Source organism: Chlorocebus sabaeus, chromosome 22 (assembly GCF_047675955.1).
Source record: "Chlorocebus sabaeus isolate Y175 chromosome 22, mChlSab1.0.hap1, whole genome shotgun sequence".
Lineage (NCBI taxonomy): Eukaryota > Metazoa > Chordata > Mammalia > Primates > Cercopithecidae > Chlorocebus > Chlorocebus sabaeus.
In genome coordinates this window covers 67,853,676-67,925,764 of record NC_132925.1, presented here as the reverse complement: position 1 = coordinate 67,925,764, position 72,089 = coordinate 67,853,676, and positions in this window count along the sequence as shown.

Below are 72,089 nucleotides of genomic sequence, written 5' to 3'. Positions count from 1 at the left end.
ACAAAGTTGAGAAACTCACACTTTAAACATGGGGATACAGAGAAAAGGGAGGACTTTTGTTTCTAGTTGTTCTCTCTGGTCTCTCTGGGTATTGCAGGGCAGTTCTCACACAGCAAACTCAAGGTTTCTGGGCTGGCTGTGCCTGGGGCATTTACCTGTGCTACGACTGAAGTGTAAAGTTACTCTGAGCCAGCCTTGACACGGGAGTTTGGTTCATTGGGAATCTTGGTTCAGGGGAACTCTGGGGTTCTTGGGGTTCCTTTTGCATAGATTCCCCCCTGTCTTTCTGGGGAAGCTTAGAGGAATTGGCAGTTATTGCCAAGTGCCATGGATGCCTGAGTTTGAACTCTGCCTGGAAGACGTTACAGTCTCCACTGGGCAACTTCTAGGAAGGCCACTTTGAGGGGCCTAACAGTCAAGACTTACTGAGTAAGAAACTGAACTCTACCTCAAACTGTGTAGGCAAAAAGGGATGGCGCTGGCCCAGGCAGCTGGGAAGGATCCTGGGATAGTCCCTAGAATCCAAGGCAGATGTGCAGGAGGCAGGCCCACAGAGTTAGAGCTGGTGTTCCCTCTCTCCAGGTTCCTTCTCTTTCCTAGCTGGCTGCCTCTGCTTTCTTCATTCTCCCAGGCTGCCATGGAAAAGGCTTCCTCCATGCTGTGGGGAGATAGCCATTGTTGCTCCCAGCTGACACAGTAGCTGCTTGTCATCCTTAATCTCACAGCATCTGTATTTTTTCTCAGGGAAGGGCTCTGATTGTTCCTTCTTAGTTTCTGTCATACTAAATGGACCAATCACCATTGCTAGTTGGGTGGGGTCCTGAGATGGGCCAGGCCTGAGTCACATGCCCACTTCTGACCTAGGAGATTGGGTTGAATTTCAGAGGCAGGGCATTTGCAGCACTTGCTGGACAGGAAAGTGGGAAGAGCTCTAACTGGCTACCTTCGGGGCAAGAGAGCTTACCCAGAACCAAGCGAACCTGCTCCAGGGCATAGGAGGGGGCAGCTGAAGGGCAGCCAGAAGTGGGTACAGTGAACTTCCCTCCTACAATAGTGCTGAGCTTTTAGGAGTATTTTAAAGAGAACTGCCCATGGCAAGGCTGCCCCAAGGGGCTTGAAATAGTCTTAAAAAGAAGGCAAGCTGGAAGTTCTATGATTGAGCCCTGTGTGCTATTTCTAATGGAGAAAAATATGAAAATAACCTAAATACCCAAAAATGGAGGAATGGTTAAGTATATTACAATGCATACTCACAACAGACCACCATCAAGAGGTTTTAACAGCCGAGTAAAATGGTTACATGATAATGTTAAAAGTGAGAGGTAGGAACCAAAAATTCAAATGCTCTGTGGGCTTAACCATGCGCCTCCTTCCCCAAAAAGGTAAACCGAGAAGCATGCCTGTTAAACACAGTTGCCTTTGGGTTGTAACAGTATGCCCCCTCTACCTCCTTATTTCTTTATGTGTTATTTTATTTTATTTGAGACAGCATATCACTCTATCTCCCAGGCTGGAGTGCAGTGGTGTGACCACAGCTCACTGCAGCCTCAGTTTCTGGGTTCAAGCGATCCTCCTGCCTTAGCCTCCTAAGTGGCTGGGACTACAGGTGCATGCCACCAAACCCAGCTAATTGTTTTATTTTTTATAGATACAGAGGTCTCGCTACGTTGCCCAGGCTGCTTTCACCCTCCTGGGCTGAAGTGATCCTCCCATCTCAGTCTCCCAAAGTGCTGGGATTAATTAAGAAAAAAAAAACTGTAATAACATCATTACCAAAACTGAACTGTAAAGGTTTAAGCATCACGAGAAGAGATTAAAAGAGGATCGACTCCTAAGAGCTGGTGTGCTGGGCAGGGATAGAGGTTGAGGAGAGAGGAAGAGAGGGCCGCAAGAAACTCAAATCCTTTTTCTTCTGAAAAGAATATTTCTGGAATAGTTTTACATTCAAATGTTTCAGTACAATTATTTATCCCATCTTTCAATGAGGAAATGAAGTCTCGGTAAAGTCAGTTCACTTGTCCAAAGTCATACAGCCAGCACCGTGGTTGGGCTGGGGCTGGACCCTTGCTTTTCACACTGCACTGCAGCAAAAGGAAGCCTGGGGATGACCTCATTTCTTAGCTTTTACAGGGACGATCCTAAGGGGGAAGGATGGACAAGGTGGATCTTCCAACAGTTTTCTCCCAGTAACAGAGTCCTTGAAATGTAACTCAAGAGTTCATATTCTTAGAGAAGGATGTGACCTAACATGGAACGGCACAGCAGTCACGCGTAATTTGTTTTAGATTAAGAGGGACACTTGTAAGAGCATAGCATCCAGTTTACTGCTTTTACACATGAGGCCACTGAGGCCCAGAGAGGGTGAGAAACATGGCCAAGGTCACACAGCAAGTGAGCACTATTGCCGAAGACAGGCAAGGCTTGTAACTGGCAATGCAGTTCTCTCTGGGGGCCATCACGTGGCGGTGCATCATTTGCTATAAAAAGAAGCAGACACCTCAGCCGGGAGAAAGCATCAGTGCCTGTCTCCTAGAAACACACATCACTGAGATGATCTAGAGCTGCAAGGGACTGATTTGATAGGAACTTTGATACAGGGCTGGAAAACCAGTTACATTTAATCACTGTTCAAAAACCATATTTAATTTAAAGGCACTTTTATGAAAAAGTAAAAAGAATATTTACATATTTTTCATACACATATATATGTATATATATTTTAATGTATTTAATTTCGTTACACTGGACCTTAAGTTGCCAAGGAGACAGTTATCAGTGGGACTAAGCTATTGGTGAATAACTGCCCATCCTCAGCGAGGCTGGGAGAGAGAACTTCTCAGCGAGCCTCTGCCGGGTTTAGGCAAGGTCTGCATCTGTCAATAGCAAAAAGAGACTTGAGGGAGCCAGTGAGACAGGCTCATGACAGGTGGGCATACGGGATGGAATCTCCCCGCCTTCCCCTGGACAGAGGCAGTAGCAGCCACTGCCATTGCCAACCCATGTCCCTCGCACCTGGCCATTGCAGGGAACCTGCAGGCCACCCACTGCCACCATTTGCATTGTTTTGCTTGGGAGTTTCCTCTGGAAGCCAGAGGTCTCCTGCCTACTCATGGCAGGCCAGAAGTTCCAAAACCAAATATTTTGGGGCGGGGACGGGGGGAGTTGCCCTTAACCAATGAGTGATGAAAGGATAACGCCAAGATGTGTTGTGCACTGGTACCCCACGTCCCAGAGGGACTCAGCTCCACTTGCCCACAGTGGTGGCTTGCTAATGCCCTCTTTATGGGCTTCCTTCCTTTCCCGGGCTTGCTTCTACACTTGTCTATAGGTGCTTCCTGGGTTCTCCTCCAAAATAAACTCTTTGCATTCAGATCCTTGTCTCAGGTCTGCTCCTGAGACAACCTAAAGTAGGATGGTCACATGGTGCATAAAGACCTGGATGAGAGGCCAGGCGCGGTGGCTCACGCCTGTAATCCTAGCACTTTGGGAGGCCAAGACGGGCGGATCACGAGGGCAGGAGATGGAGACCATCCTGGCTAACACGGTGAAACCCCGTCTCTACTACAAATACAAAAAAATTAGCCGAGTGTAGTGGCGGGCGCCTGTAGTCCCAGCTACTCGGGAGCCTGAGGCAGGAGAATGGCGTGAACCCGGGAGGCAGAGCTTACAGTGAGCCGAGATCCTGCCACCTCACTCCAGCCTGGGCGACTGAGCAAGACTCTGTCTCAAAAAAAAGGCCTGGATAAGTAAACAGGAGGAGAGCTAGGGGCAGGATTCCTGTCTATTGTTTCATTCTACCCTAATTTTCTACAAAATGAAATTGTCCAGCAAATGTTTTGTTTTGTTTGAGATGAGCTACATAACATCTGTAGCTCAGGCTGGACTGCAGTGGCGCCATCTCGGCTCACCGCAGCCTCCCTTTCCTAGGTCTCGGTTCAAGCAATTCTTCTGCCTCAACCTCCCAAGTAGCTGGGATTACAGGCACATGCCACCATGCCCAGCTAATTTTTGTATTTTTAGTAGAGATGGGGTTTCACCATGTTGGCCAGGCTGGTATTGAACTCCTGACCTCGTGATCCACCTGCCTTGGCCTCCCAAAGTGCTGGGATTACAGGCGTGAGCCACTGCACCCAGCCAAAATTGTCTTGTAAATGTAAAATGGCATTTCTCAAGCTCTCCCTCTCTTTTCTGGCTCAATCTGTAACAAATCGTATTAGCCTAAGTTCAAATAGTTGTGTGCTCTGAGCCTGTAATAATTTATGCCCAAACTATTTAAATTAGACCTTTCCCCAAAGCATAGTGGGCTACCTAGGCAAAAGCCCCAGAAGGAATTGAAGTTTTCTCGGTGGTTGGCATTGATTCGAACTTAATGGTGACAACCTTCTATTTTCTAAATTAAGTTTCCAGGCTAAACACTCAACATAAAAAAAGTCAATTCAAGGAAGTCCTATGGTAACTAATTTCTTGACATCATTACATTGTTCACTTACCTCATTTACTGAAATCAGCATCCTCTTTATTGATCCGTTTGTTTGCTTTATAAGGTTACTACCTTCACTCCAGGAAGGTTTAAAGAATGTAAGATGATCTTTTTCCCACTCTCAGATTCTTATTAGAGAAACCATTTTAAATACCCAAATACTAGATTATCAGGTGGGATTGGGAGACAATGGGGTGCTAACACTCAATCACTACAGCTAGCCTCTCCCACAACATTGTTTATGAGGATGAACTCTCATGAGAAGTATAAAATGCAGCTCTCTGAAAACAACCTATGATCACTGACATGGTTTGACTGTGTCCCCAATCAAGTGTCATCTTGAATTGTAGTTCCCATAATTCCCACGTGTTGTGGGAGGGACCTGGTGGGAGGTAATTGAATCATGGAGGTGGTGACCCCTATACTGTTGTTCTTGTGATAGTGGGTTCTCATGAGATCAGATGGTTTTATAAGGAGCTTTTCCCACTTTGCTCAGCATTTCTCCTTCTGGCCATCATGTGAAGAAGGACATATTTTCTTCCCCTTCCGCTACGATTGTAAGTTTCCTGAGGCCTCCCCAGACCTGTGGACTGTGAGTCAATTAAACGTCTTTCCTTTACAGATTACCCAGTCTCAGGCAGTTCTCTATAACAGCGTGAGAATGGACTAATACAATCGCAAAGAGGTGTGTTAGCTGAAAACACTATGTGTATGTTGGGTGTGGGATGAGAAAACATTACAGGTCATTTTCCCTGGGTCATGAGTAGGATCCAACTGTCAAAGCAGAGAACTGAGAGTAGAGAGAAGATAGGTGGGGTAAGGTCCCCGCAGCTGGGACGGATGACCACCATTTTAACATCATAGCTGCATCGAGATAACTGGCTTACCACTCTGAGCAAGCTATTCCAAGATGGAGCAGCTTCCTGAGTTCTCAATCCTTCCTAGGTTTTCTTCTCAAATTTTCAATGAGGAGTACCCCTACTGTCTATTCCCTTGAACCCAGAGAACTACTCAGATCTGTTGCATGTCCCTGGAAGTACATATTCTTTAAAGTGGTAGATTTCCATCTTACTTGCTCCATCTCCAACTTTTTTTCTTTTTGACCACCTTGTAAATGGCCAGAGTGAGTGCAGCTGAGCAGAGAGAAGAGAAATAAGTACTCCCCCAATTCCAACCATCTCTTTCTGTCTTTGTTGTCTGGCAACAATAAATAGCTTTGGGGGAAAATTGTCTGCTATGGAGGAAAGTTAAGGACCAGTAATAGGGACTTTGATATTCAAACCTAAGGCCCAAGTCTTTCTACCAAGAAAGATATAAACCAATGGACAGCGCGGACGTCTAGGACACACCCAACTCAGTTTCAGGTTGAGCTTGCTTGGCTTCTCCAGCTAAATGTTCAGAGGACAGTTGAGTAAAGAAGAAAAACCTCCTAACTTTCTAACATCTTCTATCTGAACCTTTCCAGATGGAACCTTTCAACTTCTTCAGGGTTGAGAGTCGTGAATCCTCAACTGGATTCACAACTGGTAGCTGGACATACCATAGTCAAACATCTATTTGATGCATTGGTTGGGCACACCTTTCATATGCTCAACCCATGTTCCTAGTTATGCTGAAAAGGACTTTACAGTGTTCCTGTTTTCACAGAAAAGAACTTCAAGTTGCTGTCACCTCTCTGCTCCTATAAAATGCAAAGGGATGGGATCTTAAGGCTCCTAGAAGAGACTGGGTCCTCTGGAAACTTCAGTGGTGAATCGATGCAGGAACCACCCTTCACTCTTCCTCAAACACACAAATTGTCCACCTTCTCCCTAAACCTGCATTCAATTCTACTTTATGACATATACAGTGTTAGAACTGAAACCTTTACTCTTTGCCAGTTCATTTCAAAATCTGTTAATCAGCTAACAGTATGAAAGATTTCTCCATGGTCACAATAAGTTGCACACAGTAAACACTTAATAATGCAGTGATGTTACAACTGCACTCTGATAACATCAAGTCTCTTCGTCAGACTCTAAACATGTCCCAACTTTCCTGGATTGTTAAAACAAAAAATCTTTCACCTACCTCACCCCAAAGTCCCCTAATATAAAAGTTGTCTTACCAAGCATTGACGAGTATTACATGGCAGCTATTCATGGATTCTCCACTGGCAGCATAATTCACTTCTGCAGGGAGGGAGAAAAAAGCAGTTTTCTCAGCTTACTGGTCAATTTGTACAAAATTACCAAGGTAAGGCAAATCTAACAGAGCGAGAATGTGTTTATCATTAAACTTAATACAAGTATGGTGTTATGGGCTAGCTGCTTGAGTCACTAGCTGACGGAACTTGGCCAAGTTATTGTACCTCTCTGGGCTTGTTTCCTCATAAATTTATTGTGGGAATTAAAGAGAGACAATATACAAAAAGTACTAAGTTCAATACCTGGGCATAGTAACCACTTCTTGAAAATTGATTACATCTCATTTTCTCCTAGAGTAAATGCAGCACCCCTAGAATAAGAAAGCAGGAAGAGTGTTGTGGTTATCTGCTTTTGCCTATCTATCACTCTTTCTCCTCCTTTCAGGAACCCACTTCTTTTCCCCCAATGGATAGCCTTTCACATGTGCTAAGTGGGGCTGACCTCCCTTCTCCCCAGTTACAAAAGTGGGAATGAGTCTCGGGCTTGTCCAAACCTCCTAACCTGCCCTGATCATAATGATAGGTACAGGAATGAGTATATGATTCAAGATGCCTCCATTATAAGTCCTCCCAGGGACATTTTTCTGATTATAGATATCATAAAAGACTCTTTCAGCACTAAACTTGTCGAGTGTGAATTTCATGCATATGGCAACCATCTCTTGCTGTATGGGTCAGGATTTGCTCAGAAAAGCAGAAGCTTTAGAAGATCTGAATTATAGGGGATTAGAGGAATTTGGCCTTCTGCAATTGTAAGAGCTAATTCTACAGTCAATGTGAAGCTGCTGTTTCTGTGTCAGGTTCAGGAAAACAAGGTCTACGGGGCAGGCTGTTGAGAAGGGAAGATGGACATGAAGTGGGGGAATCAAGGATAAACTGAAATCTGTGAGGATGGGCTGGGACTCATGAGAGACTTGGACCAACATTGGTCTCTCCCCACCTCCAAGTCACCCACTTCAATGATGGGAGTAAGCTGGAGGGGAAGCTGGCATCCTTCATCACAAAGCTAAACATGTGCCTGGCCCAGGAGTCAGAGAGGGTGGAGGAGGATCCAGTAGGAGGTGAGGATGCTGTGAGCTCAACCTGACAAGGTGAGAGAACAGATGAGTGACAACAGGAGCAGCCACAACAGCACCTCCTGCCCTGGCCTTCCAAGCATAAAATGAAATATGATTGCTGCTTTACTTCCATTTCCCAATGGCACACAAAATGTCTCTGTGGCCCATACTAACTGGAACACTGTAAAGAAAAGAATTCTGGGAAATGTATTTCCAGCTTTGCTAAGTGGACAGTCCAAGTATCCCACATTGGCTGTATGGAGAAACCCTTTCAATGGATGGGTAGGGGGCAACAGCCCTGATGACAGCCTTTGAGCCTCTGATTCAGCCAGCTCTGAAGCTGTAACTATCACTAGAATTTTCAGTTATGTGAACTATTTGGCTTATGCTGGTTTGCTGGTGTGTTTTTTTGTTTGTTTTGTTTTGTTTAGTTTTTTTCCTGAGACAGAGTCTTGCTCTGTCGCCCAGGCTGGAGTGCAGTGGTGCAATCTCTATCTCTTGAAAATAAAAGTGGCCTAACTCATACGTGGAGCTAGTTTAGCATCTAAGAGTCATTTAGTTAAGGAGTTGTAATAGAATTCCAATAAAGACGTAACTTTGGCAGGGCAATTAAGAACACACTGAAAATCTCTTGGATAATAAGGAATGACTAGTACATAGCATGTTCAGTTTTGGTGGATAAAAGAGTGATGGGTAAAGAGTGTGCTAAAAAATGGTAAAAAAAAGTCTTATGTACAAACTGCTATTAACCTCTGCTGTTAACTTATTACCACGTGGCAGGTGTAATCTTTGTAGGAGGTAAGATGATACACAGTGGGAAAGAGGGGCACCCAAACAGGACCTCTCTGTGAGTGGTCCCTGAGGTAGGACCCCATATGTCAAAATTTCATTCTTATTTCTGTAAGTCAAGAGCACTCATCAGATGTGTGCATATAATTGTTCAGCTTTCAGGTGTCTGACTCCCTTACCATACCCCCAAGAGACTGATAAATTAACCAGTATAAATTAATTTATGAAGTATGTGTGGGAGTATATTTTTCAGGAACTGGAATCCTTGCACCCTTCACCTAGGACACATCTTTCCCAGAGACAGCTCACCTAGGGTTATCAAATGAAGACCCAGAAGGCTTTTTTTGGAAAGCATGGAATGGTTTGCAGAGGGGGAATTTACCCAAGCTCTGGGCCAGCCTGGTACATGACCCTCCTTACTCCACAACCAAGTGGACAAATGTTTGTGAGTATCCACAACCACCTGAAAGTTCATTTCTTTTGGTTTCATTTCTTAGTGGTTCTTTGGATCCCATCCTATTCTCAAAAACATTCTCTGATTTTTGTGATTAACTGTTGAGATTTTCCAAGTCACCTACTTGTCCCAGTTGCAGGTGACCAAGTAGAGTATCATCTATATAGGTATTAAACTTCATCACTAAGAACATACTTTTTAAAAATCAGGCTTTTTAAAAAAAATCCCTTCTTTCTCCTCTCTTTCCAAGCCTTTTAAGGTATTAAGCAGTATATGCTTATGTGTGGGGTACAAATAGATGTATGAGGCCCAGGCACAGTCATTCCCTTAAGGAGCTCAAAGAATCATCCTCCTTATTCTAGGTACTATTTTTCTAATTATGCAACCCAAAATTTCATTAGCTTTCTGGAAAGTCATCTCTCACTACATATTGAACCTACCATTTACCAAAGCTCCCTAATATATATTTTCCCTCTTCCAGATGGATTAACTGCCCTCCCCCGCTTCTTTCCTTCAGTGTTTTTTTTTTTTTTTACTTTTTCCAATTTCAAAAATAATATATGCAGCATGCAGAAAATGTAGGACACTATGCAAAACAAAAACAAAAACAAAAACAAACCACACTTTTATTCTCTCTCAAAGCCCGGGAGGCCTCTACCAACTGCAGGAAGAAGAGCATGCTAGGTAGACAAGATGGATCTCAACTCCATCCACTGCTCCCTGTCTGAGCTCCTCCCGCCTGGTGCAAGCCACCTTCACCTCTGCTACAGTCGCTTGGTAACTGGTCTCACTGCTTCTGCTTTTGCGTGTCTCCTTCATAGCAGCCTGGGTGCTAATTTCCATTAGAATGTAAATCAGACCCACTACTTCCTTGCTTAAACCACCGCCCCCCGCCCCCTCCCGTCATTCCCCATTACAACTAGAATACAGTTGACTCTTGAACAACACAGGTCTGAACTGCAAGGGTCCCCTTATACTAGAATTTTTTATTCCTCTGCCACCCCTGACACAGCGAGACCAAACCCTCTCTTTGTTCTCCTCCCCAGCCTATTCAACGTGAAGATGATGATGATTCCCTTCCACTTAATAGTAAATACATTTTCTCTTCCTTATGGTTTTTATTTTATTTTATTGAGATGGAGTTTCGCTCTTGTTGCCCAGGCTGGAGTGCAATGGCACGATCTTGGCTCACTGCAACCTCTGCTTCCCGGGTTCAATCGATTATCCAGCTTCAGCCTCCTGAGTAGCTGGGATTACAGGCATGCACCACCACGCCCGGCTAATTTTGTATTTTTAGTAGAGACGGGGTTTCTCCATGTTTGTCAGGCTTGTCTCAAACTCCCGACCTCAGGTGATCCACCCGCCTCTGCCTCCCAAAGTGCTGGGATTACAGGCATAAGCTACCGTGCCCAGCCCCTTATAGTTTTTCCTAATATTTTTTTTCTTGCTTACTTTATCATAAGAATACAGTATATAATACATATAACATAGAAAATATGCATTAATCAACAGTTTATATTATTGGTAAGGCGTCTAGTCAACAGTAGTTGATTCAGTTTCTGTGGAGTCGAAAGTCATATGTAAAATTTGGACTGCGCAGGGTCGGTGCCCCTAACCTGGTGTTGTTCAGGGGTCACTGTCTGACCCCAGTGCTTCATGGGACCTGTGAGGTCTTGCCCTTATCTTCCTCCCCACCCCCTCAAGTTACCACATTCTAATCCATGGGGCTTCCCTCTGCCCCTCAAGCACTCCTGGCTGTTCCCAGTTCCCATTCTGGGCACCTCCTGGCTAGTTCTGACTCAGTGTCAGCCCCAGAGGCGCCCCCTACCCCCACCCCCAATATCTACTTTCAGATATATTGAAGTCCTAACCCCCAGCGCCTCTGCCTAACTCAAGGAGTCTCCCCCATCTCTTCCCCACTCTATCCCCCCCACTTCTACTTTTTCTTTAGAGCACTTATCAATATCTGAAAATATCTTGTTTCTGGGTTTACTGCTTGTATTCCCCACACCCAAGAATGGAAACTCCTTCACGGCGGGTTGTTGAGAGACCCCTAACACAGTGGCTGTGTGGTTCCCTTCAGGCCTAGGGGTGCTGAGGGCCCTGGTGCTCTCCCATCCCTTCCCAGGTTCCTTCAGTCCTGCTCTCACCTTTGTAAAGACTCATCTTCTTCATTAAACTCTCCTTAATTACCCCTTCTAAAGGGCCATCTCTTCCCTCCCTCATGCCTCAGATTTGAACTTGACTTTTGTGACAAGGAGGGTGGTGGCTGTGCTGATGACGGATGCCAGATCATCAAAGGCCAGTCCTGGGCTCTGGTCTGAGTGTCTGGGTAGTCACCACCGGCCTGATCAGCGAGCGCCTTGTCATTTCCCTCCGCCGCTGGCACTCTGTAGGCACAGGCACTATGAATTAATGCATCTCTAAAAATTAAGCACTGAATCCGGCCCTTTATTTATAGCTCATTTTACAAATGTGAATTAAAATGGGCCAGTCTTATGACATACTCAAATTTATTATCCCCACTTGATGGCTTGGATAAATACTTCAGTGAATAAACTTAGAATTCATTAAGTCTCATTTTCTCATATTTCATATATTTGTAATCTACTCTCTTCCCTGGCAGCTTTCAAACAGGAAAATTAAGCCTGGCTCAGAAATTTATGAATGTATTCTTCTAATATTCCTTTAATGAGAAACTCATAGGCGGCTTCCTAAGCGAGCCACCCAGGAGCTAACTTATATAATGTGAGCTACCTTATTGTATGAATGCTTCTTAATTCCAATTTTCTTTTCTTAAGCTCTCATTAGTTCTGGAACCGGAGAAGTTCCATAGAAACACAGCGAGGAGGGCTAACTTTTCACCTCCAGATTGATATTCAGAAGGTTTGGTCATAGTTTATGCGCTTAGTGTTCCCTGTTGATTATTAATAGAGTGGAATTAGAGCTCTTGAGCTCCTAGGCAATGTGGTACTCTCTGAGGTAGTTTGGAAATCAGTTAATTTTTCTGTGGGGAAAGGGAGTGTATCTTTCTAGATGCAGAGATTCTTCTAAATCCATCCTCTCACCACTTGTACTGTGTCAGGTGCCACTTTGGAGATCCTGTTAACTACTGCAGGAAAGAGTGGGGAGAGGGGAGAGGGGAGAAGAGGGGAGAGGAGGGGAGAGGAGGGGAGAGGAGGGGAGAGGAGAGAGGGTGAGAATATACAGCACATACCCAGTTGGTATTTGAAGAGAGCTTAGGTTATCCAAGTAGCCCTGTTAAGTGTGCCTAAAATTCGATATCACTTCAGGATAAGCTGTTTATGTTGGGAATGGTTTACGTGGTAGGACTGAGGAGTTAGAGGTGTTCTAAAACTGTAAGAGTCAAACATTTTTGGCCTGAAACTTAATAGACAGAACTAGAGGAAGTAGAGTCAGTTAACAAATATTTATCTTTTATTCTGTGCAATCCCAGTCTTAGAAGCTGGAGATACAGCTCTGATCAGGCAGTTAATGCTTACATAGGGCTTATTATGGGCTGGAAGTGGTTCTCAATGTTTTATATTAACTCCACTTAATCCCCATGGTACCCTGAGAAGTAGGTACTAATATTATTCCTAGTCTACAGATGGGGAAACTGAGACTCTGGGAAGTTAACATGCTTAAGGTCACTCAGCCAGTAAATGGGAGAAGAGAGAAGTGACTCCAGAGTTCGTGTTCCTAACCACTCTATTAGTCAGGGTTCTTCAGGAAACAGAGCAAACAGGATGTGTATATATAGAAAGAGACAGATTTATTTTAAGGAATTGGCTCATGCAATTGGGGAGATTTCAGCCCCAAATCTGCAGGGTAAGCTGGCAGCCTAGAGAGCCAGGAAGACCTGCAGTCTGAGTCCAAAGGCAGTTGGCTGACAGAGTTCCTACTTACTCAGGGGAGGTCAGTCTTTGTTCCATTAAGTCCTTTGACTGATTGGATGAGGCCCAGTCACAATACGGAGGGTAATGTTTTTGCTCAGAGTCCACCCATTTAAATGTTAATCTCAGCCAGGCATGATGGCTCATGCCTGTCATCCCAGCACTTTGGGAGTCCACGGAGGGTGGATCACCTGAGGTCGGGAGTTCAAGACCAGCCTACTCAACATGGTGAAATCCTGTCTCTACAAAAACACACAAAAATTATACGAGCATGGTAGTGGACACCTGTAGTCCCAGCTACTAGGGAGGCTGAAGCAGGAGAATTGCTTTGACCGGGAGGCAGAGGTTGCAGTGAGTAGAGATAAAGCCACTGTACTCCAGCCTGGGTGACAGAAGAGAAACTCTGTCTCCAAAAAAAAAAAAAAAAAAAAAATTGTTCATCCATCCAAAAAACACCTTCATCTTCTTCACCAAAAAACACCTCAGAATAATGTTTAACCAAATATCGGGGCACTGTCACCTAGTCAGGTTGACGTAGCAAATCAACCATCACAACCCCTGTTGTGGATTTAATTATGTTCTTTGGAAAATATATGGTGAACTCCTAATTCCCAGTACCTCAGAACGTGACCTTGTTTAGACACAGGTCTAAGGACATGTAGATCTGTATGTTGCAGACATTTAGGTAAGATGAAGTCAGACTGGAGTAGGGTGGGCCCTTAATCCAATATGACTCATGTTCTTAAAAGCAGAGGAGACACAAAGCAGAAATGGCCAAATGAAGACACACAGACACAGGGAGAAGGCCGTGTGAGGACAGAGGTGGGAACTGGGGTGTGCTGCCACAGGTCAAGTGGAAGAGATGAGGAAAGATCCTCCCTGGAGGCTTCAGAGGTGGCACCCTGCTGACACCTTGATCCAAGGCTTCCAGTCTCCATAACTGTAAGAGAATAAGTTTCTGTTGTGGTAAGCTGCCCAGGGTGGGGTACTTTGTTATGGCAGCCCTGGGAAACTGATGCAACTGCTATGCTATGGGGGTCTCTCAACAACCCAACCCTTAGGGAGTTTACACTCTTGGAGGGGTAGACAATCATCATGAGCCTTGTATGATTTACAAAAGACCCTTCAGTGCCAAGCTTAAGGGGTGCAAGTTTTATGCATGTGGTGGCCACCTTTCCTGCTGTAAGGGTCAGGGCTCAGAAAAGCAGCACCTTTAGAAGATCTGTACTATTGGGGCTTTATTAGAGGGATTTGGCCTTTTGCAATTGTAAGAGCTGGTTCCATAGTCCCAGCTGTGAGGCGGCCTGTGTCTGTGTCTGATACAGGAACCTGAAGTCTGCAGGCCAGGCCTTTGACTAAGGAAAGATGGGGGGGGAGGCGGAGCAAGATGGCCGAATAGGAACAGCTCCAGTCTCCAACTCCCAGCGCAAGCGACACAGAAGACCGGTGATTTCTGCATTTTCAACTGAGCCTCTGCTGCTGACACCCAGGCAAACAGGGTCTGGAGTGGACCTCAAGCAATCTCCAACAGACCTACAGCTGAGGGTCCTGACTGTTAGAAGGAAAACTATCAAACAGGAAGGACCTCAAGCAATCTCCAACAGACCTACAGCTGAGGGTACTGACTGTTAGAAGGAAAACTATCAAACAGGAAGGACACCTACACCAAAACCCCATTAGTACGTCACCTTCATCATCAAAGACCAGAGGCAGATAAAACCACAAAGATGGGGAAAAAGCAGGGCAGAAAAGCTGGAAATTCAAAAAATAAGAGCGCATGTCCCCCAGCAAAGGAGCGCAGCTCATCGCCAAAAACGGATCAAACCTTGATGGAGAATGACTTCGACGAGATGAGAGAAGAAGGCTTCAGTCCATCAAACTTCTCAGAGCTAAAGGAGGAATTACGTACCCAGCGCAAAGAAACTAAAAATCTTGAAAAAAAAGTGGAAGAATTGATGGCTAGAGTCATTAATGCAGAGAAGGTCATAAACGAAATGAAAGAGATGAAAACCATGACACGAGAAATACGTGACAAATGCACAAGCTTCAGTAACCGACTCGATCAACTGGAAGAAAGAGTATCAGCGATTGAGGATCAAATGAACGAAATGAAGCGAGAAGAGAAACCAAAAGAAAAAAGAAGAAAAAGAAATGAACAAAGCCTGCAAGAAGTATGGGATTATGTAAAAAGACCAAATCTACGTCTGATTGGGGTGCCTGAAAGTGAGGGGGAAAATGGAACCAAGTTGGAAAACACTCTTCAGGATATCATCCAGGAGAACTTCCCCAACCTAGTAGGGCAGGCTAACATTCAAATCCAGGAAATACAGAGAACGCCACAAAGATACTCCTCGAGAAGAGCAACTCCAAGACACATAATTGCCAGATTCACCAAAGTTGAAATGAAGGAAAAAATCTTAAGGGCAGCCAGAGAGAAAGGTCGGGTTACCCACAAAGGGAAGCCCATCAGACTAACAGCAGATCTCTCGGCAGAAACTCTTCAAGCCAGAAGAGAGTGGGGGCCAATATTCAACATTCTTAAAGAAAAGAATTTTAAACCCAGAATTTCATATTCAGCCAAACTAAGTTTCATAAGTGAAGGAGAAATAAAATCCTTTACAGATAAGCAAATGCTTAGAGATTTTGTCACCACTAGGCCTGCCTTACAAGAGACCCTGAAGGAAGCACTAAATATGGAAAGGAACAACCGGTACCAGCCATTGCAAAAACATGCCAAAATGTAAAGACCATCGAGGCTAGGAAGAAACTGCATCAACTAACGAGCAAAATAACCAGTTAATATCATAATGGCAGGATCAAGTTCACACATAAAAATATTAACCTTAAATGTAAATGGACTAAATGCTCCAATTAAAAGACACAGACTGGAAAACTGGATAAAGAGTCAAGAGCCATCAGTCTGCTGTATTCAGGAGACCCATCTCACATGCAGAGACATACATAGGCTCAAAATAAAGGGATGGAGGAAGATTTACCAAGCAAATGGAGAACAAAAAAAAGCAGGGGTTGCAATACTAGTCTCTGATAAAACAGATTTTAAACCATCAAAGATCAAAAGAGACAAAGAAGGCCATTACATAATGGTAAAAGGATCAATTCAACAGGAAGAGCTAACTATCCTAAATATATATGCACCCAATACAGGAGCACCCAGATTCATAAAGCAAGTCCTTAGAGACTTATAAAGAGACTTAGACTCCCATACAATAATAATGGGAGACTTCAACACTCCACTGTCAACATTAGACAGATCAACGAGACAGAAAGTTAACAAGGATATCCAGGAATTGAACTCATCTCTGCAGCAAGCAGACCTAATAGACATCTATAGAACTCTCCACCCCAAATCAACAGAATATACATTCTTCTCAGCACCACATCGCACTTATTCCAAAATTGACCACATAATTGGAAGTAAAGCACTCCTCAGCAAATGTACAAGAACAGAAATTGTAACAAACTGTCTCTCAGACCACAGTGCAATCAAACTAGAATTCAGGACTAAGAAACTCAATCAAAACCGCGCAACTACATGGAAACTGAACAACCTGCTCCTGAATGACTACTGGGTACACAACGAAATGAAGGCAGAAATAAAGATGTTCTTTGAAACCAATGAGAACAAAGATACAACATACCAGAATCTCTGGGACACATTTAAAGCAGTGTGTAGAGGGAAATTTATAGCACTAAATGCACACAAGAGAAAGCTGGAAAGATCTAAAATTGACACTCTAACATCACAATTAAAAGAACTAGAGAAGCAAGAGCAAACACATTCAAAAGCTAGCAGAAGGCAAGAAATAACTAAGATCAGAGCAGAACTGAAGGAGATAGAGACACAAAAAACCCTCCAAAAAATCAATGAATCCAGGAGTTGTTTTTTTGAAAAGATCAACAAAATTGACAGCCTGCTAGCAAGACTAATAAAGAAGAAAAGAGAGAAGAATCAAATAGACGCAATAAAAAATGATAAAGGGGATATCATCACCGACCCCACAGAAATACAAACTACCATCAGAGAATACTATAAACACCTCTACGCAAATAAACTAGAAAATCTAGAAGAAATGGGTAATTTCCTGGACACTTACACTCTCCCAAGACTAAACCAGGAAGAAGTTGAATCCCTGAATAGACCAATAGCAGGCTCTGAAATTGAGGCAACAATTAATAGCCTACCAACGAAAAAAAGTCCAGGACCAGATGGATTCACAGGCGAATTCTATCAGAGGTACAAGGAGGAGCTGGTACCATTCCTTCTGAAACTATTCCAATCAATAGAAAAAGAGGGAATCCTCCCTAACTCATTTTATGAGGCCAACATCATCCTGATACCAAAGCCTGGCAGAGACACAACAAAAAAAGAGAATTTTAGACCAATATCCATGATGAACATCGATGCAAAAATCCTCAATAAAATACTGGCAAACCGGATTCAGCAGCATATCAAAAAGCTTATCCACCATGATCAAGTGGGCTTCATCCCTGGGATGCAAGGCTGGTTCAACATTCGCAAATCAATAAACATAATCCAGCATATAAACAGAACCAAAGACAAGAACCACATGATTATCTCAATAGATGCAGAAAAGGCTTTTGACAAAATTCAACAGCCCTTCATGCTAAAAATGCTCAATAAATTTGGTACTGATGGAACGTACCTCAAAATAATAAGAGCTATTTATGACAAACCCACAGCCAATATCATACTGAATGGGCAAAAACTGGAAAAATTCCCTTTGAAAACTGGCACAAGACAGGGATGCTCTCTCTCACCACTCCTATTCAACATAGTGTTGGAAGTTCTGGCTAGGGCAATCAGGCAAGAGAAAGAAATCAAGGGGATTCAGTTAGGAAAAGAAGAAGTCAAATTGTCCCTCTTTGCAGATGACATGATTGTATATTTAGAAAATCCCATTATCTCAGCCCAAAATCTCCTTAAGCTGATAAGAAACTTCAGCAAAGTCTCAGGATACAAAATTAATGTGCAAAAATCACAAGTATTCTTATACACCAGTAACAGACAAACAGAGAGCCAAATCATGAGTGAACTTCCATTCACAATTGCTTCAAAGAGAATAAAATACCTAGGAATCCAACTTACAAGGGATGTAAAGGACGTCTTCAAGGAGAACTACAAACCAATGCTCAGTGAAATAAAAGAGGATACAAACAAATGGAAGAACATACCATGCTCATGGATAGGAAGAATCAATATTGTGAAAATGGCCATACTGCCCAAGGTTATTTATAGATTCAATGCCATCCCCATCAAGCTACCAATGAGTTTCCTCACAAAATTGGAAAAAACTGCTTTAAAGTTCATATGGAACCAAAAAAGAGCCCACATCTCCAAGACAATCCTAAGTCAAAAGAACAAAGCTGGAGGCATCACGCTACCTGACTTCAAACTATACTACAAGGCTACAGTAACCAAAACAGCATGGTACTGGTACCAAAACAGAGATATAGACCAATGGAACAGAACAGAGTCCTCAGAAATAATACCACACATCTACAGCCATCTGATCTTTGACAAACCTGAGAGAAACAAGAAATGGGGAAAGGATTCCCTATTTAATAAATGGTGCTGTGATAATTGGCTAGCCATAAGTAGAAAGCTGAAACTGGATCCTTTCCTTACTCCTTATACGAAAATTAATTCAAGATGGATTAGAGACTTAAATGTTAGACCTAATACCATAAAAATCCTAGAAGAAAACCTAGGTAGTACCATTCAGGACATAGGCATGGGCAAAGACTTCATGTCTAAAACACCAAAAGCAACGGCAGCAAAAGCCAAAATTGACAAATGGGATCTTATTAAACTAAAGAGCTTCTGCACAGCAAAAGAAACTACCATCAGAGTGAACAGGCAACCTACAGAATGGGAGAAAATTTTTGCAGTCTACTCATCTGACAAAGGGCTAATATCCAGAACCTATGAAGAACTCAAACAAATTTACAAGAAAAAAACAACCCCATCAAAAAGTGGGCAAAGGATATGAACAGACATTTCTCAAAAGAAGACATTCATACAGCCAACAGACACATGAAAAAATGCTCATCATCACTGGCCATCAGAGAAATGCAAATCAAAACCACAATGAGATACCATCTCACACCAGTTAGAATGGCGATCATTAAAAAGTCAGGAAACAACAGGTGCTGGAGAGGATGTGGAGAAATAGGAACACTTTTACACTGTTGGTGGGATTGTAAACTAGTTCAACCATTATGGAAAACAGTATGGCGATTCCTCAAGGATCTAGAACTAGATGTACCATATGACCCAGCCATCCCATTACTGGGTATATACCCAAAGGATTATAAATTATGCTGCTATAAGGACACATGCACACGTATGTTTATTGCAGCACTATTCACAATAGCAAAGACTTGGAATCAACCCAAATGTCCATCAGTGACAGGTTGGATTAAGAAAATGTGGCACATATACACCATGGAATACTATGCAGCCAAAAAAAGGATGAGTTTGTGTCCTTTGTAGGGACATGGATGCAGCTGGAAACCATCATTCTTAGCAAACTATCACAAGAACAGAAAACCAAACACCGCATGTTCTCACTCGTAGGTGGGAACTGAACAATGAGATCACTTGGACTCGGGAAGGGGAACATCACACACGGGGGCCTATCATGGGGAGGGGGGAGGGGGGAGGGATTGCATTGGGAGTTATACCTGATGTAAATGACGAGTTGATGGGTGCAGCACACCAACATGGCACAAGTATACATATGTAACAAACCTGCACGTTGTGCACATGTACCCTAGAACTTAAAGTATAATAATAATAAAAAATAAATAAATTTAAAAAAAAAGAAAGATGGGCAGAAAATGGGGGAAGAAAGATAAACTGAAATCCTTGCACCGAATGTCCTGGCGGAGGTCAGACACTGAGGCAGTGGCAGAATGGACTCAACGTCACCTGACTTCTCACTGAGGGTCTTTCCATTATGTCACGGTGCCTCTTTAGAAGCCTGGAACTTTTTTTTCTTCCAAAATAAATCTCGAGGGGCTTCACTAGATCTGTAGGAACTAGAAAGTGTCAATACTCAATGAGCTTTAGTTAAAAAGTGATCTTTTTTTCTGGAATGAAATACAGCAAAATGTATATAGTAGTTATGAAGTTTAAGGACTTAGAGTAATACAAAATTTTCCTACTCTGCTGTTTCCTAAATTTCCTTTAATGATCGAGAATGCATTTAAAAATGACACATAAAACAACACTATTATTAAAAGAAAAAAGAAAAGCCTTGATGAGCATCTAAACTGGGTATCCTTCTCAAGTAGGACAGATATGAACTTGCTGGTTAGCTGGTCCTGGCTGACAGTTATTTGAGACAAGGACTATGCTTTGTCGCCTAGGCTGGAGTGCAGTGGCAGCTTCAACTGCAGTGTCAACCTCCCAGGCTCAAGCGATCCTCCCACCTCAGCCTCCCAGGTAAGAGGAACTACAGGTGTGTGCCACCACACCCAGCTAATTTGTATTTTTTGTAGAGAAGGGGTTTTGCTATGTTGCTCAGGCTGGTCTCAAACTCCTGGGCTCAACCGATCCTCCTGCCTGAAGTATGGGAATTACAGGTGTGAGCCACCAGCGGCTGGCCCTGGTTGACATTTAAAGCAAGTAGGAAGCCTGTGGTTTTAGAATTTGAGGAAGTTCAGAACCCACATTTTGAAATTACATGTCTGACTTCTGGTCTTATTTGAATGTCTACTTCCTTCCCCCTCACCTTTCAACCTCTATTTTACATAAGGATAAGGCAGGTTTAGGATCAGATTAACCTAACCAAGGAAGCCTAGGAGTCGTTAGATCCATAATTTGGTTGGTTTAACATTAGGTTAGTACCTGCTGGATTCTGAGTCAATCATGTATTGGTGCCAGTAACTAAGTTACTAAGAAACAGATTCTATACCCCTCTCTTCTTCCCCATCCTTTCCTGAAATTAGCCCAATTTATTCCTCCAGACCTGTGTTTTTCCTGATTCAGTCATTTATTCCATCAACATTAACCGAGCTCTTACTATGTGCCAGAGACTGTGACAGGCGTTGGGATGCAAAGATGAAAATGGCATGATGCTGGTCCTCAAGGGGCTCACAGATTCACCATCAACCCCTCTGTAACACAGGCTACATTTGAGGGAGCAGTGAAGCCCATTTGTTAAGTCTGGGCTTAGCTGTCAGACTGCTTGGATTCAAATCCTGACTTCACTTCTTTCTGGCCACATGACTTTGATGAATTTTTCTAGTCCTCATCTGTAGATTAGAGGCAATGAGGATGGCAGTACAAGCAGCTAATCTTTGTTGCACCCTTACTAGGTTGTAGGCCCTGAGCTCTTTCATGTGGATTATTACCTCCTCTAAGCCTAACCCTTGAGAATATTTTTATTGTCCCCATCTGCTATATAACGAACTTAGGTTTAAGAGGGTTAAATTATTTACAAGCAAAGTGATTGGTGGGGATGAAGATACCTACCTGCTGTGTGTGACTAGCCCTGGGCCTGTCCAACTCTATCCCCTGGGGCAGCACCCAACCACCTGGCCCTTGGCTCTGAGCTCCAGGGGTCAACAATGACATGAAGTACAGAAATCTAATGCAAACCACAAAATCCAAGGTCCCGAGTGTATAAATTAAACACACACCCCCACCTGGGAGAATAACCTCCCTGTGATGACTGCACTGTGAACAATGTTGGCCTTCAGAAGGGTTTCCTCCCTTCCTATCCTGTTCACACTCACACATAGGATTATTGTCTGTTGGGCCTGCGGGCAAGCCCATGAGAAGAACCCACTCCCCCAGAGTGCTGGCTTTGGTTTAGCTCCAGGCTGCTGGTGCATGCCACCTGCCCAGGTACCCAGTTGCAGGATTTACTGTGCCAGGTGTGTCAGCTCCCAAAACCACCCTGAGATGCTAACACTGACATATGTGTTTCATAGAAAAATATATAGGCTGCTACACATGGGCAAGGAGAGAGCGAACAGAGAGGAGAGAGCGGGGGGTGGGGGAAGGAGGGAAGGAAGAAGAGAAAGGGAGGACAGGGGAGCAAAGAGGGGGGAAATGAAGGAAGGGGAGAAGAGGACGGGAGGAGAGAGAGAGAGGGGCAGAGGCAGATCAGAAAGGAGAGGACTGCAAAAGAATCTGCCCCATCCCTGTGCCTTTAAAAGTAGGAAGCAGTGAGTTGCTGTATGGTATTAAAAATGTAGTTTCAGAACAGATATTTTCCTTGTGGTCAAAGGACGGAAGTAAACTTGCAGACACAGTCTGGGTCCTGCAGGGGTTATGATGGGAGCAGAAGGAAGTGGAGACAGTATTGTAGGAAAAAACCCAAGTTCCACCCAGCAGGGCCAAACCCCCCACCTTCTCTTCCTGCAGAAACAGTTCCTCCATGGCCACCCCTCTACACAGGGAGGTGTCCCAGCATCCACTGGACAAGTGTGGGCTGCTGGGTGGTACTGGTCTAGTTGTTTGTTACCAAGTGAAGTACAGAACTGAGAGGATGGGATTGGAAACGTTTATCACAACTTAATGCTATTGAGATAGCTGTGATCATGGGACTTACTGGTTGTGGCACAAACCAGCTAGGGTGGTGCTGAACTTGAACTTGGAGGGCAAGTTGCATGTGGCCTGAGCTGTGTGTTGCTCATGCACAGACATACCATATACCAGGCTGCAATAGTTTGAGCAGCACTGTTGTAGAGGTTATGCAAATACCTCTATGGTCACTAAGTTGCTGTGCCTCTCTGAGCCTCAGTTTCCCTGTTTGTACACTGGTGATAAATTACCTATGTCCAAGGGATTCTTGGGACATTAAATGGGGGTGATGCACATCAAGTGTTTAGCACAGTAGCTAACACAGAGCTTGCACTCAATTAAAGTCAACTCTTGTCACTTAGTCATGGTGAATACAGCCTTCACATTGGCTTGGAGCAGTGTCTCAGCACTACAGATGTCTGAAGAAATGAGCCCAGTCTTTCAGGCTTGACCCAGAGCAAGCCAGGGATCCCCAAGTACAAGATAGAAGGGCTGGTCAGCAGCCAGGGGATAAAGATGGCAAAGCTCATCCCCTTGGCTGGGAACAAGCAAATCGATAGTGAAGGAAAGCCTCAGGTCCTCGAGCGCTCTAAAAGCCAATAATAAAATTTAAAAATCAATGAGGAAGTTGACAGCAAGCCGATGGCAGGGCCAGAGGCCAGGAATGATGTGTCTCCAAGTGAAGAGCAGGCAGACAGCCAGGGCGGCAGGGCTTCCAAACAGCAGAATCCCAGACCCAGAGCCCTGAGCATCCTGGCGCAGGCGCCTGGGATTTGGCAGAGATCCTGCGTCCCTGGCTGGGGCCTCCCCACAGATGTGGGAAGCACAAATGGGAAATGAGGCTGTCCAAGGATTAAGACCCGGACCCTTGGACCCCCAGTGCCGTACTGTTCTATTCTTCCCGTCTTTGGAGGAGTGCAGCCAAAGCCTAGGAAATCATATTTTATAGCATTGATCCCAGCTACACTTTTTTTTAAAAAAAATATTATTGGACAGGCAATGTGATCTGGCACAGAGAGATTCAAAATATTTCTCAGCTGAGGGGTTATACAGATTCATTTATCTGTGCAAACATTTCTTGAGCCCCGTCAATCTGTCAAAGACTATGATGAAATAGGACAGTCTAGAAAATAAGTTTCTATCCATGAGTTCATGACTGGCAAGGGAGACAGTGGATGAACAAACACTTGCCATCCAGTGTGGCAGGTATAATAGCTGCTTTAGTGAGCCCCAGGGAGGGTGTGGGCAACTCTCTCTGGGGCAGAGGTGGGTAGAGACACTGCTGAAGACAGGCCAGTCCTTTGCCTGTTCACACTCGTTCTCAGGATGTAGTGGTCAGTGGGCTCATGGTGGCTGCCTACGGCACAAGAGGGAAGTAGGCTCATTGGACTATTTCAGGAATTTTAGCAGTAAGTGTGGGAAGAAAACCTTCGATGGGCCATGAAAGCTGAAGGAGGAGAATAGGGGAGATGCCTAGGATATAGGAGAAAGAGAGAAAGAGGGAGAGAGAGGGGGAAAGTCCTCAGTCCCAGTTTTGTAGTTCTGCTCCCTTGGCTGTATTTGGCTTCTGTTTTTGTGAATTTCCATAAGTTTCTACCAGGATTCCTGAAAATAAGCCACCTTGACTAGAACTAATGGGAGTGGCTCTCTGATCCTAACAACCCAAGCAGTCCTCACAAAACTCTAGGAGTGATCCTGGAAGGCAACATTAACTCACACAAATCCAATGTACTCTCAAACCAAAACAAAATAAAGAGAAAAGAGAGAAATAATGATTTGAGTATTGTGGCTGATGTCATCCTTCTGCTTGAGTATAAACCTTGGTGTGAGTGTGTACCTGGAGAAGTGACCCTGCCTGTCCCTCGGTCCATGAACTTCTCTTGGTTTGGTGACAGGAGAAAGAGAGAAAAGGAGAGAATAATTAGCAAGAGAACAAATGAGCATCCCCCATTTTCATTTCTATTGCCAAGATGAATCATTTACTTCAACTGAGGTACTTGGTAAATTAAAGCCACGTGTAAGTTTAGTGTGTTGATTTCATGCTGTAACTCTTGAGAGCAAAAGCAACCAGCCTCAGCCTTTGGTTTGAGGAACTAAAGCCAGTAATTAACTCATAAGGTCTTAAACTAATAAATGACTTCCTTTACAAGTGAAGTGTCAATCGAATCTTGATTCATGAAGTCAGTAATTTGTCTTCTTGGCTTCACTTAGTCCAGATAAATAAATACATTACAACAGGTCCCTGAATTGCCTCTTTTTCAAAGATAAATGTCAGACGAACAGATCAAAACCCAAACTCAATATAGTAGACCTGGATTGTGGGAGAATAAAGACAAGAACAACATTCAGAGATCAGAAAGTTCTTAGGGTTTCTGAATGAATTATCTACTGGAATTAAAAATGTTTTCTCTAAGCTGTTCAGGGAGAGGGGACAGCCAGGTGCCCATGTGCATCCTTTTGTTCATTTTAAATGTGCTCAGTGAAAACTGTGAGAACGGTTGCCTTGTGGGTCAGGCAGAGTTCACAATTTAACAGCTGGCAACGTGTGAGCCCAGTGCTAATGCACACAATATTCTGCCCCATGTAAGTGCACAGATTGAGCCCCTGCAGAGGCTTCTCTGGAACAGATTGACATTCAGGCTCTGACCTAGGCTCAGCAGCTTTCAAGAAAGGACTATAGACGACTCTGCCCTCAGCAAGTAAAAACTGAGCAGCCCCCAGCAACTTACACATTTACCTCAAATTGCAAGATTTAAGTCTGCCATAGCTTAGATGTTTGTTTCCACAAACCTCATGTTGACATTTGATCCCCAATGTTGGAGGTGGGGCCTAATGGAAAATGTTTGGTTCGTGGGGGTGAATCCCTTACAATGGGCTTAGTGCTATCCTTGCAATAAGTGAGTTTTGCTCTTATTTAACAACCACAAGAGCCAGTTCTTCAAAAGAACCTGTACTGCAGTAGGACAATTAAAAAAAAAAAAAAAGAGAGAGAGAGAGAGATTGTGAGCCCGTCACCTCCCGCTAGATGTCTCCCCGTGTGATCTCTGTGCCTGCTGGTTCCCCTTTGCCTTCTGCTATGAGTGGAAGCAGCCTGAGGCCTCCACCAAAAGGTGAGCAGATGCCAGCACCATGATGCAGAATCATGAGCCAGATAAACCTCTTTTCGTTAAAAATTACCCAATTTCAGGTATTTCTTTATAGCAACACAAACAGACCAAAACAAAGTCTAACCCTGAATCAAGGTCATTTGTGAAATTAACAGTAAACATTCATTTTCCTGCTGAAGGGATCTAGCACATGTCACTTCAAATGATGCCACTTTGGCATAGTGATGTTTTTGAGGTGAAGGCAATTGAGAATCAAGATATGCAGGAAGAGAGCTCATACTTTCTGATTTCAAAACTTACCACAAAGCTGCAATAACCAAGACAGGTTGGTACCAACATAAGGTCAGACACAAAAGCCAATGAAATAAGAGAAAGTCCAGAAATAAATCCTTTCATTTATGGTTTTTTGAGACAGGGTCTCACTCTGTTGCCCAGGCTGGAGTATAGTATCATGACTTCAACTCACTGCAGCCTCAACCTCCTGGGCTTAAGCAATCTTCCTACCTCAGCTTCTCAAGTAGCTGGGACTACTGGCACATGCCACCATGCTTGGCCAATTTTTTTTTTTTTTTTTTTTTTTTTTTTTTTGTATTTTTGTAGAGATGGGGTTTTGCCATGTTACCGAGGTTGGTCTCAAACTCCTGGGCTCAAGCCATCCACCTGCCTCGGCCTCCCAAAGTGCTAGGATTATAGGTGTGAGCTGCCACACGTGGCCCAGATTGATTTTTTGACAATTAAATGGAGAAAGAATCATTATTTTTCAACAAATAGTGCAAACGAATGACATTGCACCCTTTCATTATAACATCTACAAAAATTAACTGCAAATGGATCATAGACCTAAATGTAAAAGCCAATGCTATATATACACATATTAAAACTCTTAGAAGAAAATATAAGAGAAAAATCTTCATGACCTTAGATTAGGCAAAGGCTTCTTAGATACAACACCAAAGCATAAGTTACAAAAGAAAAAAAAATAGGTTGGACTTTATCAAAATTAAAAATTCTTCTGCTTCAAAGGATACCATCAAGAAAGCAAAAAGACAACCCCCCAAAATTGAAGAAAATATTTGAAAATTGTACTTAATAAGGGACTTATGTCCAGAATATGTAAGCATCTGTTATAATAAAAGAGACAACTCACAATTTAAAAGTGGACAAAATATACAAAGAAATATACACATGGCCAAGCAGCACATGAAAGAATGCTTAACATCATTAGCCATTAGGGAAATGCAAATAGAAACCACAGTGAGATTTCACATCACACCCCTCGGGCAATCATCAACAAAAAGACAGCAAATCAGTGCCAGTGAGGATGTGGAGTATGGTATGGTGAAAAGAAATAAGGATGATACCTGAGTAACATCTCAAGAAGGGCGTTAAACTATATGTAGAGTATGGTTTCACATATGTACATATAAAATAACCCATCTATACATATGTGGATGTGCATACATTTGGATGTTAATACCTAAAAGAAGTCTTGGGAAGGTGTGCCCAGAGCTCTGAAATCATTTTTTTCTGGGAGGAAGGGGAAACCAGAGTACTGGGAAAGGGGTTTTTGGTCATTTTTATTTTTTTACTTCCACATTGTTTCACTGTACTCAACAAGCATGTTATCCCATATTACCAGTGTAATAAAGTTTTGGAGAAAAAAGAAAAACTCCCAACAGGCCATGTACAAGGAATAGTCTGCAGGTGGCATGGATATTTGGAGAAGGGAATCATCATGGTCTGACAAGATGAGGGCAGAAAGTTGGTGGAAAGGTTATTTGATTTGGAGCAGAAAGGTTGGATGGCACTTTGCCGGGCAAGGAGTTGAGGATATGGAAGTTTAGATAGGAATGGAGTAGCATTGTGATGAGTCCAGTACTGCCCAGGTCCCCAACCTTTTTGACACCATGGACTGGTTTTGTGGAAAACAATTTTTCCATGGACCAGCAGGGGTGGAAGATGGTTTTGGGATGATTCAAGTGCATTACATTAATTGTGCACTTTATTTCTATGATTATTACATTGTGATATATAATAAAATAATTATACAACTCACCATAATGTAGAATGAGTGGAAGCCTTGAACTTGTTTTCCTGCAAGCAGACAGTCCCATGTGGGGGTGATGGGAGACAGTGACAGATCATCAGGCATTAGATTCTCATAAGAAGCATGCAACCTAGACCCCTTGCATGCTCCATTCACAACAGGGTGGGATTTTCTATGATAATCTAATGCTTCAGCTGATCTGACAGGAGGCAGAGCTCAGGTGGTAATGTGAGTGATGGGGAGCGACTGTAAATACAGATGAAACTTCGCTGGCTCACTTGCCACTCACTTCCTGCTGTGTGGCCCAGTTCCTAACAGGCCACGGACCAGTATCTGTCTGTGGCCCTGGGGTTGGGAACCCATTCTAAAGTGCATTCATTAACCACCTTATATTCATTATTGATCTATTATCACGAGGAAACTGCAGGAAGATCTGTCAGTATAAGATTTATTTTACAAAAGAAAAAAAAGGAAGGAAGAAAGGAAGCGAAGGAGAGAGGGAGGGAGGAAGGGAGAAAGGAAGGGAAGGAGAGAGGGAGGGAGGAAAGGAGAAAGGAAAGAAGGGAGAAGGAAGAAAGGCAGGCAGGAAGAAAGACCAAAAGCCAAAAGGTGAAACTCCAGTGTTGTTTTAATGACCAGACCTGTTAAACAATAACGAAAAGAGTTGAAAGTTCTAGAATTCTCTGGATTTTATGCAGTTCAGTTCTTTCCCCTGAGAGAGGAAAACTCTCATAAGCAACCAAAATAGTATCATTTTCCTTGCTAATTCTGTTTTTGGCATCACTGACTAGTTGTACTTCATAATTGGGTAAAAGTATCTTTCAGAACAGTCTGCAGGAAGCCTGGAGTTGTGGCTTCCTCCACAAAGAAGTGTTGCATAAAGACAGAAGAACATGTCTGACCTCACCATCTGGGTCATCTTTAGCTTATCTTTGGGGTGGGGTTCAGGCTCGAGTTTCTAGTTAGTTTTGGCTTTGGGCAGCTCATAAAGAGCCCGACTTTGCTTTCAAAGTATCCAGATGCAGAAGAGCTGACCAAGTCGGTTGTGCATATGCACTAGGTGAGGGATAACCCAAGTCATAAGAATATCTATCCGTGGTTTCTGGCAACTTTTTGTCACTTCACTCATACTCCTGGAGTGGAAGTGAAATAAATGACAAGAGAGAGTCCTTGCAGGAACAGGATTGAGACTACTCCCTGAAACCCTCGATTTCAAAGCAGGGACGACATTAGTAAAGGACAGTCAGGCCCATGGTACCAAAACATAAAATATATATATATTTCAATAACCTTTGGAGGTACAAATTTTTTTGTTACAGGGATGAATTGTATAGTGATGAAGTTTGAAGTTGAGTAGTGTACATTGTACCTAATATGTAGTTCTTTTTTTTCCCTTCACGCTCCTCTTGCCCTCCCCATTCTGAGTCTCTAAAGTCAATACTCTGTATGCCTTTGTGCAACCATAGCTTAGCTCCCGTGTATAAGGAAGAACGTACAGTATTAAGACATTTTTTAAAAAACTTGGTCTGGGCCGCGTACCATGGCTCCTGCCTGTAATCCCAGCACTCTGGGAGGCCAGGTGGGAAGATCACTTGAGCCCAGGAGTTGGAGGCTGCAGTGAACTATGATCATGCCACTGCTATCCAGCCTGGGTGACCCTGAGTGAGAACCTGCCTGTAAAAATGAAAACGAAAGAAACAAAACAACAATATAACCTGGTCTGCCTCCAAATATGGACTTTGCTGGAATCACAATATTGTTTAAACCAATTGGCGGGGTCCCAAACTCCACCAAGCTAAAGGAATTCAGACATTCAGACAGCATGAGTATCCATCTCTTTGAATTGAAAGTGAAATTTTTGGTTGTTTTGCAACAAACAAACAAACAAAACTCAATCAAACCTATGTTGTAAGTAGTTTCAGCTGTGGGGTATGTTTTTATCAGAAGCAGAGAAAAATTACTTTTTAAAATGCAAGCATTTTGTAAATGAGACTGAGAGATGCTTTGGTTTTCTTTCCGAGATGAAAGCAATTCTAAATAGTTGTCCTTGAACCTGGATTACATTTCTTCTTCCTTGAAACCCAACAGTTGACATTGATAAAGACAGTATAAACAGGTTGCAATCTACTGCAAGGACATCACTCTCAACCTTGAATATATTTTAAGGGCCTTTGATCAGAGGAGGAGAAAATAAGCAAACTATTCCATGTAATACCCACTACCTGGTTTATCCCACTGGGCAGCCACAGTGAGCAACAGTCTGATACCACTCTCTAACACACTTGTACTACCTCAGTGGCTGACAAGGTCAAATTCAGTCAGTGTGATTGCAGAAAATTAATTTTTCCAATTCTTGGCTGTTGTCACTTTTCCCTTCCATGAAAATTAATACAAAAAATTCCTTTCAAGTTGTTAATATGAAAGAATAGCCCACCTTTTATGACTGAAAAGCTTGCCATCATATCCTTAAGAATAATGATACAACTTAAACATTGGGAGTTGTGTGGGAACCACTTTCCTTCATAAATATGGTCTGAACAACATGGTTAAAACACCAGTTAATCTTTACATTCAAGGCAAATGAAAAGACTTGCAGATAAATTATTTTCTCTATAGCCAGAAGCAAAGTGTGCACAATAAAGCACATACTCCTCAAATAACAAGAATAAATCTATTTCATTTTTCCCCTTGTATACCGTGCTTATTGAACTAGGGCCTTGTTTGACAAGCACTCTATTCTCATATAAACAGTGCAAAGATAAACACAATTCTTCTTGCTCATGATTAATATATTTGGGGAATCAAGTCTGAATCACTTAAGTAAATCATTTCAGTATATTCATGGTAAGGACAAATTTTTACCCTCTTACCTGAATTACAGTCTTTCACTTCTATTACCCTAAATAACTACAGAGACTTTTACCTCAAAGTTATTCCTAACAAGATAAAATTTCACAGTGATATATTTATCTTTTTAATCCCTAAAGGCAGAAGATACAAAATACACATTTGGGATGCTAACAGGACATAGAAAATCTACTGACCAGTAGAAAATCTACTGTACCATGAAAAAATGGTACAGTTCTGTGGTTCCAAGAAGCTGAGGGAATTGGGGGCATGCATACCTGTTTAGATGAGAGAAGCAGGCCAACTGATAAATAAAGCCTATGTTTGGAATACAGCTGAATTCTCATTTATAATATGTGGGGTCAGGGCTAGGTTTTTAATATTTTTAATTTTAATTTTTTATTTTAGAGATAAGGTCTTGTTCTGTTGCCCAGGCTACAGTAGAGTGGCATGATCATAGCTCACTGCAGTCTCCTGGGCTAAAGTGATCCTCCCATCTCGGCCCCCCTGGTAGCTGGGACTACAGGCACACACCGCCCATGCTTGGCTAATTTTTTGTAAGGAAAGGGTCTCGCTATGTTGCCCAGGCAGGTCTTGAACTCCTGGCTTCAAGGGATCCTCCTGCCTTGTCCTCCCTAAGTGCTGAGATTATGGGCATGAGCCATTGTGCCTGGCCTAGGCTTAACTTTAGGTGTTGACTAGCTGTAAAGGAAGAATTTGTTAAACAATCAGTATAAACAAGAAACCAGAATTTACCTGTATCAAAGAACAAGGTGGAACCTGAGCCTCTTGAGCCAGGAACATGTAGAATTCAAAAGACTGAGCTTCTACATGGGAGCTGTGGCTTAGGAATAGTGAACATTTGCACAGCCCTTTACAGTTGCAAAGAGCTTCCCCCTAAGGCATCTTGTTTGATTCAGCTCCCATGTCAACTTTGGGAGAAAAGATTTTTTTAAAAAAAGAACTAGGCTGGGAATGGTGATTCATGTCTGTAATCTCAGCACTTTAAGAGGCTGAGGCAGGAGGATCACTTGAGGCCAGGAGTTTGAGACCAGCCTGGGAAACATAGTGAGACCCTGCCTCTACCAAAAATTTAAAAATTAACTGGTGTGCACCTGTAGTCCCAGCTACTCAGAGGGGCTGAGGTGGGAGGACCACTTGAGCCTGGGAGGTTGAGGCTGCAGCAAGCCGTGATCATACCACTGTACTCTAGCCTGGGTGACAGAGCAAGACCCTGTCTCAAAAAATGAAGTAAAAGAACTGTATTCATTACACAGATGAGGAAACATAGCCATACATAACAGACCTAAGACAGGAACCCAGATCTTTGAAACCCAAATCCACCGTACCAAACTTTTGTCCCAAAATAGCTCCACGGCAGGTCAGCCATCCTCTCTGAGTGTGTCTCCATTTGTAATGTGGGAATAACAGCATCTTACAACAGGGTTGTCATGGAGATAGGATAAGATAACTTATCTGATGGGTATCAGTTAGGATGCTTTGTGCTATAAAGAAAAATCCAGTTTAGCATGGCTTTAAAATAAAGCAATTTATTAGATCCTGGCCCTGAAGATTTTACAGTGAAGGAGAGGGAATTTCAGAATTGGGTTGGTTTAGAGGTAGCTGGTGAGCCAGGATGGGGCTGCATTTCTCAGGCAGGTCTTCTGGCTCTGCCTTGCTCTTTGTATTTGCCTGGTGCCCGGGCTGGCTGTCTTCATGGCAGAGAGATGACTGTTGTAGCTCCTTGGCTGCATGACTTCTCCTCTATAGCACAGCAAAGAGGGCGGCTTCCTTTCTCCCAACCATCTAGCCAAGTCCTGAGCTCTGCTGTAGTGCATGAACAGCCCCACTGCAACAAGTACCTGGCATGGAACATGGCAAGGAGTGTGGTTGCTCCCCCGGGGGAGAGCAGAGGAATAGTGGCTGCGCAGGTAGCCAGGATGACAGCCATGGCACGTGAAACCCACAGTACAGTCACGAAGCACACCACCCAGCCCTGTGAAAGCACTCCAGGTGTCCCAGCATTTGATGTTATATTTCTGTCATCCTTTTTTTCATATATAAAGCAGATTCTTTGGTCGGCAGCACTTATAAGCCTCCTTCCAGTTATTAAACGTTAATGTTAATTATCTTATCAGGTAACATTTACTGAGAACTTACTGTGTGCCTGGCACTGCATTAAGCCTTTTGTTAATTCTCAGTTAATCCTCACACTGGCCATTGTGGTAGGAAGTGTAATTGTTCCTATTTTTACAGATGAGGAAGTTGAGGCATAGAAAGGCCAAGAAATTGCCCAAAGTCATATATAGGGAGTCAATTGAGGAATTGACACTAGTCCTGCAATCTGTTTAGAGATCCCCCTCCCCACCCTTTTTTGTCTGAGACAGGGAGTCTCATTCTGTCACCCAGGCTGGAGTGCATTGGCATGATCTTGGCTCACTGCAGCCTCCACCTACCAGCTTCAAGTGATTCTCCTACCTCAGCCTCCCAAGTAGCTGGAATTATAGGCATGTGCCACCATACCTGGCTAATTTTTTGTAGTAGAGATAGGGTTTTACCATATTGGCCAGACTGGTCTTGAACTCCTGAGCTCAAGTGATCCACCTGCCTCTGCCTGCCAAAGTGTTGGGATTATAGGCATGAGCCACCATGCCCAGTCTAGAGCCCATTCTTAAAACACAATTTAGTCTATGATTTTATAAAGCAGAATAGCATTCCTCAAGAGATCCTGTAACTTACACTTTTCACTTTTCTCCATTGGTCAGTTTAGAACATCATTCCATTACCCATGTCATATCATTAGTGTTGTACTTAGAAACTGTCTATTCCAGTGGGAGGTTAATGCTGAGAATTACATTATCAAAGAAAAAAAGATAGTCCCCTGTTTGAGGACATTAGTGTGGAAAACATGATCCACTTCTCTATCAGTAGATGCCAAGAGAGAAGGTGCCACACAACCTCGCCCCCTCCTCTCCCACATCATCTCGCCACTGTCTGCATATCAGCTGCATTCACCCCCTTGATGTTCTGTGACCAGGGCAAATGTACTGCTACCTCGCATTTACAGTTCCTCCTTTCTTTCCTGCAGGTCTCTGCTCAAACATACTCTTACGAGAGAAGAAAGCCTCATCTCTCCTATGTATAGCACCACCTTCCATCTCCTGTGCTGTGTTACTATGATTACTTTTTTGTACAGGATTTAGCTCCATTTGTCATTAGATCTATCATTGTTGATTGTCTCTGTATTCCCTCATTAGAAAGCAAATACTTTCACAGAGGGACTGAAGCCTTTTGTTCACTGGTAAGTTCCCAACACCAGAATAGTGCCTGGCATATGCCTGGTGCTAATGCAGATCAAACAAATAAATGAATACTTTTTCACATTTCTGAGAGATTTATAATATCCAGCATACCAAAAGCTCAAAGAATTCCTGCTCGTTTAAAATGAGTGTTGCCCAAATCTGACCATTTAACCCTTTTGGTGAGAAAAAAAAAAAATCCTACTAACATTACAAAGAATGAAGGATCACTGGAAATCACTTCGGGAAACTCTGAACTGCCATCCTCCCATTTTACAAGTGAGGAACCCATGCATCTGAGGAGTCTGGGGTGCTTCCAGGCTACGCAGGGAACCAGTGGCTCTCAGGACAGAGCCCGGCTCTCCACTCCCTGTTCTGGATACATTGGTTCCATCCCCTCCCCACGCTGCATTGTTTGAAGATCAGTGGGGCTAATTATACTGGACACACAAATCAATAAACCCATCAATGAGTATTAATGGGCCATCTATTCTGTGCCTAATCATTGGCACCTGCATTATGACACCGTGAAAGCTCTGATGGCACTTTTATGGGAGATACAATTTTTCAAGAGCTGCTGATTGATTCCTTGAAGACAGGGGTTCGTGGGTAGATACATTTTCCTGGACAGTTTTGGCTTCATTGATCCTTGCAGCTTGCTCATCCTGTTCTTGTCATTCTATTTTTTGTATTTCATTCCTATTTACCTCCTTGGTACAATAATTGACCAAACGGGACAAGACCTTCTTTGTGATCCACAGAAAATGTTCTACAGCATATATGGGGAAAAAAATGAAGTTGCTGTGTGGAGAGAGCTAGAGAGAATGCCAGGGACCATGAACCCTTGCAGCTCAGTCCCTGGATTTTTCTTGAAGGGTAGCACTTCCCCAACATTACTTTCTTGCCTCCTACTCTACCACAATTGGACTTTGCCCCTCTCCTCCAAAGCAGCTGCTCCTGTCAAAAGCACAATGCCTTTCTCCCTGCAAAAGCACTTCTCAGACTTTATCTTACTTGGCTGTCCAGCAGCTCCAGACACAACTGGCCACCTCCTGGTCTTTGGAATGCTTCCCTTTCTTGGCTTCCGGAACACCTCACTGTCGTTGATTTCTTCTTACCTCACTGACTGACCTTTCTCCAGTTCCCAGCAGTGGCTCCTACCCCTCTATATTCTCATCTCTAAATTTGGGAGTGCTTAGGGCTTGGTCCAGACACTCTCCTTTTCCCAGTCTAGGTGCTTTTCCAGGAAGATTGACGGGATCAATGGCTCTAAATATCATCTTATCAGCTGTTGACTACCGAATTTGTATTTTCAGCTTTGTTCTTACCCCTTCCCACCACACACACACACACACACACACACACCCCTCCAAAATTGTGTAACCAAATGACTACTTGCCTTTTTTGTTATGTTCCCTTGAACAATTAATCTCCTTGGTTTCCTAAATGGGAAAAGGAGTGTTAAGTACTAACCTCATAGGGTTGTTGTGAGGATTAAATGACTTAACCTACGGAAAGTGCCTAAACCAGTAAGCACGAAGGGATACTAACTGCAGTTACTCCACCTCTCCACTGAAATAGCTGATGGATATACCCAAATACAATTTTGGATTTCCCCACCCTGCACTCCACTCCACCCTCCAGTGCCTTAGTGTGTTGTCACTCTCATGCGGGACCCCTAATAACTCCAACGGGGGTGACGTGAGGATCTAGAGGCTGAATGAGAGACCTGGAGGCAGCCAATGAGACCTAGAGTTTTACCAGCGGGAAACCTACGTATAGCGATGGCCCAGCAGCAACAGTCAGGCTGGGCAGGAAAACTGCAACTGCTTAAGGAAAGGGTGCACTTCACATAGCATCCTCACTTAGCATCCTCCCCCTAACAACCTCCACCTGGCAACCTCCATTTAACCCAAAACAAGGCCTCCATCCCCTACACGTTCTACAGGACAGGCTGGGAGTGCAGGTGTTCCTCACAGAGAAGGAACGAATCTCCCGGTTGGCTATGCACAGAACTCCGAACACACATTCAGGTGTGTCTGCCATACAGGGTCGTTTTCAGGGCACATGCAAGTTAAATTATTGCTATCAGATGTGTCTATCAGACAGTCACCATGGTCATAACCACCACAAACTAAAAACCTCAAATAATTAGAAAAACCATCACTTGTGAAAAACATCTCAGGGTGGGGGTGAGAGTTCACCCCCCGTTCACCCATCATTGCATCCAGCAAGGGTTGTGTGCCTCTTTGGACTCTAGTGGGATGAGGCATAAATGCTACAACTCAGTGAACCCAAACCCCTTGCTCCTTCAGACCCAGAAAATCTAAACCTCCTACCCTGCATAGTCTTCCCTATTTAGGTAGCTCAGTCCTTTGCCAACCAGAGCTTGGATTTTCCTCCTCACAGATTTGTTTTGTTAACCAATCCTGTGGGACAAGGGAAACTTGAGGTTCCATGTTACAAAGACCTGCTTGTCCTCTTCAGAGAAGGTGAGGGAAAAAACCAGTTTGTTCCTTTGGGCTAAGCCTACAGGAAAATGAGCTGGCGAATTTCTCAGTTTATTTTTCAGAGATTCTTGCCAAGAAGGAAGGCTCAACTATTAAGGGCTCAGGAGGGAAGCAGGTTTTAGCAGGATTGATCAGGAGGGTTTTTGGAAGGCTTGGACATTCTTGCCCTCTCCCACTGTCCCCAAAGAAGTCGAGAGTGTGTGGCTAGGACAGTGAGCTGTGAGCACATTCTGTGTGCCAGGACAGAGAGACCTCCCAAGCCTTCTCTAGGAGGGCAGAGAGGCGTCTCCAAGCCTGTTAGACCCACCAGTTACATAAATAGGACACAGTTCCTTCACAAGGACCCCTAGCTGGTGAGGTTCAAGTGTGCCTGGTTGGACTGGTTGTGGTTACAGCTGAGTTGACTCGTGGCCCGTGCCCTGCACGCCCCATATCAGCCGCAGGTGGACCTCTGCAGGACCACTGCAGGAGTTTGTGCTTGGCCCACCCACCCCAGTCTCCCGCTCTGCTTTCCAGCACCTTCTTGTGGCCCCTGAACCTCCAAGGGTCACCTGTCCCAACACCTCTGCACAACCTGTTCTTTCAGACGGTGACGCAGCTCTGGAAGTTCCTGAATATAACCCACCTTCCTACCTGTATTCAGATGTTTATTGGAAACCACCAGTGTGGCAGTTGCTGTGCAAAGCATTGGCAGAAAGACATTTCTGCACACACATTTAATGTTCTCAAGATGCTCACCATCTGGAACCCTGGCTTTCAACCTTAGCTACACATTGGAATCATCTGGAATCATCAGGGAGCACTCCTGATACCTGAGTCTCTCCCCTAGAGAGGGAGTTCATTGGTCTGACATGTGGCCAGGACATGGGGAGTTTAAAAAGCTTCTAGCTGATTCTAGCGGGAAGAGCTGAGAACCACTGATGCAGAGGTCAGATTCGTGAGCAGTTAGAATAGGATGTGAAAGTGCTGAGAGGTGCCCCAGGGGACACTGCAAAGGGTCCTCCCCCAGCCCAGGTGGAGAAAGGAGGTCAGGGAGGCTTCCTAGGGGAGGTGACCGCTGGGCTGTTTGAAAGGACGAGTAGAAGTGTATTAAGTAACCCAGGGTGGGGTTATTGTGGGGGAGGGAGAATGAACTGTAGAGGGAGGAAGGAAAAATGTGAGTAGGTAGGTGGGTGGGTGGGAAGTGAATTGGACACCGTGCAATATGAGAGTTCAAAGGTTCTAGATGGTAAGATAAGGAGCTGGAGAGGTCAGTAGGGGCAAAAGCATGTAGAGCCTTTTATGACTTTAACATGAAGGCAATAGGGAGCTGTCATGCCAAACCCCTATCAACTCCAGTGGGCATGGCACCATGTTCACGAGATGAAAGGAGAGACCCAGACATGTGATTTTATTGGGGGCTTAATATCCAGGGGAGAGAGTCCAGTGGTAGCAGCCTGGACAGGGGAGCTGCAACTGCTTGCAAAAGGCATGCAAGTTTATATAGCGTTTTCACTTGGCGTCCTTTCCCTAACACTTAAGCCAAAACAAAGGGCCTCGCTCCCTTGTACACCCTGTGTTCCACAAGAAGGAATAGGGGCCCAGATGTTCCTCAGAGAGAAGGAACGAATCTCTGGGTTGGCCACTCTTGGGTTCCCTAGCTCAGAACACACACTCAGGTGCCTCAGCCATGCAGGCTCATTCTCAGGGTATGCTTATTGTTCTCAGGTGCATTTACCCTAAGGGAGCCATTGAGCGATTGTAAGGTGTGGTGGAGCGGAATGAGATATGGATTTTGGAGTCATCTCAGGCAGCTGTGTGGAGGATGGATTGCCTGGGTAGGAGGGGAGGGAGTGATGGGGATCTGTTAATATTAATAGATCCTCTAGCACTATGTATCCTTCTACAAATACCCCATAATAACTGGATACCATTTTACCCCGGTGTATGGTAGGCAGTCACACCTGACAGCAATAGCAAGCACTGCCTCAGAATGACCCTTTATGGCTGACTCACCTGCATGTGTGGTCAGACTACTTAGCATGGCCAACCTGGAGATCAGTTCCTTATATATGAGGAATATCTGAGCCCCCGGCCTGTCCAGCGGAACATGGGCTGTGTAGGGGATTGAGGCCTTTTGTTTTGGGTTAAATGAAATTTGCGAGGTGGAGGTGTTATGGGGAGGGTGCTAAGTGAGGGTGCTATATAAACTGCATGCTTTTGGCAAGCAGTTGCAGTTTTCCTGCGCAGCCCACCACCACTGGACCCTCCCTATAAGGTTTCCCCTGGTAAAACCCTGGATCTTGTTTACGGGCTCTGGGTCTCTTTCTTGGCCTCTGGAGCCTGGTGCCATCCCTGTTGGAGTTAGCAGGGGTCTGACATGACACCAGGGCATAGCCTGGGCTATATACAGAGGTCAGCCCTTTATATATATCACCCCTATGAGATTGTCATCATCCCCACTTAATGGATGGACAATCCAAGTTAAAGAACTTGCCTGAGGCTCACAGGGCTAGTGAGATGACTGAGTGGACTCCAACTCAGCAAAGCCAGCACTCCCAACCTTTAAGTGTTTGCCCCTTCCCACTGTTGACTGCAGTGTCCTAAGCGCTGCTAGCATCACTCATGGCTCAGCTAATGTCTGCATTTTAATGGGGACCTTCTGTTACCTTAAAGTAATGACTTTTCCTAATCGACCAGATGTCTGATGCCCCAGTGGCACAATCTAAGGACATAAAACCCACTTGCCCCCAAGTAAATCATTCTGACTTGCGCAGAAAATTCAAAGGCTTTTAGCCACATGTGTTCATCAGTTCTAAACTCAAAGCAGATCACCCAGACAGGATGGAAGGACTTGAGCTAGGTTCCTGCATCTCCTGATCCTAAATCACAAGGGAGAGCAGCTTATTAGAGATGCAGATGCTCCAGGCCTGCTGTATCAGGACCTCTGGGTGTGGCACCTGGGAATCCACGTCGGGTAAGCTCCCACTATTATCAGCCTAGAGCAGACAGCTGCTTCAGCTCCTGCGTCTTCAGGAGTTGGGTGGCGGGGGTGGGGGGGGATGGGGGGGTGGTCTCCTGAAATAATTGTTCCTTCCCCTTCCTTCTGCAGATCACCTTAAAGGATCCCGTGTGCACATGAATTTTGAAGCCCAACATCTCTCTTAACCAGCTGCAAATCTGCAGGTCTTGGTGCACAGCCTGTCTCCCATGACTATTCCTGTCCAGTAGATCAAGTGACACGCGCAGGCCCAGGTAAAAGCAATGGGGGATTGCAAAGCCGATGATCAAGAAGTGAGGGGTGGGGTAAAGGTAATTTGTAGCTGACAGGTAGGTGATCCTTTTTCCTTTAACCAAAATGGACTACAGCTCGAGTCTGGCCTAATTTCCTTACTCAAGTGCTTAAGGGCAAAAATCTGTATCTGCAGGGCACAAGGTTGCTATCTGGCAGTAATCGCAGGGTGGGATGCCCTAACAAGGGGTGATCCGCAAAGCCTCTGAGGATTGCTTAGGTTTTAGCAACCTGGTCGCAGAAGGATTTGCTTTGAAATCTAGAATAATACAAATTGCCTGCCTCAGCAGAAAACGCTTTTATGTAGCAAAGCTAATGAGGAAAACATTGCCTGCAACCGACCCACCAAATACCCAGCCATATGCCCCTGGTGACTCGTCTTTAAGAAATGAGACGCTTTGATCCCCAGCCAACTTCTGCTGCTCTCAACTTGAATGGAGTTTTGCTGGCCAAGCTCTTCATTCAGGATTGTAATTTAGTAGTGAGGAAACAGTTCCTGAGCACTCACTGAGAGATACTGAAGTCTCCAGAATAAGGGCAGAGGAGCAGCCTTTGTCCTAGAGACAGGCAATAACCTGGTCACAGTCCTGTCCACTTAAGTGCAGATCTGCCTAGACATTTCACAGTGCCAACCAGTTGCCTCTCCAACTGGTCACATTTCACAACTTCCCTCTTTCTGGGAAAGGCCCAGGAAGTGGTTAATGGATCTTTTTCATCTTAAACCTGAAAAAGCAAATCAAATGTTCAAAGACTAAAACGTGTAATTACAAGTTTGATCTAAGGTAAGACTCAAGCAAGAGAAACGATTCCCTAGAATAAGTATTGGGAGAGATTTCCTTGCAGAGAATTAGGGGAGGGGAGGTTCCCATGTTTGGGGTGGAATAATGACTTCTGGTTATTTTTTAGGATCTTAAAATATTTTATTAATCTCATTGTGCCTGACCTGTGTCACCAAGTGAATAGTCTGTGCTTTGATTCCCAAGCCTAATTCAAACAGGTAAACTTACTAAAATTACATTTGGTCATCACTACAGTGTTTTCTCTAACCACTTCCCAAATTTGCCCTTTTTATTAGTGATACAGCAACTTACATTGTATAACACACAGCTTATGACTTATTTTTTTGGTCCTATGAGTGGCCATACCTGTCCCCAAGGAAGGAAGATACATAGTTAGGTTCAGTGTCCACCTGATTGTTCAGCCTATGGATAGATCGAGGCCTAAGTGTTCAAACCGCTTCCTAAATGGTCTAGGGCAGTTCCCATGGCAACACCACCTCATTGACACAACCGGGTTCTCATTTATCAGCCCACAATCCAGGTGAGCTTTCCTGCCACCAGGTGGAGACTGACTCAAATCTATAAACTGGGATATTCTCTGCATATCCAAGAGGCCAATCATTTGAGAGGGAAAAACCACACAAAGATAGGCTAGTGATTCCCAAACATGACTGCTCAGAGGTACCAAAGGGGCACTTGAAATACACAGATGGCTGCCTGTAGATGACATTAAAATTGTCTTGCTGAATGTGATCATTGCATTTGTGATGCAGAGTGATTTGCTTTAGAATATTCAGGCACAAATAAAAAGAGCGTTGGCCCCCAAAGAAAATAGTGTCATATGCAAATTAGGTAATTAGAGAGCATTTGCTGTTTCTAAAGATGTGGGCAGGGCTTAGGGAAATCAAAAAGAGGTGAAATAAGCAACACTAGGGAAACCACAATCCTTAGACCTGAAGTGGCAAGGGGGAGGGAATGGTTAAGATAGACAGATGCAGGCTGCCAGGGAAGGCTGGCTTCCTGAGCTGTGCCCTGGGGTGGAGGGACACAGCCATTGCCAACGCCCCAGGACAGGGGAGCCAGGGAAATGCATGGCCCAACCTTGCTCCCTCCTAAGTTCCAGTCCCTGCTGGAGCCAAAAGGCAAGGGAACCTGGGGAAAACAGTTGTTGAGGTCATCCTTCCTGAGGTTCAGAGCAGGGCAGAGTGGACCTGCTCTGGGGGTGATGAATGGAGAACAGCCTGCATAGGATAGATCAAACAAATAAGACAAAGCCTCGGTGACTATTGAAGCTGGCCAATGTATACTTAACGGGGCCATTGCCTTTCTTAGTATTGAGTCTTTGTCCTTTTTCATCATTAAGTTAAAAGCAATACAGATTCCCGGGCCTGACTCCAGACCTGGCCAATCTGAATCTTTATGGTGTGGAGCCCAGGAATCTGGGTTTTTAAAAAAATATCCTCAGGTTTTAGCCTCTCATCTAATCCAGGTTTTTTTTTGGTTTTGTTTTTGCTTTTTAATTTAACAGCAAACTCCGTAAAAAGAAAAATTGAGTCCCTGTAGAAGTGACTTGTTTGAAAATCTCAGAGAGTCAGCCGTTGAGATTGGACAGAATAGAAGAAATCAGTCCCAGAAGAGTTCCTAGTAGCAATGTCAGTGGCAGCAAGAATACTATGGCTATTATAGCCACGTTCTGAGCGCTCACTGTAAAGAATTTAAAACAGGGCCCAGTGCATAAAACTACTCAACAAATCATAGCTGTTATTCCTAGCAGTTGTTTTAAGTCTGGACAAACTTCTGAGGTCGCTATTATTTCCTTTTTTCTTCCTTTTCAAACAGATGAAGAAACTGAAATCTGGATAAGCTAAGCCCCTTCCTGGGTGTCACTCTAGTTACTAGGTTTTGGACACAAGCCTGTAAAATTCCAAAGCCCAAGTGGTTAATGTGGTTTGTAGGAGAACACACTCCCTTCTGAAGTCTAGGCTGTGTTGGCAGCACCATCTTCACTTTGCTTCTCCAAGTCCCACTTCAGGCTTGTGGGTCTGTAGTATTATTGCATCACACATCACTTTTCCTACACAACTGGAGCAGCAATGAGACTTTTCTAAGTTCCTGGAGGGCAGGGACTGAGCCTTCATAGAGCTAGCCAGCCTCAGCATGCTGCAGTACCTGGAACCCAGTAAACACTGAAGGGATGTTTTTTGATGACTAAATGAAACAAAGTCAACCCTTAAACATGCATAGTAGGGCCAGGCACAATGGCTAATGCCTGTAATCCCAGCACTCTGGGGAGCCGAGGTGGGAGCACTGCTTGAGGCCAGGAGTTTGAAACCAACCTGGGCAGCAGTATAGCAAGACCCCATCTCTCCAAAAAGTAAAAGTATAATTTAAAAAGAATAGCAATCCACCCATTTGCCATGCTTCCATTTTTGTACCTTGGTAATCAGGCTAATAGATTGCCAAAGTCCTTGTCAGGACTGGTAAATTATCAAAGTCCTTGTTAGGCCTGGAAACAATTTTGAAATCCTCAACTGAGCCTGTCATTCAGCCACAGTTTGAGTTGGAGTGGGCTTGTGAGATAAATTTTATTGTGCTGCACCTTTGTAGCAGGCTTTTTAAGATTTGTTACCCTTCATCCAAGAATGTTATTGTTTGTTGAAAATAACATCACAGATCTCAGATTCAGAAGAAAACTTAGTCCAGGCCCTACATGTAAATGTTGGCTGAGTGCCTTTGAACCAATTACCCACCTTCTCTGAGCTTGAAGCCCTTGGTTGTAGATTGGGAATGCCAACATCCATTCACCATGGTTCTTACAAGAATTAAAGGAGAAAGCATTTCCAACAATACCTGATACAATCTGAAGCATCATATAAATATACATTTGTTACCAAAAACAATCATGCCACTGGCCTTATGGGAGTAGATGCTAGTTATTCTCTATGATATTAACTTTATAAATGTAGTGGAGGCATCCTGGGTAGCCCTAAGTCTTTCTTATGAACCTCTTGTTGATTTGTCATCCATAAAGGTAGGAAAATGTTCTTTGAGCCTATTTTATACTTTCTATGATCCATTGAAATATGAGGTCAATAAGTTTACTGTCTTTCGCGTCAAGTAGCTTCTCCCTTCATCTTCTAAAACAATTCCCTAGTTAGAGCACATTCTCCTGCTGTTTCAGACCTTCTTGCTTATATATGGTAACTACAATCCTTTATCTAAAACTCTCGGGCCAGGTCTGGCGTGGTGGCGTACGGGCGGATCACCTGAGGTCAGGAATTCGAGACCAGCCTGGCCAACATGGTGAAACCCCGTCTCTACTAAACATACAAAAATGAGCCGGGTGTGGTGGCAGGTGCCTGTAGTTCCAACTTCTCAGGAGGCTGAGGCAGGAGAATCGCTTGAACCCTGGAGGCGGAGGTTGCAGCGAGCCGGGATTTTGCCATTGCACTCTAGCCTGGGTGACAGAGCGATACTTCAAAAAAAAAAAAAAAAACAAAAAAACTCGGGCCAGATGTATTATGAAATCTAGGATTTTTTGAATGTTAGAAAGGCAATACTCCATGTACGCAATTTATTATTTAACACTGATCATTGAACTCATTAATCCTTCTACACAGGAAAACATGAATATTCACGTTAAGTGGACTAAATAAGTCACATTATGCCAGATGAGGTCGGGATGAATGAGTTTAGTTTAGGCTCAGGTTTGGTCATCAAATTAATTACAAAAAAAAAAAAAAAATTGTTTTCAGAGCTTTCTGGACTTCAGAATTTCGGATAAGGGAATGTAGGTCTCAGCTTCTGTATTTCACAGGGAGGAGTAGTCCGAGTAGGTGGCTGCCAACAAGGATAAAATTAGCCAGGATCCCAACAGGCAGAAGTTCAAATGCACAAAAAGCAACCTCCTCTTTTCAGTAACTATGCATTCCTTCCTCCTCTGCATTCCTGCATGCTGCTGCCAATGCTGATGTGCCATAGCTGGCATCATGTCACTCCCTGACTCAACACCCTTCTGTGGCTCGCTGACATTCAGCTCCTTAGCCTGACATAAAAGACCCTTAGTGATCTAACCTCTGACTGACTTGAAGTCTCATCTCTTGGCCTTCCACCAGAAATCACCTGTTATTGGCAAATCCTCAACACTAGACACTAGCAGTGCTTGGGCCAGCTCTGCCTGGCATGTCCTTGTCCTCCCCTTCGTCTTGCTGAAATTGCATTCAACTACCAACAGGTGGCTCTGAGGTTAACCCTTTGCTGACACCCACACTTCCCTGCACACAGCTGGGCGTATGGTTCTGTGAGCTCTAATCCAGAAGGTGGCTGCTCTCCCCCAAACCAGGCTCCACCAGCGAGGGGACGCTATACCTCTATATCACCAGTACCCTGCACCATGAACATTGTAGGTGCTCAAAACACACAGAGATGATCAGACCACCTGCTAAAGGGTATTATCTCCTACTTAATACCCCTTAGCAGCTTCCACTGCACTTAGAATAAAGCCCCAAATCTTAACAAGGCCCCAATTCATCAGGTCTCTGCCTACCTTGCCCTGTTTTATCTCAGTACCTCATCTTCCCATCTGTGGTCCAGCTACATTAGCCTGTTTAGTTTATGGGAAGCCCTACGTCCCTTCCCCTTTCACATGGTTAGCCCCTCCTCATCCTGTGTCTTTCAACATAGGCATCACTTCCTCAGAGAATGGCGTGCCTTTGTTTCATGTGATAGAGGGATCAGACTCCCCACACACTATCCTTTCTGCCTTTGTCCTTGGTTTTAGAATCATGATTTTATTTTAGGGTGACATGAACCCAATTAAAGTCTAGTATTTCCCAGCCTCGCTTGCAGCTAGGTGGCCATGAAACAGGGTTCTGATGAGAACATGTAAGTGGAATTTGATTAATACTTACAGGAAAGCTCTTTAAAGGGGTATAGCATTTTATTCTTCAGCCTTGCTGGCATATGATGAACCTGATGCCTGGAGCTCCTGCAGCCTTCTAGCACCATGAGATAGGCTAAAAATTATGGGCCAGAGGACAGAAGGGGCCTGAGTTCCTGATGACTGTGGAGTGACCATACCAGCCATCTCGGAATTTTATTTATGAGAAAAACAACTGCTAATATTTAAACCACTGTGATTCTTAAAAATGGAAAAAAAAAAATCCTGTAAATCTAATCCTACCATTATGTTATTATCTGAATTTGTAATTAAACATTTATTTGAAGGATTATTTGATTACTGTCTCTCTCCCAGTAGACAGATTGTTAATAGCCTGGAGGATAGGCGCAATATGGATTTTTGCTTACATTGCTACATGGCCAGTGTGTAGTAGGTACTCACTAATGAAACAAATGACCTCTTATTTTATATCAGTTCTGGAAGCTTGCCACCAGGTCCCTCTGTTTAGATCTCCAAGCTTGCATGTATTAGTCTGTTCTCATGCTGCTAATAAAGCCATACCTGAGACTAGGTAATTTCTAAAGGAAAGAGAATTCATCGACTCACCGTTCCACATGGCTGGGGTGGCCTCACAATCATGATGGAAAGCAAAGGGGAAGCAGGACATGTCTTACATGGCAGCAGGCAAAAGAGTTCGTGCAGGGGAACTCTCATTTATAAAACCATCAGATCTCGTGAAACTTGTTCACTACCACGGGAACAGCATGAAGGAACCGCCCCATGAGTTAATTATCTTCACCTGGCCCTACCTTTGACATGTGGGGAGTATTACAATTCAAGGTGAGATTTGGGTGAGGACACAGCCAAACTTTATCATTGCAGTTTGCATTGTACATAGAAATGATGACTCTCAGACACTTGAGGTAAGAAAAAGAATTCCTCCAAATAAAGATTCTTGCACACATTCCTCTTCTTTCCCTAGTGTCTGCTGTTCAGGAAGGTTCCAGCTGGCACAGTTCCATCTCTCTCTTATCGTGCTCCTCTTGTGCCATTATTCTCTCATCCTTTCTCATCTAGTAAGTCGGAACTGCTTATCCTGTAACATACCATGCTTTTCCCTTTCTCCTGGTCTGTGCATGTGCTATTCCTTCCTGGAATTCACTTACCTCTCTAATGCCTAGTCATCCACAGGCCTCCCTTTGATGGTGCCTCCTCCAGGAGGCCTTTCCAGTCGCTGTAAGCCCAGGCCCTTCCCTATGGTGCTCCTGGGCCTCCCTACTCTCCATTACAGCATTTACAATGTTGTATTATTTCCTGTATCCTCTATATTATGAGTTGAATTGTATTCTCCAACAAGATATGTTGAAGTCCTAACCCCCAAACCTATAAATGTGATCTTACCTGGAAATAGGGTCTTTGTAGATGTAATCAAGTTACATCTTGATTACAAGTTCATTAGGGTGGGCCCTAATCGGATACAAAGTGTCCTTTTAAGAAGGGGAAAATCTGGATACAGACAGACACAGAGGGAAAACGTCGTGTAAAGACGGAGGCAGAGATTGGAGTGATGCATCTAGGAAACAAGGCATAGCAAGGACTGCTGGCTCCTACCAGAAACTAGGAAAATGCACAGAGCACATTCTCCCCCACAGGGAACCAACCTGCTAATGCCTTAATTTTGGACTTGTAGCTATTCATGTGAGAGAATAAATTTCTATTGTTTTAAGCCACCCAATGTGTGGTACTGTGTTATGGCTGCCCGAGTAAATGAATGTACCCTATAAGGCTAAAAACTACAGGGATGGAGATGAGGCTGCTCTTGTCATGGGAAGCCCTGTATCTATCTCCTCTGAATTCTAAACATCCAATCTTTGCCATGATTAGCAGCATCACTGATGGTTTTGCCTGGGTACCATGTAGGCCCTTGACCTATTATTGCCATCTCTAGGGTGACCTCATGAGGGACACTTTTCCACTGGGGCCCCTGTGTGTCTTTGTCCTCCCAGCTGTTCCTCCCACCCTCTCTAGCACAAGACCTAAGGCTCTGACTGCATCTCCCCACTCCTCTCAGTAAGATCCATACTGTCAGAACAGTGACCGCTAAACCACCAGGACAATTCCTTTTTCTTCTAGAATCATCCTTCACTCTTCCAGAAACTTAAACATCGGCTGACTGTTCCTGCCAAAGCCCCCATAAAACCGTCAGCATGTGCTCCTGGCACCTGTTTGGAGCCTTCTCAAGAGTATACAGTATTGTGGTTTGAATTGTGTCTCCCAAAAAGCTATGTGCAAGTCCCAACCCTGGGACCTGTGAACATGATCTTATTTGGAATTAGGGTCTTTGCAGATGCAATCAACTTATGATGAATTCATAATGAATTGGGGCGAGTCCTTAATCCAATATGATTGGAGTCTTCATGAGAGGAGCAGAGGAACTGAAACAGACATACAGAGGAGGAGGTGGCCATGGGAAAACACAGATGCCCAGGAAGAAAAACATGTGACCACAGAGGCAGCTACGGGAGTCATGCAGCTACGAACCAAGAAACACCACCAATTATAGCAACCAGAAGCTAGGAAGAGAGGATGTGACCCTGCTGACCCCTTGATTTTAGACTCCTAGTCTCCAGCCCTGAGAGAGAATACATTTCTGTTCCTTTAGGCCAATTTGTGAGGCTTTGTTACGGCAGCCCTATGAGAGACTGAATATACAAATAGACCACGGCCAGACAATATGTAAAGCAGACCTCTGATCCACAACCTGAAGCAACCAGCCCAGGAAGCCAACCTACTGCCTACAGCAACTAGTTCAGAAAGTTAAACTCCTGTCTGTAGTAACCAGCCCGGGATGTCACACAACAACCTCTGTAGCAATCAGCCCCAGGTGGCCAGGATATCATCAATAACTGACAGTTTCCCCAACTTGTGTTCCCACGTTCAACTTAGGCTCAATCAGGGGAAGCCAAAGATGCACTCTAGCCCATCACATAGGATTACCCTACTTCTCGTTAGCCCACCTCCCATCCTAACAACCTGAATCAGGGCTGAAATCTTCCCCTTCCTCCCTTTACAAAGCTTTCTGGCTCCCTGCCTGCTTTTGTGTCTCTGTCAAATACACATCATGCTGGCTGACTCCCTTCCTGTAGCAAGCTCAGGTTGGTCTCATTTGGGTAGAGGGTAACTAATGAGGACTGGGAAATGAACACACCCGCATTTTAAAAATACAGTCTTAGGCTAACAGTATCCAGGTTCCTTCTTGTACACATCTTTCTCTGACATCGTTTTAGGCAGTTTTAGAGAGGTGAGCTTATTTTGAACGTATTTTCTGACTCATTAAAATATCTCATTCACCGTAATCTCCCCAGCCCCCAACTGAATGCCAAGCAGATAGTAACTGCTCAATTAATAACTTGTTTAATGGAATTGATGGTTCTCTTTTACCTGTCTGGGTAGAGATCACCTGGCCAGAGCATCATACTTCACAGCGGAAAGCTGTTGTACAGAACAGGCACGGCCTCATGCTTATTTAATACCTTAATAAAGGAGTTTTCCCACTAGATAATGTGATCCGGAGTGGACAGTTAATCACAGCTGGTCAATATTTATGAGGCCAGAAACCCAGCTGTGCCATATGAGTTATTTACAAGCCAATTCTGGAGCCCATAAGCTTGCCTGTGAGGCCCACCTGTTTCTAGGAACTGGAGCTAGTGAGTCCACCAAGGCGCGAAGCAGAGAGGCGTCCTCATCCCAGCGATTCAAATGACAACTCAGACGCCCCCCTGCTGTCTTCCTGGAGCAGTAGGCATTTCTTTTGAATAAAAAGGTAAACTTGGCTTTTCTTCACTGCAAGCTTCAACACTCCCTTCACCTAACCCCCTCCAGGTAATCACAGCAAAAACAGAAAAATCAGACAGGCACCAGGTACCCTAAGGCACTGGTTTTTCAACCCGGCTGTGTGTTAGAAGCACCTGGGGGTGCTTGTTGAAACTGCAAGTACTAGAGTCTCACCTAGCCATGCAAGTGGGGCTGGGTACTGGGGCTTTTAAACATGCCCCCTGGGTGCCTGAGATTTGGCGTGCCTGAAACCAATTTACAGATTCGCTCTGATGAGAACCACTGCGTCTAAGGCCCTTGGATTTAAAAGCAAAATGCCACACATGTGGGCATTCAGACTAATTGTGGAGACTCTTCAGATCTTGAAATGAGACATATCTGGTCTACATGAGCAGCAGCATGGAATCATAAAAAAGCTCAGGCTTTGATTTGCATTTTTTCATGTGAGAATGGCAATCATTAAAAAATCAGGAAACAGGTGCTGGAGAGGATGTGGAGAAATAGGAACACTTTTACACTGTTGGTGGGACTGTAAACTAGTTCAACCTTTGTAAAAAACTATGGCGATTCCTCAAGGATCTAGAACTAGAAATACCATTTGACCCAGCCATCCTACTACTGGGGATATACCCAAAGGATTATAAATCATGCTGCTATAAAGACACATGCACACGTATGTTTATTGCAGCACTATTCACAATAGCAAAGACTTGGAATCAACCCAAATGTCCATCAGTGACAGACTGGATTAAGAAAATGTGGCACATATACACCATGGAATACTATGCAGCCATAAAAAAGGATGAGTTTGTGTCCTTTGTAGGGACATAGATGCAGCTGGAAACCATCATTCTCAGCAAACTATGGCAAGAACAGAAAACCAAATACCGCATGTTCTCACTCATAGGTGGGAATTGAACAATGAGATCACTTTGACACAGGAAGGGGATCATCACACATGGAGTCCTATTGTGGGGTGGGGGGAGGGATAGCATTAGGAGATATACCTAATGTAAACAACGAGTTAATGGGTGCAGCACACCAACATGGCACATGTATACATATGTAACAAACCTGCATGTTGTGCACATGTACCCTAGAACTTAAAGTATAATTAAAAAAAAAAAAAAAAAAAAGCTCAGGCTTTGGGGTCTGAGAGCCACCCCGCCTGGCTCTGCATCTTCCCAGCTGTGTGGCTTTAGTTGTGCTGAATCCCTGTTAACCTCAGTGGATTCAAGAGGCTGAAGACGGAGCCAGCAAAAGAGACATGAAATTTTATTTGGGGTTTCCATACAGGGGAGAGTCCAGCAGCAGCAGGCTGGGCAGGAGAACCGCAACCCCCTGAACACAGCATGTAGTTTATGCAGTATTTTCACTTAACACCCTTTCCCTAACGACCTCCACCTGGCAACCTTCATTTGACCCCCCCACCCCAAACTCAGGGCCTCGATCCCCTGTGCTACAGGACAGGCCAGGGGCTCAGATGTTTGTAGATCAGGAATGATTTCTGGGTTGGTCACCCCCGGATTCCCCAGCTTGGAACACACATTCAGGTGCATCTGCTATACAGGATCATTTTCAGGGTGTGCTCAAGTTATTGCTATTAGGTGTGTTTACCCCACAGCACATTACTTGCACTCTCTGAACCTGTGTCGTTATCATAAAAGTGGATAATAAAGGTTATTTTGAGGATTCATGCGTTTAGCACAATGATAACAGAAAATATAGCAAGCACCTACCTGTTCCCAGCAATATGCCAGACAATGGAGATAAAGTGGTAAATAAGAAATAGCGCTTGCCCTCTTAGAGCTTGTAGCCTAGTCTAAGGGCCAGACATGAAATAATTACACAAACAAACAGGTCATTGCATGTGTGATAAACTCAGCGAAAGAAAAGCATAGCATATTACCGGAGTGTGAAACTGATGACCATGAGCTCCTCCGAGGGTCGGTGATAGGACATCCAGTTAGAGAGCTGCTGATGAGGAGGAGTACCCGGCCAGGGAAGGGGCCGGAGGCTCGAAGGGGCTTTCCAGGCAGAGTTTTCAAAAGTCTTGTGGCAGGATTGAACAGTCAGGAATCTAAAAGATATTCTAGAAAAACCTTTGCAAATAAAGTTTAAAGCTTCCCCAATTTAAACAGAAATAGAGCCCTGCCTAAATGAAAAAGGCTACTAAGTAGAACTTGCTTATTGTGGTAGACAAGCCTTGGGGTTCTGGCCAGTTGTCTGCATCCATCTCTGAGAATTCTCTTCCTTCAGCCATGGGGGAAGGAAGGCCCCTTAGCCTAATGGGACCTGTGTGAGCCCAGCCCTCTGCTGCAGCTGTTCGTCCAGGAGTGAGCATTGGCTGGCTTCTTGCCACTTAAGTATTTCTCTGTCTCTCTCTGAATCAAGAAACAGAGATGGCCATTTAGTTACTTTAATGGCACAATATTAGAATGTCTAGACTTCTGCTTCAGAGAGATGCCTGGCTCCCACCTTCTGATAAGGCTGGTGGTTTAGCATTTCCTTAAATTCCACCCAAGTAGCCAGTGTGAGTAGGTTATCATTCTTTATAAATAAACAATTTCTAGATCTTTCCACCTCCACCTCCACCTGGGGTTCTACAAGGCCCCATGGACTAGGAAAGGCCCGGCATTCATCAGGTTAAATCCCCTCACTTTCGTATCTCTTCTGGTCCTGGTCATTTCTGTTGCTGACCCCCTTGAACATTGAGTTCCTGTGAATGGCTTCACGGTCACGGGTCTCAGGTAATTCCCATTAGATGGTGGCTGGCAGGTGCGACAAGGCACTGTGAAGTCGCACACTGGGATTGCTGAAGCTTTGCTCAGTGTCCTGACCTAGCAGAACATACCCTAGCAAAGAACAGAGCCTGTAATAACTCCCTTCCACACCTCAGCTGACTTTCCTCTAACAAGGCAAAGCAAGGTTATACATCCACAAGTCCCTGCCATCCATGAACCCCCTACCCAAGACAGTGAGACTCTTCTGAGGCCTGGGAAGTTGTTGGTGGGTAGGATGGGATTTAGTATTTAGTGAACGGTTACTCTACAATAGGCATAATACTGAGTATTTTTTTCAGTTGACTGTCACTGTGAAATAAATATCTTTTACCATTTTAGTGAGAAAACTGAAGCTCTGAAGGTTTAAAAACATGTTCATTTGCAATGATGTAGCTCAAATTACAATCCACCTATGTTCTGTGCCTTTCAATAGCCAGGTGACTCACCCTTTTAATCAAAGCTTCAGGGAGGTAAGGTAAGGGTTCCATTTCTGATCTTGCTCCTTCCTAGCTGTGTGACCTTGAGCAAGTCCTTATCTTCTCTGATCTTCAATTTGTACCTTTGTAAAATTGTGGTAATAATGACACCTAATTTAGAAACTTTTTAGGAGGATTATTCCCCTCACTTTTGCAAGTGAGGAAACTGAGGCTCAGACATTCATTCTTTCTTCCCACAGACATCTTTTATTTTTGAGATGGCGTATTGCTCTGTTGCCCACGATGGAGTACAGTGGTACAATCAACAACTCACTGCAGCCTCAAACTCCAGGGCTCAAGCATTCCTCCCACCTCAACCTCCTGAGTAGCTGGGACCACAGACATGTGCTGCCACACCTGGCTAATTATTATTTTAAATTTTTTTTGTAGAGCTGGGGTCTTGTCATATTCCCCAGATTGGTCTTGAACTCCTGGACTCAAGCAATTCTCCCACCTCGGCCTCCCAAAGTGCTGGGATTCCAGGCGTGAGCCACTGCACCTGGCCACAGACATCTATTGAAGAATGATATAGTGGGAGGGACACAGAGAAGAGCCAGATAAAGCAGGTCTTTGAGTGATTGTGAATGGGCAGTGTGCCTTTTAAAATGGTTGAGAAACACTGTTCTAAAGATCAAAGATAAAACAGAGAGAAAACAAAGAGTCTGGAATGCTGAGCTTCAGGGACCTCAGTGTAGACCTCCAAAGACAAAGACATACAGATTCTTTCTGGTTCCTGGCCTTTCAGGAATCTTGGGAGATCGTGGGTGAAGCTATTTCATTTGTGGACAATAGGATGGGGTTGTGTGTGAGTGAGGGTCCTGGCAGAAAAAGCACAAAGGGGTGATTAAGGAGATGTTCATAAAGATTCATCTTACAAATGGAGGTGTAAGAGAAACTGAAGAGGAACAAGGAAGCACAGCTCAGCTAATACAGAGAGGAACTGCTTCCCTTTCCACAGACTCAGTCCTGAAGGGCTAAAAGGAAGGAATAGTTTCTGGAACTAACAACAGCCATGGCTCCAACAGTGGAGCTGAGAGGAATTGGGGCCTTGGATAAAGAGCATGGCCTCTGCCCTTGGCTAGGGACCAAGGGCGCCAGGAGGAAGTAACACCCCAATCTCTTTCTGTTCCCCACAACATTCTCCTATTGGTGCCGCCCATTGGCTGAACGTGAATAGAAGCTGGAAAATAAAGGAGCTTGCTGATGCAGCCATGGAGATCAGCCCCACCTGAGGCACAGTACGGGGTGGAAAAAGTGGGAGAATGCCCAGCACAACTCCCTACGAAGAAGAAGGGGACAGAAGTCCATTTTAGAAGGCAAGATCTATGTATGTTAGGGAAGAAAACTACTGAGAGACCCTTTAGCTAATTGAGAGGAGAAAATGACTCCATTGGCAGGGACAGTCTGGCATTCCCTAATGGCCACACATCAAAGGAAGGCTTGATTTGGCATCTCTTGGCACATGTGCCTGTTTGGTATTGAAAGGTCAGCTCCAGAAAGCAAGACAAGAATCAACTCCCCAAATAAAGAGATTGGATTGCCACCTGATATTCTAAAAGAGGTGAAGAAATGGAATGTTTATGTTTATCTCCTTGAAACTTATAGAATGTTATTTTGTGGACACTGTGGTGCGTCACCTAGTCCCCCTTCAGGAATAAGGGACTTACTCCCTCACTGCTGGTAGCCCAATGCAGGGACTGGCTCTGATGAGTCCAGTAGGTGGGTGTCATATCCAATGACTGATCAAGGTGCAGAGGTAAAGGCTCATTCCCTTCACCCCAACTAGGGATGACACTGAATGGCTAGCCCAGCTCCAGAGTGCCTCTTGGGGGCACTTAACCATTAACGAGGTGCATTGCAACCCAGCTTCTCCCTCCGCCCAGTCCAGCTTCCTTCTCCTCCTTTCCTTGGTTATAAATCTCAAGAGCACATTGGGCATACCGTATATCCCAGAGTCTACTTCCTGACACTCCCACAACCACAGTTATTAGAAGCTCCCTTATTAGCAATCCTTAGAAACAAAACCACAGTTGAGAGTTGGCAAGCAGTAACAATAACAGACATCTGTGATGCTTCATACTTCACTCAGCACTCATTACTGACTTAGTCTTCCTAGCAATCTGGAAAGGTTGGCAGACACTTGGAGGACTGTGGCCTTGCCTATTTTATGGTCTCACAAATGATGGCCAGCATGGATGGGTATCAGCAAAATCCTGTTGTAGGCAGTAATTAGAAAATTTAGGATGATGATTGCCAAGCTGTTTCATGAAACGTGAGTATGCTACCAGATGTTAACAGGTGTTCTGTTTTAAAAAGTGGGAGTGATGTGTAGTCATATATTTTTCGAAAAGACTAAAATCGGTTTCTTGGTTGGGTGTGATGGCTCATGCCTGTAATCCCAGCACTTTGGGAGGTCAAGGTAGGAGTATCGCCTGAGCCCTGGAGTTTGAGACCAGACTGGGCAAGTTTCTCGCTGTCTCTATCTCTACACTCAAAAAATATGAAACAATTAGCTGCTTATGGTGGTGTACACCTGTAGTTCCATTACTTAAGAGGTTGAGGCAGGAGGATTGCTGAAGCTTGGGAGGTCAAGGCTACAGTGAGCTATGATTGTGCCACTGCACTCCAGCCTGGGGAACAGAGTGAGACCTTGTCCCAAAAAACAACAAAAATGGGCTCTGGGGAGATGGGGATGAAAAACTTGGGGCTTCTCCAGAGCCAGCTGGATTTTCCCAGAGCTTCTGGCTTCCTAGTCAACTCCACTGAGGCTGTTGAAGGCACTGATGCTTTCAAGAGAGCAAATGAGAAGGAGAAAAATGAGCCTGCGTAGTCGTGTTCCAGCTGACTGATGTGGCAATGGCTACTGCTGCTCTCCAGGGCTTTGTTCTGCGCCTGCTCACGACCCTCCATGACAGAAGGAGTCCCCGGCTGAAGCCCAGAGGAGCCAACTCTTTTCTCGAAGCTAGTTCTATCTCTTTGGTCCAGAAAATATCAAGTCAGAGTGTCAAGCCTGGCTATCTGACATGAGGGAGGAACATGCAAACCAACATTGAATAATATTCCCCTGCCTCATATTTACTTAGTGAATTCTCAATGATTTCCATGAATAGAGAGATGAGAAATGTGGCCAATCCCAAACAGCAGATCATTCGTGAGTCTGATTAGTGTGAGGTATATTTACATTTGAAAATGAGAATCATGGATGCTCAGGGGCCTGACTTGTGTGAGACTCAGTGGCATCACTTGGCTTGGCAGTCAGTGCCTGTTTCAAATCCCAGCTCTGTTCTTTCCTTTTCCTTCCTTTTCTTTCCTTTTCCTTCCTTTTCCTTCCTTCCTCCCTCCCTCCCTCCCTCCCTCTCTCTCTCCTTTCTTTCCCAGGATGGAGTGTAGTGGTGCAATCTCAGCTCACCACAACCTCTGCCTCTTGGCTTCAAGTGATTCTCCCACCTCAGCCTCCCGAGTAGCAGGGATTAGAGGCGTATGCTACCACACCCAGCTAATTTTGGTATTTTTAGTAGAGATGGCGTTTCACCATGTCGGCCAGGCTGATCTCAAACTCCTAACCTCAAGTGATCCACCCACCTCATCCTCCCAAAGTGCTGGGATTACAGGTGTGGGCCACTGTGCCTGGCCTCCGGTTTTGTCATTTCTTACATGTCTTAGGTCAGGTGCCTCTGGAAGCTGGCCCTGAGACAAGGATTTGAATGTAAGTAGTTCACTGGGAGGTGATCCTAAGAGTCATTGTCTGGGCATGGAGAATCTAACAGTGAGGAAAGGCAGCTGAAAAAAGGTGTTTTTATTGATCAGCTTCCCACTATGTACAACTGAGGCTGCATCCTACTGGACAGAACTTAGGAGACCGTGTAAAGCAGGACTCGGAGGGATCCCACCCAAAAGGCAAGGAAGCGTGTCCTTCAGTAGCTAAGGATTGCTCCTGGAAGCATTCACTCCCCAGTAGGTCTGGCCTGCCCCATGTGGGCATGGAGAGAAAGCTTTCAGATGCAGAATTGCAGGTACCTGCAGTAGGACAGTAGGACGTGGCAAGGACTGGGAGAGTGAAGACTGAGGGGATAGGGATGAACCACCAATGGATCTGGTATTTAACTATGTAGAGTAGGCAAGCAAGAACATTTTCTGTGCCTCTGTTTTCTCACGTGTGAATTGTGGATGGCTAATAGCATCTATTTGGTAGGCTGTTGTGAGGATTACAGGAAACAATGCTGTAAAGCAAGGGTCTCCAACTCCAACCGCCCTGTCCCCTGCCCCTCCACCGCCCTGGTAGCAGTCTGTGGCCTTTTAGGAACCAGGTCACACAGCAGGAAGTGAGGAATGGAAGAGCCAGTGAAGCTTCATCTGTATTTACGGCTGCTCCCAATTGCTCACATTACTGACTGAGCTCCGCCTCCTGTCAGATCAACTGCGGCTTAGATTCTCATAGGAGCACAAACCCTATTGTGAACTGCACATGCAAGGGATCTAGGTTGTTCACTCCTTATGAGAATCTAATGCCTGATGATCTGTCACTTTCTCTCATAACCCCAAGATGGAACCATCTGGTTGCAGGAAAACAAGCTCAGAGATCTCACTGATTCTACATTATGGTGAGTTGTATAATTATTTCATTATATATTACAAGGTAACAATAATAGAAATAAAGTATGCAATAAATGTAATGTGCTTGAGTCGTCCCAAAACCATCCCCACACTCCCATTGGTGGAAAAATTTTCTTCCATGAAACAGTCCCTGGTGCCAAAGAGGTTGGGGACCGCTGCTGTGAAGCACACGTAGAGCGTGTTAGTGATCTATTACAGCTGACCCTCGAACAGCATGGAGGCTCAGGGTACACAGTTGAAAATTTGTGTATAACTTTTGATTCCCCAAAATCTTAACTGCTAATAACCTACTGTTGACCAAAAGCCTTACTGATAACATAAACAGTCAATTAAGATATATTTTGTATGCTCATGTATTGGACTATATAGGTGGCTCTATTCTTACAATAGAGTCAGCTGGAGAAAAGAAAATGTTATTAAAATCTTAAAGAAGAGAGAATATATTTACTATTCATTAAACATAAAGGTCTTCATCCTCATTGTTTTCAAGTTGAGTAGGTTGAGGAGGAGGGGTAAGAGGAGGAGTTGGTCTTGCTGTATCCGGGTGGCAGAGGCAGGAGAGGTGGAGGAACTGGAAGGGGAGGCAGGAGAGGCAGGCATGCTCAATGTAACTTTTATTGAAAAAAACCTGCATATAAGTAAACCTGCACAGTTTAAACCCATGTCGTACAAAGATCGACTGTACTGTGTAACAAACCACCCCAAAACTTAATGACTTGAAACCACAGCAATCATTTATTGTACCTCACTGTTTGCATGGATAATTCAGATGGAGTACAGTTGGGGCGGCTTAGCTCTGCTCCACTATCTGGGGCTGCAGCTGGAAGACTTGGAAGCTAGGGGCTGGGATCATTTGAAGGCCTAATCAGGGGTGGAGCATCCATTTCCAAGGTGACTCACACACATGGCTGGCAAGTTGGTGCTGGATGTTGGCCAAAGGCATCAGTTTCTCCCCACACAGGCCTTTCCTGAAGACTGCTTGAGTGCCCTCACAACATGGCGGCTGCCTTCCCCCAGAGCAAGCTATCCAAGAGGCAAAGGCAGATGCCTCAATGTCTTTTGTGGCATTTTTATGGCCTCAGAAGTCACATACCATTCCTTCTGTAGTGTTCTTCTGGTCACACAGGTCAGCTCCTGTTCATTGTGGGAAGGGACTACCCAAAGGCATGAGTAGTAGAAGGTAAGGACGACAGAGGGCCATCTTGGAGGCTGGCCACCAAGTAAAGCGATAGATGCATAATAAGAACTTGATAATATGAGCTATTATTTTCATTCTAGGAACAAAAGAGGCCCCCTTGGTAAAGACTTCACTCTGGAGAGGCAAGAAACAGAGAGCCAAGTTTCCCACCTGGTGCTCACCCAGCTCCTCCCAGTCACTGCTCCCTGGGGGTAGACAGCTTATTCTCTGCTTGATGAAAGGTCTGCCTCTCTAACCTTCCCTGGAGCCAGGCAGGTGGTGCTTGGCTTTCAGCACGCATCTCAGCAGGCAAAGTAAACAGAGGGTGCAGAGATATCCATAATGCTGTAATTAAGCAGAGAAAGGTGCTAACTGCAAATCCGGAGCTCCAAATGTCCTCCAAGGGGTAGTTACGGCTGTGTAGAATCTGTTAACTGGCAATAACTTTGAAAGGAGGGTTTGCCAGAGAGAAGCCAACGTCGACATAGATCACCTGCAGACAACCGTAGGCTGACTGTACATCCAAGCTCATTTGTTTTAAACTGAAAGCTCTGAGCCAAAGAGTCCAGCGTGGGATTGAATTAATGATGAGCATGAATGAAGCTTGGCATTGCTTCCCTCACAGACAGGCAGGCAATCAATGAATTTTTCATGTCTTGCTCACGGTGCCATTTTCTCTGCCAGGTTCTCAGACCACCCTTGGTATGTGGGCTGTGAGGGGCAGGGTTGGCTGGAGAGGGAAATGACTTTACTCTCTGCTTGCTCCAGTCACCTAAGCAGACGCTTTGAGAGTGTCTGCCCTGTTCATAACAATCTTCTCTTAACAACAACACTCCCTTAGTTCAGCAGGCATTTGGTGACATGTGATAACATGCGACCTCTCCTGTGGCGATAGGTGACTGCTTTGCCGTGGGCTCTTGACTCACATTGGGCCAAGCAGAGTCCCTTCCCTGGGGATGTGGAAGTGGAACCCAGTGAGAGAGTTGTTCCTGTGGCATGCCTGGATCTTCACCATGTGTTCCTGATAGCTACAAGGGGGAATATTTTTCACCAAGAAGCAGAAGAGAATATTCTAGAGGGAGAGGGAAAGAATGAAGCAGAAACATCAAAGCAGACATAAGTGATGGAAAGATAATCTGGACTTTCTAAGTGTCAGTTCTTGTCCCTTCCTGAGAACCATGTGTGTTTCCACCCCTGAGTTCTCAGAGACATCTCTATATCCTTATACATTTCCATCTTCTACTTAAACTATTAGGTTAGTGCAAATATAATTGCGGTTTCAGGTCATGAATTTTAAATCATTATAACCAGGCTCAAACACATCTTTATTAATCAACATAGGAACCATTACAATCAGCACATTTTTGCCAAGGAGAAATAAATTTGTTTATTCCTGTAGCATAAAAATCTGTGTTTCGGGATTCAATGAACTCTTGGAAAACATTTTCTGTTTCCTGCTGATTGTGGAGGCTGTTTCCCTGCAAAAAGTTGTCAAGATGCTTGAAGAAGTGGTAGTCGGTTGGCAAGAGGTCAGGTGAATATAACGGATGAGGCAAAACTTCATAACCCAATTAGTTCAACTTTTGAAGGGTGGTTTGTGCAATGTCCGGTTGGGGATTGTCATGGAGAAGAATTGGGCCCTTTCTGTTGATCAATGCCAGCTGCAGGCACTGCAGTTTTCAGTGCATCTCATCAATTTGCAGAGCATACTTCTCAGATGTAATGGTCTCACCGGATTCAGAAAGCTGTAGTGGACCACACTGGCAGGAGACCACTTAAACAGTGACCATGACCTTATTTCGGTGCAATTTGGCTTTGGGAAGTGCTTTGGAACTTCTTCTTGGTCCAACCAGTGAGCTGGTCATCACCAGTGGTAGAAAATCCACTTTTTGTGGCACATCACAATCTGATCAAGAAATAGTTCATTGTTGTTGTGTAGAATAAGACAAGATGACATTTCAAAATGACGATTTTTTAAATTTTCACTCAGCTCATGATGCACCCACTTATTGAGCTTTTTCAACTTTCCACTTTGCTTCAAATGCTGAACCACCATAGAATAGTTGATGTTGAGTTTTTCAGCAACTTTCTGGGTAGTTGTAAGAGGATCAGCTTCGATGATTGCTCTCAGTTGGCCACTGTCAAGATCCAATGGTTGGGCACTACACTCCTCATCTTCAAGCTTCTTGTTTCCTTCACAAAACTTCTTGAACCACCACTGCACTGCATGTTCACCAGCAGATCCTGAAGCAAAGGCATTGTTGATGTTGCAAGTTGTCTCTGCTTCTTTGTGACCCATTTTGAACTCGAATAAGAAAATCACTCAAATTTGCTTGTGGTCTAACATCATTTCCACAGTCTAAAATAAACATAAAATAAATGGCAAGTGATAAGTCATTAGCAAAAAAACATAAAGTGAGAAATGCCCATTAAAATGATACATAGCATAACCACATTTATTTAAGAATGTATTCCAATATCAAATGGCAAGTGCCAACAGTGCAAAAACTGCAATTACTTTTGCACTCACCTAATAGGACAGATGTGGTTTTCTGTTACTTGTATAATGGGCTCACAAGTTTGAGAAGTATTTTGTCCCATTCTCCCTCCTTCTGGGACCAGCTGAGCTTTAGGGTGTGAGAACACAGCACCGGGAAGGAATGGCACAGGCCTCTGTTCTCAAGGGCTGTACTGGGACTGACAAGCCTGGTGCCTGGGCAGGCAGGTCAGGCTCCATGAATGAACCAAGCCTGGAGAGAGTGCCCCTCCTGCAGAGACACTCACTGCTACTCAGCTCTGTCCCATTCTTGGCATCAGGATATGTGAGATCACTGTGGCTGGATTTTTCTGATATTTCAATAGTACAAGGAAGTTTGGACTACTATGTAAAACTTACTGATTTTAGAATGTTGCATATAATTTTTTTGAATGTTAAATACACTCTAAGAGCCAAAGTGAATATATCTGTAGGCACTGTCCAGCCTGCAGTCCTCCAGTGGAGGGCTCTGCCAGGCCCATGGGGGGATGGAGCCAGATGTGTGTCTGGTGGAGGGATTCCGATGGCTTAGCTTTGGGATACTGATGGGGTGAGGGGTGGTGGCTTCCACTACAGCTGTAGTGGTCCCATGCAGCACTTGAGAAGGAGCTGTTCCTCTGAGGATATGCTGGGGAGGCTGGACATTAAACACTGTGGTCTTGAGAGCATCAACAAGGGTCCCCTGTAGCCAAAGCTGGGATGGGAAGAGAAGACCACTGGGAAGTACATTTACGTGGCCCACCCAGAAAAGAAGTCTCTGATAAGCGATGGAGAACCTGAAATTGATAGCAGGGTAATGAAACAGAAGGAATGATGCTCCACAGGATTTCCTGTTGTTATTAAAGACCAGCTCCCTCCCTGCTCCCTAAAGACTGGATGTGCCTGAAATTCTTATACAGAGAACAAAGGATGAGTCCTGGTGATGCCTGACAACAGACATCCAGCCAACCAGGCAGGTGCAGGCTGGAGTCGGTTTTAAGTTGATTAGAGGAAAATATAAAAATAGGACATTTCTTAACCTGAGAATTGTGGAACAAATTCACATTGGTTATACTCGACACCAGCAAACCCTAAAGGAGAGATTGCACTAGAGCTTTCCCAGGAAGGCTGTAACAGTCAGGGTTCCACCAGGAAAACAAATCTCACTCTAGGTGTTTAAAACAGAGGAAATTTAGTCAAGGTCTTGGTCGCCAGATAGAAGAGACTGAGAAGGCCATCAGAGCTTAGTGGGCAAGCGCAGGGAGCCTCCACTTTTCCTAGGCTGGGAGGACAACACTGGCATCACCTAGCAGAAACTGGAACCTTGGTGGGCCTGTTGCTGGGAGCTGGAGCCACGTGGGGAGGGAGGATGCAGCTGGCCTCAAAGATGTCCCCTGAGCTGAGAGAAGAGTGGAGTGCTGTGATTTATCTCTTCTACTCTCTGGTATCCCACCAGTGCCTCCAAATGACTGAGCTTCAGTGGAAACCAGCTAGAATGGGAGCCTGGAAAAGTCTCCAGGTGTTGGCTTCCCTGAGCTGCAGAGCAGAGCAGGGGAAGGATGAGGAGTGGACCTGAACAAATCAGGGGAGGATGGGCAGACACACCATAAAACATAAAGAATGGAGAACATTCTGGAAGTAGGAGCTCGTGATGCTGGAATCCTATTTCTAGAGGTCTCTCCTAACCCGTAGCTATTCCCCACTCCTACCTGGCATCTACAGGTTCTTAGCCAGAGATGGCCAGATTACCATGCTAGTGAAGAGAAGGAGGGGAAAGAACAACTACTTATGGCTACTCCAGAACTGTCACTTGTATGACAGGAACTATCTCAAGAGCTTTACACTGCTAATTTCATTTATTACTTTTTAAGTTTTTCAGAGACAGGGTCTCACTCTGTCACCCAGGCTGGAGTGCAGTGGTACAATTATGGCTTACTGCAGCCTCGACCTCCTGGGCTCAACTGATCATGTCGTCTCAGTCTCCCAAGTAGCTGGGATTACAGGTGTGTGCCACCATGCCCGGCTGATTCTTTTTTTTTTTTTCCTAGAGATAGGGTCTTGCTATGTTGCTCAGGCTGGTCTTGAACTCCTGGGCTCAAGCGATTCTCCTGCCATGGCCTCCCAAAATGCTGGGGTTACAGGTGTGAGCCACTGCACCCAGCCATGCTTATCTTATTTGGAGTAAGGGTTAGTTTCTCATTACTTCACAAACAGGCTAACTGAGAACTAAAATGGACAAGGTGTAGGCATATACTTTTGGGTATCAAACCACAGAAGTTACTTGCCAGAACGTTGCATTCCTTGGTTTTGTATACAATTTGCTTTCTTTAGGACTTAATCTGGTCCCCAAATGCTTTTTATTTTGGTAGTCAGGGTCCTGACCAATTCATCTAATATTACCACTCATATTTGTGTCACAGAAAATTTTTATGACAGAGGACAAGCTTGTGAAGGTATCAGAGGTATAAGTATGGCTAAAGGGCTGATTAGAGTTTGTAAAACATGCCATCCTCTGGCTCCCCCTTACCACCTCCTCCCCAGCCCCCATGCTCTCCCACAGAGCCTGAAATATTAGATGGATAGTGGTTGGCAGTTTTAATTACAGGATGTCTTTTATGGTTATCAGTCTTTCCAAGTTCTTAGAGTTGAAGAACACTGATGGTTGTTCATGTCATCGGTTGTGGTTGGAGTCCCTGGGGAACTGTGATGGATTGGTTTTGTGGCCTTTGCTTCAAATTCCTCTCTGTAAACAGAGGTCTGGGTTAATTGCATATGGTGGAGCTAGATGTGGGATTGGGATTAATTTCAGCCAATCTCATTTCCAACCACTCCCCCGACACACATCCTCTCTCCTACTTGAGCCGACCTCCTGACTGTCGCTTCTAAACCCACCATGCCCATCCTTCTTTCCTGTATTTCTGTTGGCCATTCCTTCAGCTTAGGAAATGCTTCCCATTTTTCTCTGGAAAGCTTATTCTTCAAGTCAGGATCCTTCATGGAGCTTTCTCAAAGGAACTCCATGACACAATAGCACAAATTCTGCCAGTACTTGTGGCATACAATCAGACTTATCCTTAAGAAGATATCTTTACTGATACATCAAATGCACAGTATTAGGCATTGAGGTGTCAAAGCGATGGAAACCATGGTCACTAATTGTTATGTGTTCACAATCTATTCGAGGAAACAGCACATTCATTTATTCATTCTATAAGCACTTACTAAGCAGCTACAAAGTGTAGGTGCAGCACCAGACATTAAGAAATACCCATAAATACACATTAAGCAACAACATGAAAACATACAAATGCTAATTAACAAAAAAGTTAGAGTATTATCCAGCAGTACAGTACCGTTGTTTGAAATGAGACAGAGAGAAAAAAGAACTGGGACTGGAGCCTACCTCTTCCATTTGGAGCTGTGTGAACCTGGGTGAGACATTTAACTAAGACTACCATGCAGGCACATGGCCAGTTGTGTCCTGTCCTTTGTGCTTGTACTACAGGATGTGTGGGCTAGAAATCCATCCCCAGCTCTGCTCATCAAGCTGTGCTCTCTGGCTCTGGGGCCACATCAGCCTAGAGGAAGGGGTGCCTTTCATAATTCTCCTGCTCGTAGTGGGTGCCCATTTGAAATTCACTCTCCAGGAACAGATATTTTCTTCTTATTCACAGAAGATACCACAGAACTAGCAGAACCCTCCACTTCACCTCTCTGAGCCTCAGTTTTATTTACAAAATGGGGTTAATAATATCAACTCTAAAAGCTTGTTGGGAGGATTAAATGAGATAATACATGTGACTGATTATGAATCTTCAGTTGCAAAAGAATGAAGAAAGAAACCCAACTTAAACTGGAAAAAAAAAAAAAAAGATGTTTTGATATATACTGTTGGGAAGATCACAGAGGAAGACCCGAGATCTCAGGGACTAGAAGTAGGGCATGTGAGTCAGAATTTAGGAAACCAAAACCATTTCAGTCATTTCAAGTAGAAAATAATTGAAGAGAGGAATTGGGAGCTTCTACGATGAGTGGATGAACTAGAGGAGCAGAAGTCAGGGGCCACAGCTGGACTATAGATTTCAAGGGCATTACCAAAGCTGCATCTGGTTCAGTGATCAGAGAGCCTCAGTAACTGCTGCCCTTGGTGCTACCAACAAGGGCCATGCATGCCTGTGAAACTGGGGACTAGACTCAGAACACTGGACATATAATTAAATAATAGACACGAAAGTCCTGCTGGGAGGGCTCTAAAGATGGAAGAGCTTGTTATGGGCAGATCCACATGCGAGTTCTAGCCTCTGGGAGGCCATAGAAGTTCTCCAGCCTACACGTGTGGAATGTCAGAGGTAGTCTTTCATGCGAGTCTCAAGGGTAAGGCAGTGAAATGGAGATTGCACCTGCACTTTCTCTCACATCTTGGAAGTCACCCAAAGCTTTCAGGGGTGCTACAGGCAGAGCCAGTGAATGATGATGGGGATAGCAGGATAAAGTATCAGTGCTGGCTGGCAGGAAGGCAGGAATTAGCAATACAGGGTGATGTTAAAAGCTGAGGCTGGACAGTCAGATGAATCTCGGTCAAGTTCCTGTTTCACTGTGTCCCAGCTCTTTAACCTTAAGGAGCTGTTTGAAAACCTCTCTGGGCCTTAGTGAACTCAGTGTAAAATGGCAGCCACTAGGCTGTTGTGGGGCTGAAATGAGATTGTGTCGGGGCAAATCTAGCAGGAAGTTTGTGTACCAGGGTGACTGGCACACAATAAATACTCTCTGTATGTTAGTGGTGATTATGAGGTTTCTTATAGAATACATAGCCCTGCTTCAGGGTAATAGCAATGGCACAGTATTCACTAAGCCCCCACAGGAACCCCCAATAAGCGCAGCTCACCCACAGTGATGATATGGCCACAACCTAGACTGGAGCATCTATTTGGGTGAACAGCAAAAGCTAATGGAGAGAGAGAGAGAGAGAAACCAACGAAGTCAGGTCATCTCTTTCTGATAGGCCTTACAACCTAAACTCCTAGGAGCATCTCTCAGACGGTCTGGCTGCTAAATCACTACCACCGCAGTAATTGAAACAGAAAATCATGCTTGACAGAACAACCTAGCAACACCACCATTAGCAGCTGTGGTTTTTCATTGTGAACTGGGGAGCTAATATGCCTCTTTATGTGTGCGCTGGCACAGTCAGATATATATCTTTACCAATATTTCAATAGGGATGGGGTCCTTTCTGCTCTTTCCTTCCACTCAGTGATATGTGGGGCTGTTCATTCAGGGGGCCCAAAAGGAATAGTAAACCTCTCTATGTTATCTGAGGCTGCTCAGCTCTGTGGCTCATGCAAGAGTTCATATCCTCCCTCCCTCCCTTCCTTCCTTCCTCCCTCTGCCATCACTGAGCTTACGTTTGTATGGGGAAACAGAGATTAAACAAATAATCACACAAGTCTACAACTAAAAACTGCAGTTTGTGCTCAGACTGGGAAAACTTTGCTTTCCAGGCGAATGTGGTAGCTTTGGAAAGGAGAAGGAAGATTTATCTGAAGAAATTCTGAGAGTGAAAAGGTGTGGATATAAGGGAGAAAGAGGAGAACGTTCTAGAGTTCTACAGTAGGTGCAAAGGCCCTGAGCCACGAGGGAGCTTAGTACATACGAGGAGCCTAAAGGGCGCTGGTGCCAGTGGAGGCTGGGGAGATGGCAGAGCATGAGGCATGGATCTTAAAAGTAATTGGAAGATTTTCCCGAATGCTGCTGCTAGAGTCATTATAATGCCTGGGTCTGATTTTGTTGCTGTCTTGACCCAACTTCTTAGTTGTTCTTATGATACATTACAGTGGTTCTCAAGGAGAGAGAATTATGAAAGCGTAGGGGGTGTTTTTGGATTTCACAATGATAAAAAGGTGCTACTGGCATTTGGTGGAGTAGGGATGGGGTTACAGAGCATAAGATAGTCTGTGATACATGGGATTGTCCCACATTTGGATTTTTACCCTACATCCCATGTAATTTTTGTTTGTTTGTTTGTTTTGTTTTGTTTCTTTGAGATGGAGTCTTGCTCTGTCACCCAGGCTGGAGGGCAGTGATGTGATCTCAGCTCACTGCAACCTCTGCCTCTGGGGTTCAAGCGATTCTCATGCCTCAGCCTCCAGAGTGGCTAGGATTACAAGTGCACACCACTACGCCTGACTAATTTTTGTTTTCAGTAGAGACCGGGTTTTGCCATTTTGGCCAGGCTGGTCTCAAACTCCTGTCCTCAGGTGATCCGCCTGCCTCAGCCTCCCAAAGTGCTGGGATTACAGGTGTGAGCCACTGTGCTCGGTCCATCCCATGTAATTTTGAGTAGACTGAATGTAGTTGAAAACCCCATTGCAAGTTATCTGAGTTATGGTGGTGGTTTTAGTATATGTCTGCAAGTGTGTTGTTACCTCTTCCTTCAAAGCTTGGAGCCTAATTCCCCTCTCCTTGAATGCAGATCAGACTTAAGGACTCTCTTCTAAGGAAAAGAATGTGGTAGAAGGGATACTATGTGACTTTTGAGGCTAGGTTGTAAAAGGAAGAGCTTTGGTTTCTCCCTCTCTCTGGGACTGCTCACTCTGGAGGAAGCCAGTTGCCATGGTGTGAGGACACTCAAGCAGCCCTGTGGGGAAATTTCACAGGGAGAGAGGCATCCTACCAACAGCCAGCACCAACTTGCCAGTTGTGTGGGTGAGCCACCGAGAAAGTAGGTCTTGTAGCCCCAGTGAAGCCATCAGATGATTCTAGACTTCAGCCTTCGAGCATTCCAGCTATGGCCCTGGACATCACAGAGGCAAGCTCTGTGTCCTGTTCCCTGTCTGAATTCTCCAGCTAGACACTAGCACAAAATTTTTTTTCATGGGATCTTAATATGTATTATAGATTCTAGAAACACAGCTACTGTGTAAATCAACGGATAGTTGTACTTAGTTATGTTTGAACCTTTGCCAAAAGTTGTTCTTCGCTTCAAAAATAACATTGCCAATAGCAAATCTCCTTAAGGTATTAGAGTCACCCAAGCAATACACCTGTTAGTAGTCTACAATTGCAGCTCTCGCCACCACAGTGATTCCTCATGTGTGAATATTCAGGTGAATATTGCCTTACATTTTTTATATTCCAATTTTTCCATTATGAGTTGCAAACATCTGACTACTTCATTATTTCTCTTAATCAATCCAAGTCTATGCATTTGAAATCGTAAATGACACTTCTTTCTTTTTTAGACTAGAGTTGGGCCATTATACTTATTTTTAAAAACTATGTGAGTAGGTGGGTTATATTGAAAAGATGAATTTCACTTCAGGGTGGTAAAGGGGCATTATAAGATATTCATCAAGAAAAAGAAGGTGAGACATGAACAACTGCTAGTGAATATTTTATCGACTTAGGAAATGAAGATCAGTTGTTCTCTTGCCCCTCAATACCCTCAGCAACCTTCCAGCATGATTTCTCACTGTTTCATTACATGAGCCATCTTCTCTAGTTCAAAATGGGCCTTCTCACTATTCCCCAAACAAACTCAGCACATTTCTGTCTTAGGGTATACCATTTCCTTACATGAATTCCATCTCTTTTCTTTTTTGTCTTTCAAAATCCACTGATCTCTGACTTAAGTGTTCCTTCAACAAATAAAGACAGCGTGCCTCTGGAGGCCAGCCTGTGTGCTGTGTCCTGCGGCTCCTGTGATGAGACAGGGGCCTTGGTGTTTCCCCAGAGCCTCCGGTCTGTCCAGGAATCTGACCCTATGCAATTACAGTGAAGCGTGATAGTGGGAAATACTAAATGCCCACATAGAGTTAGCATTGAGGGAGCTTCATGCAAGTGAAAAACCTGTTTTGAGTCATCTGTGCTGTAGTGGTTTGGAAATATGTCTGCAGAGAGCAGAGTGGTCCCCGCCTAGTCCTGAAGAGGGTGAGTGACAGGTGGGCTGGAAGACCACCCTGTGCCTAAAGCCTCTCCTCTTTCCAGCCTGAATAGCTCCTTAGCTTATAATGTTCATTTTGCATGCACTTTGCCTACTTCCTACAAATTAGGCACTTCTATCATCTCCCCATCCCTTGGAGCGTCCCTCCAGGAGAGGTACTCTCGGGAACTGAAGTAGGCCTGGAAAACTTGAGAATTAGACCTGGTTTCTCTCTGGTGGCTGCCACGTGCTAAAACTGGTGAATCAAGAGAGAGCACAGAGTCCGTGTGACCTGGTTGCAGGTAACTGAGGCCACTTGGATAAAGACTGCGGTCTCTTTCCCAGAGGTCTCCCTGCAGCCCACCTGGTTGTGACAGCTGACAGGGCCCGACTGCCCTCTGCCAGCACGCAAGGCTCATTTATGCGTGCCCAGCACAGTGGTGTGGCCTGCAGCCCCTTTTCTCAGCACTGACTCCATTTGCCTTCCTCATTACTGACGAGACTTTGAAAACCACACACATTCATAAGACATGCACACACAGCCCGTAGGATCAGCCTCTCACGGATGTGCTCAAAAACATGCTCCAAGAAACAGCCTGAAGGAGACACTGCTGAATTTTTGTCACTTTGTGAGAAAGTAGATTTCTAGAAGCACCAAGCAAGGGGAAGGTCCCTGCCCCCCTCCACAGTTCTTTCCAGAGCGGCCTGGAATTTGGAGGGCAGCCAAAGAGGATGGCACTTTCTGGCCACTTGAGGGCACTCTGGAATTCTGAGACCAGCAGGGAGCTGATATGTTGGGCTTTTTTTTCTTTTTTAACCAGAAATGCAATCCCAGTTAGCCATCAGCAGACAATCTGGAAATTAATCCTCAGAAAGGGAGCGGTGACAAATGGGTTTTATAATGAGGACTTGAAGCCAGGCAGGGCAGAGGGCAGGCGCGTCAGAGGTAAAGCAAAGGGCTGCAAGTTTTACTGCAGGTGGGAAATTCAGCCTGGGTTTTGTTTGCCATTGTTCAGAAGAAAGAGTTCAGTTAACCCAGTGGTTCTCAACTGGGGGCGATTTGTGGCCCCCCAGGGGACATTAGGCAATGTCTGGAAACATATTTGGTTATCACAATGGTGTGTGTGTGTGTGTGTGTGTTAGTTGCATCTAGTGAGCAAAAGCCGGAGATGCTACTAAACATCCCACAGTGCACGGAGCAGCACCCCCTAACCCTGGGAGCACAGAATTGTCTGGTCCCGATGCCCAGGTTGAGAAACCCTGAGTTAACACAACAGCAGTTTTAAGCCCTGCCTGCTCAGTGAGCAGGAGGTCCTCATTCCAGTTCTTTCCAGTTTCTAGCCTGTACTGAGCTGAATGGTTCCCCAGGAAGTGGTCTAGTTTTGCAGATGCTGTCACAATTCACAGAGGAAGAAAAATTAAAAATCAACCAGGGATTTTCACTGTAACCCACCCCACCCCCACCCCAAATCCTAGGTGAGGGTTTCCCTTCTAGTAGACCCTGTGAGGATTGTAGTCCAAGTAGTTTATTTGGAAAGGAACCCCAGGAAATACTCATGAAGGATTGAGGGAAGTGAGGCAAGGAAGGGAAGGATGCCAGCCTGAGATGTGCCCTCTGGTAAGAAACCACTGTGGGCAACAGGGGCATGATCCTGCTGAAGTGTCCTAGGAGCCAGTGTGCAGCACGCACCTGTGCTGCAGCTGTCATCAGTCATTGGCTGAGGGCTGTGGGGTAGGATGGGAGTGGGAAAAGGCCCTGGGGCATGCGTTCTCTGGTATTGCAGCCCGCCTTGTTAGCAGAGGGAGGGGTTCTAGCTGCTCCAGAATGTCCTCAGCAGTGGACGAGTGCTGGTCAAGGAGAGAGTACTAAGGTCTGAGGAACTATGAGGGGACAGATGGCCTCTACTCTATCCTCCACCACATCAAGGAGTGTCCCAAGTCCTATAAAGACCCACTAGTCCTCTGTTTCAGTACAACAGCTCCCTTTTTTGACTGTGCTAGGAAGCACTGCAGTCACTTGATAAAGGACAAGTGGACAGTAGCAATGCCACAGTGAAGACTCTAGTGTCTTGGTCCCTCAGGCAGACACCCTGTAGCATTAGCCAGCGGCAGACCTGACTACGTTGTGCACGGATCACAGGAGGAAACATTAGCATTAGGGCTCCTGGCAGGAGCCAAGAGGCATTGGGAATTGACAGGACTCTACAAAGTGTATGTCAACCCACCTTTAATATGTATAGGAATGAATCCCCCAGGGCCTTATGAAAAGGCAGACTTGCAGCCCAGCCAACATGGCGAGACTCTGTCTCTACTAAAAAATACAAAAATTAGCTGGGTGTTGTGGCATGGGCCTGTAATCCCAGCTACTCAGGAGACTGAGACTGAGGCAGGAGAATCACTTGAACCTGGGAGATGGAGGTTGCAGTGAGCCAAGATCACACTACTGCACTCCAGCCCGGGTGACAGAGCAAGACCCTGTCTCAGAAAAAAAGAAAAAAGGAAGAAAGAAAAGGCAGACTTGGATTCAGTGGATCTAGGGTTGCTGCACTGGGTTGTTCTTGGATTGCTATAGGGAGATACCCGAGACTGGGTAATTTGTAAAGAAAAGAGATTTAATTGACTCACAGCTCTGCAGGGTGTGTAGGAAGCATGATGCAGGCATCCGCTTCTGGTGAGGCCTCAGGGAGCTTTTACTCATGAGGGAAGGCAAAGCTGGAGCAGCCATGTCACATGGTGAGAATAGGAGCAAGAGAGTGAGGGCGGGGTGGTGCTACATGCTTTTAAACCAGCAGATCTGTGTGAACACAGAGCAAAAACTCACTCATCATCATCACCAAGGAGATGATGCTAATCCATACATGAGGGATCTGCCTCCATGTTCCAAACACCTGTTTTAGTCTATCCTCACACTGCTGATAAAGACATACCTGAGACTGGGTATTTCATAAAGAAAAAGACGTTTAATGGACTCACAGTTCCACGTAGCTGGGGAGACCTCATAATCATGCAGAACGTGAAAGGTGCATCTTACATAGTGGCAGGCAAGACAGAATGAACACCAAGTGAAAGGGGTTTCCCCTTATAAAACCATCAGATCTGGTGAGCCTTATTCCCACCGCCATGAGAACAGTATAGGGGAAACTGTCCCCATGGTTCAATTATCTCCCACCAGGTCCCCCCCACAACAGTGGGAATTATGGGGGCTACGTTTCAAGGTGAGATTTGGGTGGGGACACAGGCAAACCATATCAACCTCCTGCCAGGCCCCAACCTCCAACACTGGGGATTATATGTCAACTTGAGATTTGGAGGGGACACAGGTCCAAACCATATCAGCAGGGCTTGAGATCCTGTATTTCTAACAGACTTCCAGGTGATGTCCTTGCTTCTGTCCGCTGAACCAGGAGAGAAGACCACGGTGCAGCCAACAACCCATCTCTCTAAGCATCCCTGAGAAACTGCCTAAGGAGATCTCAGAAGAAAGGGAGCGGCAACTCTAAGGCTCTAATAAGAGACGTGATGTGATTTCTCTTCTCATTCTATGCCGGCTGTCATACCTAATTTCCTTTT